The sequence below is a fragment of the Lonchura striata genome, chromosome 27 (assembly GCF_050655825.1).
Source record: "Lonchura striata isolate lonStrDom1 chromosome 27, ASM5065582v1, whole genome shotgun sequence".
Taxonomy (NCBI): Eukaryota; Metazoa; Chordata; class Aves; order Passeriformes; family Estrildidae; genus Lonchura; species Lonchura striata.
This window is the reverse complement of record NC_140729.1, coordinates 13,323,820-13,394,485: the sequence shown is the minus strand read 5'-3', so window position 1 is coordinate 13,394,485 and position 70,666 is coordinate 13,323,820.

The following is a 70,666-nucleotide window of genomic DNA, read 5'->3' as shown; positions in this document are numbered from 1 at the left end:
TGGGCAGTGAGCCATCCTTGGGAGTTGGAGTTGGGACTTTTAACCCTTCCTTGAGAAATGAAAGCTTTGTGAAATTTTTCTCCTCCTTGACTTGAAAGAGAGGAAGAGAGACAGCTTAAACCCTAGGATGTCAGAAAGAGAAATTCTAGGTGGGAGGAGATGATGGAGTAGCTTTTGGCTAGACTTTTTCTTGGTAGTCACAGACTAAACCAATCTTCTCCTCCAAGAGAGACTGTATTTTAAGAGGATGCTGGTGGGCCAAAGAGACCTGCTTCAGCTGAGAAAAGACAGAAGTAGAGCGAACAGAGAAAAGTTAGGGAGGTTTGTGGTGGTACCCCCTGTCTTCAGAGAAGAAGAAGAGAAGATCTCTGTTCTTAGACCCTCGGCCCAGGGGAAAATGGGGGGGACTGTAGTCCCAAAAATGAAAAACTGAACTGCTGTTTTTTCCCCTCTTGGCAGGGCATCCTTGAAAGGAAAAATCCTAAAAGCAGTCTGTCTATCCATGCATTGGTAGTGACAGCACTGTGCATGGGAAAGGAAAAGGGTCACCATGGAAAACTTTTTCTCCAGGCGGTGCCATGTGTGACATGGAAACACATGATGTGGCATCTGTGTTTCTTGGGGGGTCTGTGGCACAAGAGAGGCTCCTCTCTTCCTCGATGGACTGAGTATCGATTGTCTGGAGGGCGGAAACCTGATTGGGGTCCAGATTGTGTCTCGCTGTGGTTTGTTGGAGTTAGGTAGTGGAAGGAGGAATGCTTTGCAGAGTTTTCATTTTAATCTTTGTGTGGGGGTTTTTTTCTTTCTTTTTTACTTTTATAGTAGTAGCTTAATAAAGTTTTTTTCCTTGTTATTAAGCTTGTGCCTGCTTTGTTCTGTTCTCGATTTCGTTTCACAGCATTCAATTGAGAGATTGCATTTTCATGGGGGCACTGGCATTGTGCCAGTGTCAAACCATGACATCTGCTTTGACATTTTTACTTCTGGTCCTTTTTCATTAGCATACCTTATAAATAAGGAAGCACAAAAAGCTTCTTTTAAAAGCAATGATGACAAAAGGGTGGATTAAAATGCTTTGTTTCAGAGTAAATTAAATATCTGGAGTTGTCCAAAAATACCTGTTTGTTGTTTCTATTCTGACCTCTCCAAATGGAATCTAAATAATATTTCTCCAACTTTTTCCACTCACACACCAAGAAAAAAAGCCTTTATTCTTCCTACTGTCTTCAGAAGTTGTCAACCATACATGAATTATGTGAGCTATCTTGAGGTACAGTTATGTGACCTAAAATCTATAACTTACCAGGCCAAATACCAAGCATTCTGTATGCTTGAACAAAGATTATTTTGCATTTTACTGAAAAACATACTGCAAGTAAGCTGAGGATTTAGAATTTTCTTATTCTCCTACCTAGAGATACTGTGAACATCAAACACAGATAGAAGTTGCAGTTAATAAAGTTTAGAAAGAGAGAAATTGCTTTTTTAAAAAAGAAAATTTTTTTCTTAAATGGCATTCTTTTAATTCTTAGAGATTTCTGAGCCTATTAAATATTTCACAGGGCACTGGGGAGCTCCCATGTCTAGTTCTAGTGAGACAGTGGATCTGAAACCTGACATCGGTTCAGACTGGTTTATTGCAGGTGCCACTTGGATATTTATAAATCAATGGGACCAGATGGGATCCACCCTAGGGTGATGAGGGAGCTGGCAGATGTGCTTGCGAAGCTGCTCTCCATCATTTATCAGGAGTCGTGGCTCACTGGTGAGGTCCCGGACGATTGGAAACTGGCCAATGTGACACCCATTTGCAAAAAAGGTAGGAAGGAGGATCCTAGTAATTACAGGCCAGTTAGCCTGACCTCAGTACCAGGTAAGATAATGGAACAGTTCATACTTAGTGCTATCACACAGCACTTACAAGATGGCCAGGCTATCAGACCCAGTCAGCATGGGTTTACAAAGGGTAGGTCATGTCTGACCAACCTGGTCTCCTTCTATGACCAGGTGACTCGTCTGGTAGATGCAGGAAGGGCTGTGGATGTTGTCTATTTAGACTTCAGCAAGGCCTTTGATACTGTTCCCCATAGCATACTCCTGGAAAAGCTGGCAGCCCATGGCTTGGATGGGAGCACCCTTCGTTGGGCTAGGAACTGGCTGGATGGCTGGGCCCAGAGAGTGGTGGTGAACAGTGCTGCATCCAGCTGGGGCCAGTCACTAGTAGTGTCCCTCAGGGCTCTGTGCTGGGACCATCTCTCTTTCATATTTTTATAGATGACATGGACGAGGGCATTGAGTCCTTCATGAGTAAATTTGCAGGTGACACTAAGCTGGGAGCTTGTGTTGATCTGTTGGAAGGAAGAAGGGCTCTGCAAAGGGATTTGGATCGATTGGACAGATGGGCAGAGTCCAACAGCATGAAGTTTAATAAGTCCAAGTGCCGAGTTCTGCATTTTGGACACAAAAATCCCCTACAGTGTGACAGGTTTGGGACAGTATGGCTGGACAGTGTCCAGACAGAAAGGGACCTGAGGGTGTTGGTCGACAGCCGGTTGGATATGAGCCATCAGTGTGCCCTCGTGGCCAAGAAGGCCAATGGCATCCTGGCCTGCATTAGGAATTGTGTGACCAGCAGGAGTAGGGAGGTTATTCTTCCCCTATACTTGGTGCTGGTGAGACCACATCTTGAGTGCTGTGTCCAGTTCTGGGCCATTCAGTTCAGGAAGGACATAGAGATACTTGAGAGCGTCCAGAGGAGGACAACAAGGCTGGTGAGGGGCTTGGAACACAAGCCCTACGAGGAATGTTTGAGGGAGTGTGGGTTGTTTAGCCTGGAGAAGAGGAGGCTTCTTAGAGGTGACCTCATCGCCCTCTACAACTTCCTGAAGGGAGGCTGCAGACAGGTGGGGGTTGATCTCTTCCACTGGGCAGCAACTGGCAGAACAAGAGGACACAGTCTCAAGCTACATCAGGGAAGATTTAGGTCGGATATTAGGAAAAAAATTTTCACTGAAAGAATAATAAAATACTGGAATTGTCTTCTTAGGGAGGTGGTGGAATCACCATCTCTGGATATGTTTAGAAAAAGACTGGATTTGGTACTTGGTGCTATAGTGTAATTGTGGTGTTAGGGCACAGGTTGGACTTGATGATTTTAGACGTCTCTTCCAACCTCATTATTCTGTGATTCTGTGATTCTGTGATTCTGTGATTGCCTGCCTTACACCTTGGGTCAATGCAATTAAAGCAAAAGAACACAAGAAAAGTATCATAGTTTGGTACAACTGGAAGAAAAGGTCTATGATAAGGGGATAATTTGCAAAGTTTTTCGGGTTTTGGAAGTTAGATGTGGTCCTTGTAGGAGACTGGGAGGACCAGGGACAGTCAAAATATGAATGACATTTACCTTCAGTACATCAACATTATTTTTCATCATGCAAAGTGTTTGTTATTTTAGTGCCCTTTAAAGAGCACTGCTCTTCAGAAGCCACAATCTGCATGAATCAGGCCCCAGAAGTTATGAGAACTTCTACTCTGTGACCTCTACCAAAAGCACAGTGCATACAGGCATTTTGTGTGCACAGCCCAGCAGGCAAAGGGCTGCTCACAGTGGTGTGCCATATCCATACACCATTCATGTCTGCAGGATTTAAGATGCATTCAGACACTGGCATCCTAAAGATAGAAGGTCAGATATTCCCCAGACACATTCTCTGTGCCACAGGGATACTTCAACAGTAACAAAGTGCTACTACAGCTGTCAATGAAAAAGACAACTACAACTGCATCCCTTCTTCTCATCCCTTAAAAAAGGCAGCAGAGACAATGCAGGTATTTTGACATGTGAACCCAACTACTAAGAAAAGCAGGGTGTTAATACGTGTATACACTCAGTATGTGTATTTGTGTGTGTGCGGCTGGCATGAATGCTCACAGCAGTCAATTACCTGTATCAGGTGTGTTCCATGGGACTCTTCACAGTCCTGGCACCTTGACTGCTCAGCCTGGTGACCTGGCTCTGATCCCCCTGAACCTGCATTCTATACAAGGAGTTGTGACAGTGTGTATCTCTGAGAGTCAGGATGCAGCCAGAGTAGGTACACAGAGCATACAGCTGAGAAGTTATCCTAGATCTGACTGATGAGAGAACACCTACACAAACAGCCAGCAATGTTAAACCTTGTAGTAAAAACTTATTTTCTCAATTTTCCATTGATACTTTTCACTGAGGTCATGGCACTCATGATCCTAATTCCACAGACCAGAAAGCCATCTGAGCAGTGAGAGGCGAGCAACACTGCTGCTGTCCTCCAGCAACAGTGATGGAAAGGAATCTCATATCTTTTTAGTTCCTAGTCCACTGGCAGCCTTATTGTTGCACAGATTGAGAGCTCTACTCCAGGTCGCTGAGGTATCATGAAGTGTGTTGTACGTTAATTACACAAAGAGACAGGAGAGCCGTTGCATCCAGAAGTATGTAATGTAAGACATATTAAATTCAAATATATAATATTGGAAGCACACATACAATTGAAAATGCATAAATTGATATGGAGACAAAAATTTTATATTAATTTAAGTGATTTTTCAGTTACTTAGACCCCCTGAAAAAGGGGATATAAAGTCACCCGGTTCCATGCACATGAAGTAGCAGACCAAAGACCTCCCTAGGTCCTCCCTCTGACGAGAACAGACAGTGAAGCTCTTCCAAGAGCAATTCAGTGTCAGTGCTCTGGGTCAATTCCTCTGGGAGCCTTTCTCTGAATACTGTCAGGATGTATTGGTGAAATTAAGGAAGCAGTGAGTTAACCTAGATGATAGAAGATAACTGGTAAAGGTAACATCTTAATACATCCATGGCTTTTACTCAACACTAGCTACTAAATTTTTTGCTTTATTTTCTCTGTTACTTTAATGTTTAGGATATACTGACCTCTCAGTCAGAGGTACAGATAAAAAAAACAGAATACATTAAATTGCATGGTCACAATACCATTGTGTCACTTCTAATACTTCCCCTGCCATTAGGTAAGATTGTCTACAGGCATATTGTATAACTTTTTCTGTCAATACTGGACATGTGAAACTGAGTAATGTAATGCTACTCTTAGTATCTGTTTATCTTCTGACTTCAAATACAGAGCCATTGAGCTGCTTCTCTGGAGTCTGTGAAAGGTGAAAAGGAAACACAGTGTAAACTACCACAATCTCCAGATGAGAAGAGAAGAAAAATCAGTGTTGAAAATAATTGCTCAAAATGAATAAATGGTCTCAGATCACAAAAACTAAATATCCACCCTTACTGTGATGTTTTGCAAGAAGCCTCTTCACGCAACACAAAATTAAGCGTTTTTATTTTTACTGAGCTATAAGAATACTAACATTTTATTTTGAAAATAAAATCATACCTTATTATCCTAAAATTGATACTCTTAGTTTCACTGTTTTAAAAACTATGAACTAGATTAAATGCAATTTGCATTTAGTTTTGCAGAATATTGTATCTTTGCAAAATTAACTCATTTCTAACATACCAAGATGTTTCTCCTGGATATGCTGCTTAAAGTTTCCATTTTCCTTGGGTTTTGTGAGAATATTAAAATTTGCAAATATGAAACACAAATGCGAAGTAGATAGTTTTTACGGTTTAGAGGAAACACATAACAAAGAATCTGAAAAAAACCCCAAACCCAAGACCTGAATTCTTGCCAGCTTTGTTGCAAGATTTAAATTTTTGAATAATTAAGTTAAATTTCCAGATAAGTTGAAACTTAGAGTTAAAACAACATTAAAATGCTATTTCAAAATTATTCTCTTATTCTACCATATAGGACAGTCTGATTAATCTGGATGGCCTTAATTAGATGATTTTTTTTTTAATATAAATATATATTTGTAAGGAATATCCCGAGCCCTTTTAAAATCCACCTCGACTTCTTTGTCTTTGAAATTGCATGTAATAACAAACAAACAAACAAACAAACAAACAAACATTTAGGTGTGTTCTGCACAGCTGGTGTAAAGAGACTCTATATGAAAGTTATGCCATTGATAGCACAGTTCCTCAGATTATATATACAGAAGACATTAACAAGAGAGCAGTTGCCAGTGATTCTCACTCTAGTATAGACCTCTGTACTGTTCTGAGAACAGCTGGTGCAGACTCAAAATTAAAAAATTCTTAAATTAGCTAGTGTAAACAAAGGAAAGCTCTGGACTGTGATTTTTTTTTTTTAATGCTTCACTCCATTACTGAACCTGCTCTGTCACCCCAGGACAACAAGAAATCAAGAGAAAGAAGCTGAAAGAAGCCTGAAATCATCCATACAACCTGACCAAACCTGGGCTAGGATGCCAATTTTGTTTTGCTTGAAGAAGAGAACAGAGTTCTGATGATGAGTGCTGTGTATTTTTGCAGTCTATTCGGTGAACAGAACATGTGCTTAGTGAACATCACTGGGGGCCACAAGGTGTGGCCTCTGCTGTCTTAGAGCATCTCTCTGACCTGTGTGTGTACTGCAGATCAGTAAATTTAGTAGGCTGACTCCTCAGACAGCCAGTGGAGCTCTTCAGCAATATGGTAAACTTGTACATCAAATCACAGGAACTCCCTTACCTGGCTTGGGGCAAACACCTTACAGGAAGGAGGTATGTTTGCAAAGGACAAAGGAAGATTCTCATGGTCAGTTTTCTCTTAAATGTGTGGCCTCACTGTGCAACTAAACCTAGAGAGTTCAGAAACTTCATAGCAAAAGTACCTTCCATATTCTTTGATGTAAGACAGGACTTTTGCAACATTGCAGGAAGAATTGCAGGCTGATGTTCTTGAACAAGCTGCACACACAATATGAAATCTGTGTATGCCCATTTGCTGCTCACATGCAACACTACTATCACATTTAGCCAGAGCAAATTGGAAAAGGCATTAGGCTTTCAAAAAGTGACTACTCTTTGAAATAGAGCTTCACAAGTTCCTAAAAAAGCACATACAATTATCAGGTTGTAAAAGAGGCTGAAATGCAATTGGTGTTGATATTTCTTCTGAGACGGTCGATTTATAGAAGTGCTTAAATATGTGTTTGCTGGACAGATCCCAAGAAGAGATGCCAGTGGAACAGAAGTCTCTCTTCTTTCCAATTTTTTTCTTATACTCCTCTACCTCCTCAAGAATACTTACTGCCCAGCTTCTAGACCAGATGTGTACCTTTTCATTGTAAATATTAAAAACTTGCTAAGAAGAAAATGCAAGTTCTTTACTATACACAAACTGAATTTCCATTATAAAACTGATGAATGTATTAGCCAAGCTTCTTGGCAGATAAATATAATAGGATTACATACAGAGAGGTCTTCAATGTTCCCAGTTTAATGAATGGCATCAGGTCATTCAGAGATATTAGTTTTTTACTTCATTTAGCAATTCTGATACATAAATCTCCACTGTATCCCCTTCTGTGAATATGTGGATATAAAAAGTGAATTAGGAGCTCCTCTTTTCAGCTATAGCTTTGTGCCTTCCAGAATATTACTTAAAATAGTTCAAAATTTGTATCCTGTGCTCTGACCTTTCCAGTTGCCAATGGAAATACATATTGCTGTTTCCAATAGAATAATAGATTCCTAGAATATTCTGAGTTGGAAGGGACCCACAAGGATCATCAAAGTCTAGCCCTTGGTCCTGCACAGGACACCCCAAAAGTCACACTATGTGCCTGAGGGCATTGCTTAAACACTTCTTGCGCTCTGTCAGCTTTGGTGCCATGACCATTTCCCCGGGGAGCCTGCCTGGTCCAGTGCCAAACACTCTCTGGTTTAAGCACAGCTTCATATCATTTCCTCATGTCCTATCACTAGTCACCAGAGAGAAGAGATCAGTTCTTGCTCCTGCACTTCCCTCATGAGGAAGCTGTAGACCACAAGGAGATCTCCCCTCGATCTTCTCCAGGCTGAAAAAACCAAGTGACCTCAGCCACTCTGCAAATGACTTCCCCTCATCCCATCAGCATGGATGGCCCAGATTAGAAAGGTGTGAAGGTGACAAACTGCAGCTAGGATGTGATCTCCTTGTCATGACTCTGAGCCCCAGTGTCCCTGGGACTGGGAGCTTTCTGGCTCTCTGAGCTCTACACCTAATGGAATCTTGGGGCAGCAGGTAAGGTCTCTTTGACCATGGTTTTCCTGGATTAGAAAAGCATGGAGGCATAAGTGTGGGTGTCCTGCCGTGATTCCCTAGCAGGCCTTTTCCAGTCTCAAGTGTCCCCTGGCTGAATCCTTGCTAGTAGATATACACAACTTTAAATCAAACATAGGGAAAAAATAAGGAAAAATATCAGAAATGCAGAGTGCTTAAGGTTTCAGATTTTGGTCTTGCCATCTGAACCCCAGTTGAAACCATAAAGATATTGGCCTCTGCACTCCAATTCACTGCACGTCTGAAGATGGTTGAAGCCAGCAGCTGGTTTTGTTTTGGGTTTGTTTGCGATTTTTTGAGATTGGTTTTTAAAACAGAAATTTCTGTTCCACTTCAGCATACTACCTTGCATCCATTTTGTTCAGAATTCCCAAACTAGAAATAAAAAGGGTGCAGAAACAGCATATATTTTAATGGTTGATACAACATAAGATGTGAGGGCAGAATGATGTGCCCAACATTCAAAGAGAACGGCAGAGCTGGACATTGAATATGTCTTTCAGTATAATATTCCTACACTTATACAAGTACCTGTCTTTCTGCTTTCTCAAAGGCTGACACTGTTACACTTAACACTTTCAGGTCTCTTTCCATATGCCTTGGTATTCCAAGAATCAGTCTCTCTGCATGTCCTACACACCTCTAACCATGCCCACCATGGCATACTCATACACATACATAAGGACAGTTCATACATAAACTAGTGTCATGGTTATGTATGAACTGTCCTTATGTATCCCCTTTCCATGGCTGTGCCCTTTCCCCAGAAGGACAACTACAGAACTGCTTTCCAAAAACTGTAACAGTGTACAAACAAAATCTCCATAGCACAAGGTGTACTTCCTACACCCTCATTTCAGGTCTGGCTCTTTTGGGCTGACAACCATGAACATCGATTGGCCACCCAAATCCATTTTGTTTTGTCTGGTGCATTTTTCTAACACCACCACTTTGTGAAACAACACACTTTAAAACTCAAACATATATATATATAAATATATATATATATATATATATATATATATATATATATATATATATATATATACTTATTTCTGGCTTTTTTTCTGACACAGTGGACCCTTCCACTGTCACTAGTCAACAGAAAGATATGATATTTCTTAAAAGACTTTTCTTTTGTACAAGACTTTTCTCAAAAAAATTGTTTGAATTCATGTTCTATCTCTTTTTTCTGAAACTTTTCTCTGGGCCACCCACTGCCCTCTAGGCAGTGGCACCTATCCAATAACATGCTGAAAAAGCTTGACAAGCTCTGGCTTTTCGTCATCTATAGCCTCCCAGATCCTATTCTTTCACCCACTAAAACCTTTGGCAAAACTCCATATGACTTCAATGGAAGCAGAATCAGGTTGCTGATGGATAAATGCACTTCTTCCATCAGATCCCCATAACAGATATAGAGTTGGTAACCCTATGTGCCTTTTATTTTTCTCTATTGTATTATAAGAATACTGAAAAGTATCATAAATGTATAATGCTGTACGTGCCTCTAACACCATTTTCTGAATCTTACACAAAGTACTTGGCTTCTTCCATTTTACTTCTTTCAATTTCAGGTTCACATTCCAACAACCACTTGCAGAATTAAAAAGGACTGACTCTCTTGGCCAAATGAAAAAGTACATTCCTGATAGGGCATCCAGCTGAGAATTTGAATAGGAAGCAATATACTCAAAAGGCATTCTGTGTCTTCCTCCAACCCATCATCCCACCAATTTTCTGTTCTCTCAACACTCTCCAACTAAGCAGTTCCTTTACAAGATTAGCTTACTCCAAGATATTTTATTACCTTAACCATTTGTTTGTAATGGTGGTTGCTGAATGCAACCTTACGAAAGGCATGGATGAAAAGAAAGGAAAAGGTTTGAATGCAATAAGCTGGCCTGAACGTCAGCCTAGAATGTGTGGTGAACTGTTCTACGAACTACAGATTTATGAAGCGTCTCTACATCCTTCTCTCTCAGTGCATTGCTTGGTTACTTTTGAACACCTAGTTCTGCGTGGTTAATGTCAGAACTAGCCTGCTGTAGCAGGGCCTCTCCAGATGTCCTAGTTTAGGGCAAATTTGGGGAAAAGCCTCTTGGAGGGAGCCCCCAGAAAACAAATCCTCACGGCCCCTCCCCACCCACCTGGTTCAGGAAAAAAATTTCACAGAGAGAAGTGGAAAAGAGCCTGTTTATTTAACAAACAAAGCACTCCCCAGCACTAAAAAAAATAACACCACATGACAAAAAAAACTCTTTCACCACTCTGAAGAGATGAACCAATCCAGAGAGTCTTTCCTGGGCGTGGTTGCCCAGGTCTGGACGCTGGGGATTGCTCTCCGGCACTGGGGATGGCTGCTGCAGATCACAAAGCGCAGGCTTTGGGTATTACTTGGTGTTTCCCAGGTCCCAGTCCGGAGCAGGTTGGGTGGCATTCAGGAAAAGGAAAGGAAAAAAAAAAACAGTCCAGGGAAAGAATTGGATTGCTTAGCTAAACTAACTAGAAAGCGAAGGCAAAAGCAGAAGCAAGCAAAGCAAAGCAAGTGAAAGCCAGCAAGTAAGCAAAAGCAAGCCAGCCAGCACTAGCCTCTTCTAGACAGCAGACCATGCAGGGAGGTGAACCGGCTGATAACAAGGCAAAACAAACCTTCACTTTCAGAGTCAGTTCTGAAAGTACAGAACATAATATCAAACATAAACAGAACACACAATTGGGGATACAAACACCATAACGTCACCCTACGACACCAGTACACAGCCTTTTTCTGCAATTTCTCCCTCATACTGCTGCCACAGCAGATATTCCTGATGAGACCAAACATAGCACTCCTTGCAGGAAAGACATTTATTTTGTTATGACTGGCAAACTCTGCTGAAAAGGGTAATAAAACAAGTCATATAGGCTTAACACTGGATATAAGCAAAACGGCCATCAAAGTGAGCATAAGCCGTGATAATTAAGACTTGTGCTGTGAGCGTCCACCAGAGAGACTTGGGATCTGGGAGCTCTCTCTCCTCTCCTGTTATGGAGCTAGCCAGATAAACAGGGGAAGCTTGACTGCTGTGGTATGCCTTTAATCATACCAAAGTGCATTTATTATGGAGACAAAAATCAAGTTTGCTTGCCAGAATGTCATTATGAAAAACCTAAAATATGATGGAAGGTAGACTGACGTTGTAGGCTTACTTAATAATATATAATTGCTTTATTTATCAGTGAATTCCAATGAATGTGCTATGATGTCAAATGTGCCCAAGATTTTATAACCAATATTTATGAATTTGCAGTGCTGAGTAATTCTCACTGTTGGTTTTTATTAGCAACAGATCAGTCTGTGCTCTACTCATTTTCATCTTGGGCCAAAACTGTTTTCATTTATTGCATGTCCAAAGGAAGTGACATCTTCATTTAGTCAGTCAAACAAGATATCATTACCATTCCCTGCACATCTGCAACACTCAAGTATAGCTACATAAAGAAGAATGTGCTGCTTTATATATTGTCATAAGTCAAAGGGAAATAAAAGTACTTGTGTTTTATTACCTTTAATATAATGATTATCTTAGAAGGCTTATATCTTGCAAAATAATCTCTATAAGGCATTTGTTTGGATTTTGGAAATAAGACCTGCAAACCTGACCTGGAGCATAAAGCCCAGAACTAAAAAGCTGCCAAATTAAAACAAGAAAACAAACAAATAAACTTCAAGATTTTTCAAAAGTACTTCTACAAAAGGTTTTACGAAAATTCCGGTTGTGGTAGACATTTTGTTTCTGGCATCCATTTTGGTACAATACCCCATGGGAATGCTAGCAAACAGAATTAGGGCCTTAGATGTGGGAATCCAGGTCTTCCCTCTGGTAGTGCCGGAAGGTCTGGGACCCTGACAAGGGGTCAGGAATCCCTCTGTACAGAGCCCCCAGAGACACTGTCTGTGATCTCTGTCCATGGAAAAGAGTTTTCAATCCTACAGGATGAATTACAAGCTCTGAGTGTTTGATATAAGTAATAATTAAGTGTGGCATGGGTGCAAAAGTAAAATTTTAGGATTCTAGATTAGGGGTTCAAAGGGGACAAAATAGAGGAAATTGGGTGTGTCTTGTCCTTTTTTTTCTTCTTCATGCCCTCCATGTTTCACTGTAGTGTTGGCATTTTTCTATTGGTTTAGGCTGGGGACACACTGTTCAATGTAGGTGACAGATATTGGCATGTTATTGTAAATATAGCGCAGGTAGTTTCTGGTATATAATGTTTGTAACATCCCACTGAGGGCAGAGCTCCACAAGCTGCCCTGCAGGACAGACCTGCGGCAGGGCAGCAGAACATGTTAGAGATAAGCAAGAATAAACAACCTTGGAAAGAGCACAGATGAATGATGACTTCTTCTTTTGCAACGGCGCAGAAAGACAGAGACATTCTACAATCTCGGAATCATCAATACCTCAGATTCTGACACTTAGAGCTTTTATACACAAGAGCTCAGTAGTGGCTAACAAAGAGTCCAAGAAAACACGTGTCTTTGTTACCCAGGTTAGTTTCACAGATAGCAAACTTAGCATCTCCAACAACTACGCTTACCAAAACTTATGCTGGGATAACTCCCAGAGACATACCATTGCATCACAAGAGTTGTAAAACCATACACGTGTCTCTGGCAGTCCCACAATCTCTCCACAACACTGTGCAGATCTCAGACCTGAATTTATTTTCTTGTTAATGCATGCACAAACTGCCTCGGGTTTACCAATACCTCCTACACATTTTGCACTCCTACACATTAACAGAGCAAGGTCTTTTAAGAAAAAAAAAATGTCACCATAATTCTTCTTTGCTTTTTCCATTGCACTATCCTAGTCCAACCGGAGACCCAGAAAGAATCTTACCCTACAATCATAACAGGAACAAACAAAATTGCCATTGATCAGGATTGCTCCCTATCAGGTTTTTTCCTATAAGGGCAGATCTTCTTTCATATGTTCTTTGACATCCAAGCAAAATTTCTAGCTGCGTTAGGCAGCCCAGGACCTCACCCTTGTTTTTGGAAAGAGTACCAGTGCTGCTGAGAGCCTACAAAGAAGATCTAAACAACAAATACAAAAGAATGAGAGAGAAAGAGTAGCTTGAGAAAACGTGTTACAGCATTTGAAACCAGAAGTATTTTCTCATGACAGAAGGGCACCAGCACACTGTGGCACTCAAACAAAATCAACACCAGTGCCAAAGGATATGGGATAATGGAGAACGGGAATTTGGGACCTGGATTCCCACATCTAAGGCCCTAATTCTGTTTGCTAGCTCCGGTGTAGTGTGCGCAAAGCGGCCGATTCTCCGGCTCCGGGAGCCGGACAGAGCGGTAGCATGTACGAGGGCGAAGAACGAAGCCGCAGAACACCGGACTTGTGTGCACAGCCTACGGGCTGCTAGAGGAAGGTGGCTGCAGCTCCCTAACCCATCAATTCACAGCTGGCATGCTCTATGGAGCTGTTCCAGGACAACTTTCATTGCTTATGGGTTCGTCCTGATACAGCCCCTCCTGGGAAACTCGTGCTCGTCCCCTGAGGCTCCGAGATGCAGAAACATCGATGGCAGCTGCAGAAATGAAGGGCTGCGTTGAGTTGTCGAGAAGCAAGAACATAGCCAGCGCCTAGTGTCTGGGAGTCAGCAGCTGCTGCACTTTTGCGTTTGCCTTCACTGTGCACTGATTGCCGAGACATGTGCACGCTAAAAAAACAAGGTGGGCAAGAGGAGGAAGAGAGCACGGGCATCAGAGAGCATCTGGCATCTTGCCCTGGAAAGAGCAGTGTTTTTGGAGAGTGCAGCAAATCCGTGTTTCTGGACAAGGGAGGCATAAGTGCGCTGCACTCCTAAGCTATCTCCCTGCGAGACACACTGCCAAAGCTTTTCGCTATGATGCAGTCTAGTGCAGACGCACACTACGGCTCTCGGCTGCTGTCCGAAGCTAAGCGCCGGGCGCCGGCGTCTTTCGGCTGAAGCAGCGCTTCGGAGCGTACGGCTCCCGCTCCGCTGTTGTGTGCGCGAAGCAGCCGCTTCTCCTGCTCCGGGAGCCGGACAGAGCGGTAGCTTGTACGAGGGCGAAGAACGAAGCCGAAGAGCACCGGGCTTCTGCGCGCACCCTAAGGACTGCTAGAGGACCATGGTGGCCGCTCGCCCGCCTCTTCAATTCCCTTCTAGCATCCTTATGGAAGGTGTTCCAGGACAATTCTCCTGAGTTTTGAATTCGTCCTGATGCAGCCCCTCCTGGGAAACTCCTGCTCGTCCTCTGAAACTCCGACATGCAGAGACCTCGATGGCAACTGCAGAAATGAAGGGCTGCGTTGAGTTGTCGAGACGCAAGAACATAGCCAGCGCCTTGTGTTTGGGAGTCAGCAGCTGCTGGACTTTTGCGATTGCCTTCACTGTGCACTGAATGCCACGACGGCATGGGCACGTTAAAACAACGAGCTGAGCAAGAGTCCCCGAAAGATCACGGCCGTCAGAAAGCAGCTTATATATTGCCCTGGAAAGAGCAGTGTTTTAGGAGTGTGCAGTAAAATCGTGTTTCTGGACAAGGGAGGCATAAGTGCGCTGCGCTCCTAAGCTATCTCCCTGCGAGACACACTGCCAAAGCTTTTCGCTATGATGCAGTCTAGTGCAGACGCACACTACGGCTCTCGGCTGCTGTCCGAAGCCAAGCGCCGGTGGCCGGCGTCTTTCGGCTGAAGCAGCGCTTCGGAGCGTAGGGCTGCCGCTCCGCTGCTGTGTGCGCGAAGCAGCCGCTTCTCCTGCTCCGGGAGCCGGACAGAGCGGTAGCTTGTACGAGGGCGAAGAACGAAGCCGAAGAGCACCGGGCTTCTGCGCGCACCCTAAGGACTGCTAGAGGACCATGGTGGCCGCTCGCCCGCCTCTTCAATTCCCTTCTAGCATCCTTATGGAAGGTGTTCCAGGACAATTTTCCTGAATTTTGAATTCGTCCTGATGCAGCCCCTCCTGGGAAACTCGTGCTCGTCCTCTGAGGCTCCGACATGCAGAGACCTCGATGGCAACTGCAGAAATGAAGGGCTGCGTTGAGTTGTCGAGAAGCAAGAACATAGCCAGCGCCTTGTGTTTGGGAGTCAGCAGCACCTGGACTTTTTCGATTGCCTTCACTGTGCACTGAATACCACGACGGCATGGGCACGTTAAAACAACGCGCTGAGCAAGAGTCCCGAAAGATCACGGCCGTCAGAAAGCAGCTTATATATTGCCCAGGAAAGAGCAGTGTTTTAGGAGTGTGCAGTAAAATCGTGTTTCTGGACAAGGGAGGCATAAGTGCGCTGCGCTCCTAAGCTATCTCTCTGCGAGACACACTGTCAAAGCTTTTCGCTATGATGCAGTCTAGTGCAGACGCACACTACGGCTCTCCGGAGCTGTCCGAAGCCAAGCGCCGGTGGCCGGCGTCTTTCGGCTGAAGCAGCGCTTCGGAGCGTAGGGCTGCCGCTCCGCTGTTGTGTGCGCGAAGCAGCCGCTTCTCCTGCTCCGGGAGCCGGACAGAGCGGTAGCTTGTACGAGGGCGAAGAACGAAGCCGCAGAGCACCGGACTTGTGTGCACAGCCTACGGGCTGCTAGAGGAAGGTGGCTGCACCTCCCTAACCTATCAATTCACAGCTGGCATGCTCTATGGAGCTGTTCCAGGACAACTTTCATTGCTTATGGGTTCGTCCTGATACAGCCCCTCCTGGGAAACTCGTGCTCGTCCCCTGAGGCTCCGAGATGCAGAAACATCGATGGCAGCTGCAGAAATGAAGCACTCCGTTGAGTTGTCGAGAAGCAAGAACATAGCCAGCGCCTAAGTGTCTGGGAGTCAGCAGCTGCTGGACTTTTGCGATTGCCTTCACTGTGCACTGAATGCCACGACGGCATGGGCACGTTAAAACAACGAGCTGAGCAAGAGTCCCCGAAAGATCACGGCCGTCAGAAAGCAGCTTATATATTGCCCTGGAAAGAGCAGTGTTTTAGGAGTGTGCAGTAAAATCGTGTTTCTGGACAAGGGAGGCATAAGTGCGCTGCGCTCCTAAGCTATCTCCCTGCGAGACACACTGCCAAAGCTTTTCGTTATCCTGCAGTCTAGTGCAGACGCACACTACGGCTCTGGGCTGCTGTCCGAAGCCAAGCGCCGGTCGCCGGCGTCTTTCGGCTGAAGCAGCGCTTCGGAGCGTACGGCTGCCGCTCCGCTGCTGTGTGCGCGAAGCAGCCGCTTCTCCTGCTCCGGGAGCCGGACAGAGCGGTAGCTTGTACGAGGGCGAAGAACGAAGCCGCAGAGCACCGGGCTTCTGCGCGCACCCTAAGGACTGCTAGAGGACCGTGGTGGACACTCGCCTGCGTCTTCAATTCCATTCTAGCATCCTTATGGAAGGTGTTCCAGGACAATTTTCCTGAGTTTTGAATTCGTCCTGATGCAGCCCCTCCTGGGAAACTCCTGCTCGTCCTCTGAGGCTCCGAGTGCAGAGACCTCGATGGCAACTGCAGAAATGAAGCACTCCGTTGAGTTGTCGAGAAGCAAGAACCTAGCCAGCGCCTTGTGTTTGGGAGTCAGCAGCTGCTGGACTTTTGCGATTGCCTTCACTGTGCACTGAATGCCACGACGGCATGGGCACGTTAAAACAACGAGCTGAGCAAGAGTCCCCGAAAGATCACGGCCGTCAGAAAGCAGCTTATATATTGCCCTGGAAAGAGCAGTGTTTTTGGAGTGTGCAGTAAAATCGTGTTTCTGGACAAGGGAGGCATAAGTGCGCTGCGCTCCTAAGCTATCTCCCTGCGAGACACACTGCCAAAGCTTTTCGCTATCATGCAGTCTAGTGCAGACGCACACTACGGCTATCGGCTGCTGTCCGAAGCGAAGCGCCAGTCGCCGGCGTCTTTCGGCTGAAGCAGCGCTTCGGAGCGTACGGCTGTTGTGTGCGCGAAGCAGCCGCTTCTCCTGCTCCGGGAGTCGGAGAGAGCGGTAGCTTGTACGAGGGCGAAGAACGAAGCCGCAGAGCACCGGACTTGTGTGCACAGCCTACGGGCTGCTAGAGGAAGGTGGCTGCACCTCCCTAACCTATCAATTCACAGCTGGCATGCTCTTTGGAGCTGGTCCAGGACAACTTTCATTGCTTATGGGTTCGTCCTGATACAGCCCCTCCTGGAAAACTCGTGCTCGTCCTCTGAGGCTCCGAGATGCAGAAACATCGATGGCAGCTGCAGAAATGAAGGGCTGCGTTGAGTTGTCGAGAAGCAAGAACATAGCCAGCGCCAAAGTGTCTGGGAGTCAGCAGCTGCTGCACTTTTGCGATTGCCTTCACTGTGCACTGATTGCCGAGACATGTGCACGCTAAAAAAACAAGGTGGGCAAGAGGAGGAAGAGAGTACGGGCATCAGAGAGCATCTGGCATCTTGTCCTGGAAACTGCAGTGTTTTTGGAGAGTACAGCAAATCCGTGTTTCTGGACAAGGGAGGCATAAGTGCGCTGCGCTCCTAAGCTATCTCCCTGCGAGACACACTGCCAAAGCTTTTCGCTATCATGCAGTCTAGTGCAGACGCACACTCCGGCTCTCCGGAGCTGTCCGAAGCCAAGCGCCGGTCGCCGGCGTCTTTCGGCTGAAGCTGCGCTTCGGAGCGTACGGCTGCCGCTCCGCTGTTGTGTGCGCGAAGCAGCCGCTTCTCCTGCTCCGGGAGCCGGACAGAGCGGTAGCTTGTACGAGGGCGAAGAACGAAGCCGCAGAGCACCGGCCTTCTGCGCGCACCCTAAGGACTGCTAGAGGACCGTGGTGGACACTCGCCTGCGTCTTCAATTCCATTCTAGCATCCTTATGGAAGGTGTTCCAGGACAATTTTCCTGAATTTTGAATTCGTCCTGATGCAGCCCCTCCTGGGAAACTCCTGCTCGTCCTCTGAGGCTCCGAGTGCAGAGACCTCGATGGCAACTGCAGAAATGAAGCACTCCGTTGAGTTGTCGAGAAGCAAGAACATAGCCAGCGCCTTGTGTTTGGGAGTCAGCAGCTGCTGGACTTTTGCGATTGCCTTCACTGTGCACTGAATGCCACGACGGCATGGGCACGTTAAAACAACGCGCTGAGCAAGAGTCCCCGAAAGATCACGGCCGTCAGAAAGCAGCTTATATATTGCCCTGGAAAGAGCAGTGTTTTTGGAGTGTGCAGTAAAATCGTGTTTCTGGACAAGGGAGGCATAAGTGCGCTGCGCTCCTAAGCTATCTCCCTGCGAGACACACTGCCAAAGCTTTTCGCTATCATGCAGTCTAGTGCAGACGCACACTACGGCTATCGGCTGCTGTCCGAAGCGAAGCGCCGGTCGCCGGCGTCTTTCGGCTGAAGCAGCGCTTCGGAGCGTACGGCTGTTGTGTGTGCGAAGCAGCCGCTTCTCCTGCTCCGGGAGTCGGAGAGAGCGGTAGCTTGTACGAGGGCGAAGAACGAAGCCGCAGAGCACCGGACTTGTGTGCACAGCCTACGGGCTGCTAGAGGAAGGTGGCTGCACCTCCCTAACCTATCAATTCACAGCTGGCATGCTCTATGGAGCTGTTCCAGGACAACTTTCATTGCTTATGGGTTCGTCCTGATACAGCCCCTCCTGGAAAACTCGTGCTTGTCCCCTGAGGCTCCGAGATGCAGAAACATCGATGGCAGCTGCAGAAATGAAGGGCTGCGTTGAGTTGTCGAGAAGCAAGAACATAGCCAGCGCCTAAGTGTCTGGGAGTCAGCAGCTGCTGCACTTTTGCGTTTGCCTTCACTGTGCACTGATTGCCGAGACATGTGCACGCTAAAAAAACAAGGTGGGCAAGAGGAGGAAGAGAGTACGGTCATCAGAGAGCATCTGGCATCTTGTCCTGGAAACTGCAGTGTTTTTGGAGAGTACAGCAAATCCGTGTTTCTGGACAAGGGAGTCATAAGTGCGCTGCGCTCCTAAGCTATCTCCCTGCGAGACACACTGCCAAAGCTTTTCGCTATCATGCAGTCTAGTGCAGACGCACACTCCGGCTCTCCGGAGCTGTCCGAAGCCAAGCGCCGGTCGCCGGCGTCTTTCGGCTGAAGCTGCGCTTCGGAGCGTACGGCTGCCGCTCCGCTGTTCTGTGCGCGAAGCAGCCGCTTCTCCTGCTCCGGGAGCCGGACAGAGCGGTAGCTTGTACGAGGGCGAAGAACGTTGCCGCAGAGCACCGGCCTTCTGCGCGCACCCTAAGGACTGCTAGAGGACCGTGGTGGACACTCGCCTGCGTCTTCAATTCCATTCTAGCATCCTTATGGGAGGTGTTCCAGGACAATTTTCCTGAATTTTGAATTCGTCCTGATGCAGCCCCTCCTGGGAAACTCGTGCTCGTCCTCTGAGGCTCCGAGTGCAGAGACCTCGATGGCAACTGCAGAAATGAAGCACTCCGTTGAGTTGTCGAGAAGCAGGAACATAGCCAGCGCCTTGTGTTTGGGAGTCAGCAGCTGCTGGACTTTTGCGATTGCCTTCACTGTGCACTGAATGCCACGACGGCATGGGCACGTTAAAACAACGAGCTGAGCAAGAGTCCCCGAAAGATCACGGCCGTCAGAAAGCAGCTTATATATTGCCCTGGAAAGAGCAGTGTTTTAGGAGTGTGCAGTAAAATCGTGTTTCTGGACAAGGGAGGCATAAGTGCGCTGCGCTCCTAAGCTATCTCCCTGCGAGACACACTGCCAAAGCTTTTCGCTATCATGCAGTCTAGTGCAGACGCACACTACGGCTATCGGCTGCTGTCCGAAGCGAAGCGCCAGTCGCCGGCGTCTTTCGGCTGAAGCAGCGCTTCGGAGCGTACGGCTGTTGTGTGCGCGAAGCAGCCGCTTCTCCTGCTCCGGGAGTCGGAGAGAGCGGTAGCTTGTACGAGGGCGAAGAACGAAGCCGCAGAGCACCGGACTTGTGTGCACAGCCTACGGGCTGCTAGAGGAAGGTGGCTGCACCTCCCTAACCTATCAATTCACAGCTGGCATGCTCTTTGGAGCTGGTCCAGGACAACTTTCATTGCTTATGGGTTCGTCCTGATACAGCCCCTCCTGGAAAACTCGTGCTCGTCCTCTGAGGCTCCGAGATGCAGAAACATCGATGGCAGCTGCAGAAATGAAGGGCTGCGTTGAGTTGTCGAGAAGCAAGAACATAGCCAGCGCCAAAGTGTCTGGGAGTCAGCAGCTGCTGCACTTTTGCGATTGCCTTCACTGTGCACTGATTGCCGAGACATGTGCACGCTAAAAAAACAAGGTGGGCAAGAGGAGGAAGAGAGTACGGGCATCAGAGAGCATCTGGCATCTTGTCCTGGAAACTGCAGTGTTTTTGGAGAGTACAGCAAATCCGTGTTTCTGGACAAGGGAGGCATAAGTGCGCTGCGCTCCTAAGCTATCTCCCTGCGAGACACACTGCCAAAGCTTTTCGCTATCATGCAGTCTAGTGCAGACGCACACTCCGGCTCTCCGGAGCTGTCCGAAGCCAAGCGCCGGTCGCCGGCGTCTTTCGGCTGAAGCTGCGCTTCGGAGCGTACGGCTGCCGCTCCGCTGTTGTGTGCGCGAAGCAGCCGCTTCTCCTGCTCCGGGAGCCGGACAGAGCGGTAGCTTGTACGAGGGCGAAGAACGAAGCCGCAGAGCACCGGCCTTCTGCGCGCACCCTAAGGACTGCTAGAGGACCGTGGTGGACACTCGCCTGCGTCTTCAATTCCATTCTAGCATCCTTATGGAAGGTGTTCCAGGACAATTTTCCTGAATTTTGAATTCGTCCTGATGCAGCCCCTCGTGGGAAACTCCTGCTCGTCCTCTGAGGCTCCGAGTGCAGAGACCTCGATGGCAACTGCAGAAATGAAGCACTCCGTTGAGTTGTCGAGAAGCAAGAACATAGCCAGCGCCTTGTGTTTGGGAGTCAGCAGCTGCTGGACTTTTGCGATTGCCTTCACTGTGCACTGAATGCCACGACGGCATGGGCACATTAAAACAACGCGCTGAGCAAGAGTCCCCGAAAGATCACGGCCGTCAGAAAGCAGCTTATATATTGCCCTGGAAAGAGCAGTGTTTTTGGAGTGTGCAGTAAAATCGTGTTTCTGGACAAGGGAGGCATAAGTGCGCTGCGCTCCTAAGCTATCTCCCTGCGAGACACACTGCCAAAGCTTTTCGCTATCATGCAGTCTAGTGCAGACGCACACTACGGCTATCGGCTGCTGTCCGAAGCGAAGCGCCGGTCGCCGGCGTCTTTCGGCTGAAGCAGCGCTTCGGAGCGTACGGCTGTTGTGTGTGCGAAGCAGCCGCTTCTCCTGCTCCGGGAGCCGGACAGAGCGGTAGCTTGTACGAGGGCGAAGAACGAAGCCGCAGAGCACCGGACTTGTGTGCACAGCCTACGGGCTGCTAGAGGAAGGTGGCTGCACCTCCCTAACCTATCAATTCACAGCTGGCATGCTCTATGGAGCTGTTCCAGGACAACTTTCATTGCTTATGGGTTCGTCCTGATACAGCCCCTCCTGGAAAACTCGTGCTCGTCCCCTGAGGCTCCGAGATGCAGAAACATCGATGGCAGCTGCAGAAATGAAGGGCTGCGTTGAGTTGTCGAGAAGCAAGAACATAGCCAGCGCCTAAGTGTCTGGGAGTCAGCAGCTGCTGCACTTTTGCGATTGCCTTCACTGTGCACTGATTGCCGAGACATGTGCACGCTAAAAAAACAAGGTGGGCAAGAGGAGGAAGAGAGTACGGTCATCAGAGAGCATCTGGCATCTTGTCCTGGAAACTGCAGTGTTTTTGGAGAGTACAGCAAATCCGTGTTTCTGGACAAGGGAGTCATAAGTGCGCTGCGCTCCTAAGCTATCTCCCTGCGAGACACACTGCCAAAGCTTTTCGCTATCATGCAGTCTAGTGCAGACGCACACTCCGGCTCTCCGGAGCTGTCCGAAGCCAAGCGCCGGTCGCCGGCGTCTTTCGGCTGAAGCTGCGCTTCGGAGCGTACGGCTGCCGCTCCGCTGTTCTGTGCGCGAAGCAGCCGCTTCTCCTGCTCCGGGAGCCGGACAGAGCGGTAGCTTGTACGAGGGCGAAGAACGTTGCCGCAGAGCACCGGCCTTCTGCGCGCACCCTAAGGACTGCTAGAGGACCGTGGTGGACACTCGCCTGCGTCTTCAATTCCATTCTAGCATCCTTATGGGAGGTGTTCCAGGACAATTTTCCTGAATTTTGAATTCGTCCTGATGCAGCCCCTCCTGGGAAACTCGTGCTCGTCCTCTGAGGCTCCGAGTGCAGAGACCTCGATGGCAACTGCAGAAATGAAGCACTCCGTTGAGTTGTCGAGAAGCAGGAACATAGCCAGCGCCTTGTGTTTGGGAGTCAGCAGCTGCTGCACTTTTGCGATTGCCTTCACTGTGCACTGAATGCCACGACGGCATGGGCACGTTAAAACAACGAGCTGAGCAAGAGTCCCCGAAAGATCACGGCCGTCAGAAAGCAGCTTATATATTGCCCTGGAAAGAGCAGTGTTTTTGGAGTGTGCAGTAAAATCGTGTTTCTGGACAAGGGAGGCATAAGTGCGCTGCGCTCCTAAGCTATCTCCCTGCGAGACACACTGCCAAAGCTTTTCGCTATCATGCAGTCTAGTGCAGACGCACACTACGGCTATCGGCTGCTGTCCGAAGCGAAGCGCCAGTCGCCGGCGTCTTTCGGCTGAAGCAGCGCTTCGGAGCGTACGGCTGTTGTGTGCGCGAAGCAGCCGCTTCTCCTGCTCCGGGAGTCGGAGAGAGCGGTAGCTTGTACGAGGGCGAAGAACGAAGCCGCAGAGCACCGGACTTGTGTGCACAGCCTACGGGCTGCTAGAGGAAGGTGGCTGCACCTCCCTAACCTATCAATTCACAGCTGGCATGCTCTTTGGAGCTGGTCCAGGACAACTTTCATTGCTTATGGGTTCGTCCTGATACAGCCCCTCCTGGAAAACTCGTGCTCGTCCTCTGAGGCTCCGAGATGCAGAAACATCGATGGCAGCTGCAGAAATGAAGGGCTGCGTTGAGTTGTCGAGAAGCAAGAACATAGCCAGCGCCTAAGTGTCTGGGAGTCAGCAGCTGCTGCACTTTTGCGATTGCCTTCACTGTGCACTGATTGCCGAGACATGTGCACGCTAAAAAAACAAGGTGGGCAAGAGGAGGAAGAGAGTACGGTCATCAGAGAGCATCTGGCATCTTGTCCTGGAAACTGCAGTGTTTTTGGAGAGTACAGCAAATCCGTGTTTCTGGACAAGGGAGGCATAAGTGCGCTGCGCTCCTAAGCTATCTCCCTGCGAGACACACTGCCAAAGCTTTTCGCTATCATGCAGTCTAGTGCAGACGCACACTCCGGCTCTCCGGAGCTGTCCGAAGCCAAGCGCCGGTCGCCGGCGTCTTTCGGCTGAAGCTGCGCTTCGGAGCGTACGGCTGCCGCTCCGCTGTTGTGTGCGCGAAGCAGCCGCTTCTCCTGCTCCGGGAGCCGGACAGAGCGGTAGCTTGTACGAGGGCGAAGAACGAAGCCGCAGAGCACCGGCCTTCTGCGCGCACCCTAAGGACTGCTAGAGGACCGTGGTGGACACTCGCCTGCGTCTTCAATTCCATTCTAGCATCCTTATGGAAGGTGTTCCAGGACAATTTTCCTGAATTTTGAATTCGTCCTGATGCAGCCCCTCGTGGGAAACTCCTGCTCGTCCTCTGAGGCTCCGAGTGCAGAGACCTCGATGGCAACTGCAGAAATGAAGCACTCCGTTGAGTTGTCGAGAAGCAAGAACATAGCCAGCGCCTTGTGTTTGGGAGTCAGCAGCTGCTGGACTTTTGCGATTGCCTTCACTGTGCACTGAATGCCACGACGGCATGGGCACATTAAAACAACGCGCTGAGCAAGAGTCCCCGAAAGATCACGGCCGTCAGAAAGCAGCTTATATATTGCCCTGGAAAGAGCAGTGTTTTTGGAGTGTGCAGTAAAATCGTGTTTCTGGACAAGGGAGGCATAAGTGCGCTGCGCTCCTAAGCTATCTCCCTGCGAGACACACTGCCAAAGCTTTTCGCTATCATGCAGTCTAGTGCAGACGCACACTACGGCTATCGGCTGCTGTCCGAAGCGAAGCGCCGGTCGCCGGCGTCTTTCGGCTGAAGCAGCGCTTCGGAGCGTACGGCTGTTGTGTGTGCGAAGCAGCCGCTTCTCCTGCTCCGGGAGCCGGACAGAGCGGTAGCTTGTACGAGGGCGAAGAACGAAGCTGCAGAGCACCGGACTTGTGTGCACAGCCTACGGGCTGCTAGAGGAAGGTGGCTGCACCTCCCTAACCTATCAATTCACAGCTGGCATGCTCTATGGAGCTGTTCCAGGACAACTTTCATTGCTTATGGGTTCGTCCTGATACAGCCCCTCCTGGAAAACTCGTGCTCGTCCCCTGAGGCTCCGAGATGCAGAAACATCGATGGCAGCTGCAGAAATGAAGGGCTGCGTTGAGTTGTCGAGAAGCAAGAACATAGCCAGCGCCTAAGTGTCTGGGAGTCAGCAGCTGCTGCACTTTTGCGATTGCCTTCACTGTGCACTGATTGCCGAGACATGTGCACGCTAAAAAAACAAGGTGGGCAAGAGGAGGAAGAGAGTACGGTCATCAGAGAGCATCTGGCATCTTGTCCTGGAAACTGCAGTGTTTTTGGAGAGTACAGCAAATCCGTGTTTCTGGACAAGGGAGTCATAAGTGCGCTGCGCTCCTAAGCTATCTCCCTGCGAGACACACTGCCAAAGCTTTTCGCTATCATGCAGTCTAGTGCAGACGCACACTCCGGCTCTCCGGAGCTGTCCGAAGCCAAGCGCCGGTCGCCGGCGTCTTTCGGCTGAAGCTGCGCTTCGGAGCGTACGGCTGCCGCTCCGCTGTTCTGTGCGCGAAGCAGCCGCTTCTCCTGCTCCGGGAGCCGGACAGAGCGGTAGCTTGTACGAGGGCGAAGAACGTTGCCGCAGAGCACCGGCCTTCTGCGCGCACCCTAAGGACTGCTAGAGGACCGTGGTGGACACTCGCCTGCGTCTTCAATTCCATTCTAGCATCCTTATGGGAGGTGTTCCAGGACAATTTTCCTGAATTTTGAATTCGTCCTGATGCAGCCCCTCCTGGGAAACTCGTGCTCGTCCTCTGAGGCTCCGAGTGCAGAGACCTCGATGGCAACTGCAGAAATGAAGCACTCCGTTGAGTTGTCGAGAAGCAGGAACATAGCCAGCGCCTTGTGTTTGGGAGTCAGCAGCTGCTGCACTTTTGCGATTGCCTTCACTGTGCACTGAATGCCACGACGGCATGGGCACGTTAAAACAACGAGCTGAGCAAGAGTCCCCGAAAGATCACGGCCGTCAGAAAGCAGCTTATATATTGCCCTGGAAAGAGCAGTGTTTTTGGAGTGTGCAGTAAAATCGTGTTTCTGGACAAGGGAGGCATAAGTGCGCTGCGCTCCTAAGCTATCTCCCTGCGAGACACACTGCCAAAGCTTTTCGCTATCATGCAGTCTAGTGCAGACGCACACTACGGCTATCGGCTGCTGTCCGAAGCGAAGCGCCAGTCGCCGGCGTCTTTCGGCTGAAGCAGCGCTTCGGAGCGTACGGCTGTTGTGTGCGCGAAGCAGCCGCTTCTCCTGCTCCGGGAGTCGGAGAGAGCGGTAGCTTGTACGAGGGCGAAGAACGAAGCCGCAGAGCACCGGACTTGTGTGCACAGCCTACGGGCTGCTAGAGGAAGGTGGCTGCACCTCCCTAACCTATCAATTCACAGCTGGCATGCTCTTTGGAGCTGGTCCAGGACAACTTTCATTGCTTATGGGTTCGTCCTGATACAGCCCCTCCTGGAAAACTCGTGCTCGTCCTCTGAGGCTCCGAGATGCAGAAACATCGATGGCAGCTGCAGAAATGAAGGGCTGCGTTGAGTTGTCGAGAAGCAAGAACATAGCCAGCGCCTAAGTGTCTGGGAGTCAGCAGCTGCTGCACTTTTGCGATTGCCTTCACTGTGCACTGATTGCCGAGACATGTGCACGCTAAAAAAACAAGGTGGGCAAGAGGAGGAAGAGAGTACGGTCATCAGAGAGCATCTGGCATCTTGTCCTGGAAACTGCAGTGTTTTTGGAGAGTACAGCAAATCCGTGTTTCTGGACAAGGGAGTCATAAGTGCGCTGCGCTCCTAAGCTATCTCCCTGCGAGACACACTGCCAAAGCTTTTCGCTATCATGCAGTCTAGTGCAGACGCACACTCCGGCTCTCCGGAGCTGTCCGAAGCCAAGCGCCGGTCGCCGGCGTCTTTCGGCTGAAGCTGCGCTTCGGAGCGTACGGCTGCCGCTCCGCTGTTCTGTGCGCGAAGCAGCCGCTTCTCCTGCTCCGGGAGCCGGACAGAGCGGTAGCTTGTACGAGGGCGAAGAACGTTGCCGCAGAGCACCGGCCTTCTGCGCGCACCCTAAGGACTGCTAGAGGACCGTGGTGGACACTCGCCTGCGTCTTCAATTCCATTCTAGCATCCTTATGGGAGGTGTTCCAGGACAATTTTCCTGAATTTTGAATTCGTCCTGATGCAGCCCCTCCTGGGAAACTCGTGCTCGTCCTCTGAGGCTCCGAGTGCAGAGACCTCGATGGCAACTGCAGAAATGAAGCACTCCGTTGAGTTGTCGAGAAGCAGGAACATAGCCAGCGCCTTGTGTTTGGGAGTCAGCAGCTGCTGCACTTTTGCGATTGCCTTCACTGTGCACTGAATGCCACGACGGCATGGGCACGTTAAAACAACGAGCTGAGCAAGAGTCCCCGAAAGATCACGGCCGTCAGAAAGCAGCTTATATATTGCCCTGGAAAGAGCAGTGTTTTAGGAGTGTGCAGTAAAATCGTGTTTCTGGACAAGGGAGGCATAAGTGCGCTGCGCTCCTAAGCTATCTCCCTGCGAGACACACTGCCAAAGCTTTTCGCTATCATGCAGTCTAGTGCAGACGCACACTACGGCTATCGGCTGCTGTCCGAAGCGAAGCGCCAGTCGCCGGCGTCTTTCGGCTGAAGCAGCGCTTCGGAGCGTACGGCTGTTGTGTGCGCGAAGCAGCCGCTTCTCCTGCTCCGGGAGTCGGAGAGAGCGGTAGCTTGTACGAGGGCGAAGAACGAAGCCGCAGAGCACCGGACTTGTGTGCACAGCCTACGGGCTGCTAGAGGAAGGTGGCTGCACCTCCCTAACCTATCAATTCACAGCTGGCATGCTCTTTGGAGCTGGTCCAGGACAACTTTCATTGCTTATGGGTTCGTCCTGATACAGCCCCTCCTGGAAAACTCGTGCTCGTCCTCTGAGGCTCCGAGATGCAGAAACATCGATGGCAGCTGCAGAAATGAAGGGCTGCGTTGAGTTGTCGAGAAGCAAGAACATAGCCAGCGCCTAAGTGTCTGGGAGTCAGCAGCTGCTGCACTTTTGCGATTGCCTTCACTGTGCACTGATTGCCGAGACATGTGCACGCTAAAAAAACAAGGTGGGCAAGAGGAGGAAGAGAGTACGGGCATCAGAGAGCATCTGGCATCTTGTCCTGGAAACTGCAGTGTTTTTGGAGAGTACAGCAAATCCGTGTTTCTGGACAAGGGAGGCATAAGTGCGCTGCGCTCCTAAGCTATCTCCCTGCGAGACACACTGCCAAAGCTTTTCGCTATCATGCAGTCTAGTGCAGACGCACACTCCGGCTCTCCGGAGCTGTCCGAAGCCAAGCGCCGGTCGCCGGCGTCTTTCGGCTGAAGCTGCGCTTCGGAGCGTACGGCTGCCGCTCCGCTGTTGTGTGCGCGAAGCAGCCGCTTCTCCTGCTCCGGGAGCCGGACAGAGCGGTAGCTTGTACGAGGGCGAAGAACGAAGCCGCAGAGCACCGGGCTTCTGCGCGCACCCTAAGGACTGCTAGAGGACCGTGGTGGACACTCGCCTGCGTCTTCAATTCCATTCTAGCATCCTTATGGAAGGTGTTCCAGGACAATTTTCCTGAATTTTGAATTCGTCCTGATGCAGCCCCTCCTGGGAAACTCCTGCTCGTCCTCTGAGGCTCCGAGTGCAGAGACCTCGATGGCAACTGCAGAAATGAAGCACTCCGTTGAGTTGTCGAGAAGCAAGAACATAGCCAGCGCCTTGTGTTTGGGAGTCAGCAGCTGCTGGACTTTTGCGATTGCCTTCACTGTGCACTGAATGCCACGACGGCATGGGCACGTTAAAACAACGCGCTGAGCAAGAGTCCCCGAAAGATCACGGCCGTCAGAAAGCAGCTTATATATTGCCCTGGAAAGAGCAGTGTTTTAGGAGTGTGCAGTAAAATCGTGTTTCTGGACAAGGGAGGCATAAGTGCGCTGCGCTCCTAAGCTATCTCCCTGCGAGACACACTGCCAAAGCTTTTCGTTATCCTGCAGTCTAGTGCAGACGCACACTACGGCTCTCGGCTGCTGTCCGAAGCCAAGCGCCGGTCGCCGGCGTCTTTCGGCTGAAGCAGCGCTTCGGAGCGTACGGCTGCCGCTCCGCTGCTGTGTGCGCGAAGCAGCCGCTTCTCCTGCTCCGGGAGCCGGACAGAGCGGTAGCTTGTACGAGGGCGAAGAACGAAGCCGCAGAGCACCGGGCTTCTGCGCGCACCCTAAGGACTGCTAGAGGACCGTGGTGGACACTCGCCTGCGTCTTCAATTCCATTCTAGCATCCTTATGGAAGGTGTTCCAGGACAATTTTCCTGAATTTTGAATTCGTCCTGATGCAGCCCCTCCTGGGAAACTCCTGCTCGTCCTCTGAGGCTCCGAGTGCAGAGACCTCGATGGCAACTGCAGAAATGAAGCACTCCGTTGAGTTGTCGAGAAGCAAGAACATAGCCAGCGCCTTGTGTTTGGGAGTCAGCAGCTGCTGGACTTTTGCGATTGCCTTCACTGTGCACTGAATGCCACGACGGCATGGGCACGTTAAAACAACGAGCTGAGCAAGAGTCCCCGAAAGATCACGGCCGTCAGAAAGCATCTTATATATTGCCCTGGAAAGAGCAGTGTTTTTGGAGTGTGCAGTAAAATCGTGTTTCTGGACAAGGGAGGCATAAGTGCGCTGCGCTCCTAAGCTATCTCCCTGCGAGACACACTGCCAAAGCTTTTCGTTATCCTGCAGTCTAGTGCAGACGCACACTACGGCTATCGGCTGCTGTCCGAAGCGAAGCGCCAGTCGCCGGCGTCTTTCGGCTGAAGCAGCGCTTCGGAGCGTACGGCTGTTGTGTGCGCGAAGCAGCCGCTTCTCCTGCTCCGGGAGTCGGAGAGAGCGGTAGCTTGTACGAGGGCGAAGAACGAAGCCGCAGAGCACCGGACTTGTGTGCACAGCCTACGGGCTGCTAGAGGAAGGTGGCTGCACCTCCCTAACCTATCAATTCACAGCTGGCATGCTCTATGGAGCTGTTCCAGGACAACTTTCATTGCTTATGGGTTCGTCCTGATACAGCCCCTCCTGGGAAACTCGTGCTCGTCCCCTGAAGCTCCGAGATGCAGAAACATCGATGGCAGCTGCAGAAATGAAGGGCTGCGTTGAGTTGTCGAGAAGCAAGAACATAGCCAGCGCCTAGTGTCTGGGAGTCAGCAGCTGCTGCACTTTTGCGTTTGCCTTCACTGTGCACTGATTGCCGAGACATGTGCACGCTAAAAAAACAAGGTGGGCAAGAGGAGGAAGAGAGCACGGGCATCAGAGAGCATCTGGCATCTTGCCCTGGAAAGAGCAGTGTTTTTGGAGAGTGCAGCAAATCCGTGTTTCTGGACAAGGGAGGCATAAGTGCGCTGCGCTCCTAAGCTATCTCCCTGCGAGACACACTGCCAAAGCTTTTCGCTATGATGCAGTCTAGTGCAGACGCACACTACGGCTCTCGGCTGCTGTCCGAAGCTAAGCGCCGGGCGCCGGCGTCTTTCGGCTGAAGCAGCGCTTCGGAGCGTACGGCTGCCGCTCCGCTGTTGTGTGCGCGAAGCAGCCGCTTCTCCTGCTCCGGGAGCCGGACAGAGCGGTAGCTTGTACGAGGGCGAAGAACGAAGCCGAAGAGCACCGGGCTTCTGCGCGCACCCTAAGGACTGCTAGAGGACCATGGTGGCCGCTCGCCCGCCTCTTCAATTCCCTTCTAGCATCCTTATGGAAGGTGTTCCAGGACAATTCTCCTGAGTTTTGAATTCGTCCTGATGCAGCCCCTCCTGGGAAACTCCTGCTCGTCCTCTGAAACTCCGACATGCAGAGACCTCGATGGCAACTGCAGAAATGAAGGGCTGCGTTGAGTTGTCGAGACGCAAGAACATAGCCAGCGCCTTGTGTTTGGGAGTCAGCAGCACCTGGACTTTTGCGATTGCTTTCACTGTGCACTGAATGCCAGGACGGCATGGGCACGTTAAAACAACGAGCTGAGCAAGAGTCCCCGAAAGATCACGGCCGTCAGAAAGCAGCTTATATATTGCCCTGGAAAGAGCAGTGTTTTTGGAGTGTGCAGTAAAATCGTGTTTCTGGACAAGGGAGGCATAAGTGCGCTGCGCTCCTAAGCTATCTCCCTGCGAGACACACTGCCAAAGCTTTTCGCTATGATGCAGTCTAGTGCAGACGCACACTACGGCTCTCGGCTGCTGTCCGAAGCCAAGCGCCGGTCGCCGGCGTCTTTCGGCTGAAGCAGCGCTTCGGAGCGTAGGGCTGCCGCTCCGCTGCTGTGTGCGCGAAGCAGCCGCTTCTCCTGCTCCGGGAGCCGGACAGAGCAGTAGCTTGTACGAGGGCGAAGAACGAAGCCGAAGAGCACCGGGCTTCTGCGCGCACCCTAAGGACTGCTAGAGGACCATGGTGGCCGCTCGCCCGCCTCTTCAATTCCCTTCTAGCATCCTTATGGAAGGTGTTCCAGGACAATTTTCCTGAATTTTGAATTCGTCCTGATGCAGCCCCTCCTGGGAAACTCGTGCTCGTCCTCTGAGGCTCCGACATGCAGAGACCTCGATGGCAACTGCAGAAATGAAGGGCTGCGTTGAGTTGTCGAGAAGCAAGAACATAGCCAGCGCCTTGTGTTTGGGAGTCAGCAGCACCTGGACTTTTTCGATTGCCTTCACTGTGCACTGAATACCACGACGGCATGGGCACGTTAAAACAACGCGCTGAGCAAGAGTCCCGAAAGATCACGGCCGTCAGAAAGCATCTTATATATTGCCCTGGAAAGAGCAGTGTTTTAGGAGTGTGCAGTAAAATCGTGTTTCTGGACAAGGGAGGCATAAGTGCGCTGCGCTCCTAAGCTATCTCTCTGCGAGACACACTGCCAAAGCTTTTCGCTATGATGCAGTCTAGTGCAGACGCACACTACGGCTCTCCGGAGCTGTCCGAAGCCAAGCGCCGGTGGCCGGCGTCTTTCGGCTGAAGCAGCGCTTCGGAGCGTAGGGCTGCCGCTCCGCTGTTGTGTGCGCGAAGCAGCCGCTTCTCCTGCTCCGGGAGCCGGACAGAGCGGTAGCTTGTACGAGGGCGAAGAACGAAGCCGCAGAGCACCGGACTTGTGTGCACAGCCTACGGGCTGCTAGAGGAAGGTGGCTGCACCTCCCTAACCTATCAATTCACAGCTGGCATGCTCTTTGGAGCTGGTCCAGGACAACTTTCATTGCTTATGGGTTCGTCCTGATACAGCCCCTCCTGGAAAACTCGTGCTCGTCCCCTGAGGCTCCGAGATGCAGAAACATCGATGGCAGCTGCAGAAATGAAGGGCTGCGTTGAGTTGTCGAGAAGCAGGAACATAGCCAGCGCCTAAGTGTCTGGGAGTCAGCAGCTGCTGGACTTTTGCGATTGCCTTCACTGTGCACTGATTGCCGAGACATGTGCACGCTAAAAAAACAAGGTGGGCAAGAGGAGGAAGAGAGTACGGGCATCAGAGAGCATCTGGCATCTTGTCCTGGAAACTGCAGTGTTTTTGGAGAGTACAGCAAATCCGTGTTTCTGGACAAGGGAGGCATAAGTGCGCTGCGCTCCTAAGCTATCTCCCTGCGAGACACACTGCCAAAGCTTTTCGCTATGATGCAGTCTAGTGCAGACGCACACTACGCCTCTGGGCTGCTGTCCGAAGCCAAGCGCCGGTGGCCGGCGTCTTTCGGCTGAAGCTGCGCTTCGGAGCGTACGGCTGCCGCTCCGCTGTTGTGTGCGCGAAGCAGCCGCTTCTCCTGCTCCGGGAGCCGGACAGAGCGGTAGCTTGTACGAGGGCGAAGAACGAAGCCGAAGAGCACCGGGCTTCTGCGCGCACCCTAAGGACTGCTAGAGGACCATGGTGGCCGCTCGCCCGCCTCTTCAATTCCCTTCTAGCATCCTTATGGAAAGTGTTCCAGGACAATTTTCCTGAATTTTGAATTCGTCCTGATGCAGCCCCTCCTGGGAAACTCGTGCTCGTCCTCTGAGTCTCCGACATGCAGAGACCTCGATGGCAACTGCAGAAATGAAGGGCTACGTTGAGTTGTCGAGAAGCAAGAACCTAGCCAGCGCCTTGTGTTTGGGAGTCAGCAGCTGCTGGACTTTTGCGATTGCCTTCACTGTGCACTGAATACCACGACGGCATGGGCACGTTAAAACAACGCGCTGAGCAAGAGTCCCCGAAAGATCACGGCCGTCAGAAAGCAGCTTATATATTGCCCTGGAAAGAGCAGTGTTTTAGGAGTGTGCAGTAAAATCGTGTTTCTGGACAAGGGAGGCATAAGTGCGCTGCGCTCCTAAGCTATCTCCCTGCGAGACACACTGCCAAAGCTTTTCGTTATCCTGCAGTCTAGTGCAGACGCACACTACGGCTCTCGGCTGCTGTCCGAAGCCAAGCGCCGGTCGCCGGCGTCTTTCGGCTGAAGCAGCGCTTCGGAGCGTAGGGCTGCCGCTCCGCTGCTGTGTGCGCGAAGCAGCCGCTTCTCCTGCTCCGGGAGCCGGACAGAGCGGTAGCTTGTACGAGGGCGAAGAACGAAGCCGAAGAGCACCGGGCTTCTGCGCGCACCCTAAGGACTGCTAGAGGACCATGGTGGCCGCTCGCCCGCCTCTTCAATTCCCTTCTAGCATCCTTATGGAAGGTGTTCCAGGACAATTTTCCTGAATTTTGAATTCGTCCTGATGCAGCCCCTCCTGGGAAACTCGTGCTCGTCCTCTGAGGCTCCGACATGCAGAGACCTCGATGGCAACTGCAGAAATGAAGGGCTGCGTTGAGTTGTCGAGAAGCAAGAACATAGCCAGCGCCTTGTGTTTGGGAGTCAGCAGCACCTGGACTTTTTCGATTGCCTTCACTGTGCACTGAATACCACGACGGCATGGGCACGTTAAAACAACGCGCTGAGCAAGAGTCCCGAAAGATCACGGCCGTCAGAAAGCATCTTATATATTGCCCTGGAAAGAGCAGTGTTTTAGGAGTGTGCAGTAAAATCGTGTTTCTGGACAAGGGAGGCATAAGTGCGCTGCGCTCCTAAGCTATCTCTCTGCGAGACACACTGTCAAAGCTTTTCGCTATGATGCAGTCTAGTGCAGACGCACACTCCGGCTCTCCGGAGCTGTCCGAAGCCAAGCGCCGGTCGCCGGCGTCTTTCGGCTGAAGCAGCGCTTCGGAGCGTAGGGCTGCCGCTCCGCTGTTGTGTGCGCGAAGCAGCCGCTTCTCCTGCTCCGGGAGCCGGACAGAGCGGTAGCTTGTACGAGGGCGAAGAACGAAGCTGCAGAGCACCGGACTTGTGTGCACAGCCTACGGGCTGCTAGAGGAAGGTGGCTGCACCTCCCTAACCTATCAATTCACAGCTGGCATGCTCTTTGGAGCTGGTCCAGGACAACTTTCATTGCTTATGGGTTCGTCCTGATACAGCCCCTCCTGGAAAACTCGTGCTCGTCCCCTGAGGCTCCGAGATGCAGAAACATCGATGGCAGCTGCAGAAATGAAGGGCTGCGTTGAGTTGTCGAGAAGCAAGAACATAGCCAGCGCCTAAGTGTCTGGGAGTCAGCAGCTGCTGGACTTTTGCGATTGCCTTCACTGTGCACTGATTGCCGAGACATGTGCACGCTAAAAAAACAAGGTGGGCAAGAGGAGGAAGAGAGTACGGGCATCAGAGAGCATCTGGCATCTTGTCCTGGAAAGAGCAGTGTTTTTGGACAGTACAGCAAATCCGTGTTTCTGGACAAGGGAGGCATAAGTGCGCTGCGCTCCTAAGCTATCTCCCTGCGAGACACACTGCCAAAGCTTTTCGCTATCATGCAGTCTAGTGCAGACGCACACTACGGCTCTGGGCTGCTGTCCGAAGCCAAGCGCCGGTCGCCGGCGTCTTTCGGCTGAAGCTGCGCTTCGGAGCGTACGGCTGCCGCTCCGCTCTTGTGTGCGCGAAGCAGCCGCTTCTCCTGCTCCGGGAGCCGGACAGAGCGGTAGCTTGTACGAGGGCGAAGAACGAAGCCGAAGAGCACCGGGCTTCTGCGCGCACCCTAAGGACTGCTAGAGGACCATGGTGGCCGCTCGCCCGCCTCTTCAATTCCCTTCTAGCATCCTTATGGAAAGTGTTCCAGGACAATTTTCCTGAATTTTGAATTCGTCCTGATGCAGCCCCTCCTGGGAAACTCGTGCTCGTCCTCTGAGTCTCCGACATGCAGAGACCTCGATGGCAACTGCAGAAATGAAGGGCTACGTTGAGTTGTCGAGAAGCAAGAACCTAGCCAGCGCCTTGTGTTTGGGAGTCAGCAGCACCTGGACTTTTTCGATTGCCTTCACTGTGCACTGAATACCACGACGGCATGGGCACGTTAAAACAACGCGCTGAGCAAGAGTCCCCGAAAGATCACGGCCGTCAGAAAGCAGCTTATATATTGCCCTGGAAAGAGCAGTGTTTTAGGAGTGTGCAGTAAAATCGTGTTTCTGGACAAGGGAGGCATAAGTGCGCTGCGCTCCTAAGCTATCTCCCTGCGAGACACACTGCCAAAGCTTTTCGTTATCCTGCAGTCTAGTGCAGACGCACACTACGGCTCTGGGCTGCTGTCCGAAGCCAAGCGCCGGTCGCCGGCGTCTTTCGGCTGAAGCAGCGCTTCGGAGCGTACGGCTGCCGCTCCGCTGCTGTGTGCGCGAAGCAGCCGCTTCTCCTGCTCCGGGAGCCGGACAGAGCGGTAGCTTGTACGAGGGCGAAGAACGAAGCCGCAGAGCACCGGCCTTCTGCGCGCACCCTAAGGACTGCTAGAGGACCGTGGTGGACACTCGCCTGCGTCTTCAATTCCATTCTAGCATCCTTATGGAAGGTGTTCCAGGACAATTTTCCTGAGTTTTGAATTCGTCCTGATGCAGCCCCTCCTGGGAAACTCCTGCTCGTCCTCTGAGGCTCCGAGTGCAGAGACCTCGATGGCAACTGCAGAAATGAAGCACTCCGTTGAGTTGTCGAGAAGCAAGAACATAGCCAGCGCCTTGTGTTTGGGAGTCAGCAGCTGCTGGACTTTTGCGATTGCCTTCACTGTGCACTGAATGCCACGACGGCATGGGCACGTTAAAACAACGAGCTGAGCAAGAGTCCCCGAAAGATCACGGCCGTCAGAAAGCAGCTTATATATTGCCCTGGAAAGAGCAGTGTTTTTGGAGTGTGCAGTAAAATCGTGTTTCTGGACAAGGGAGGCATAAGTGCGCTGCGCTCCTAAGCTATCTCCCTGCGAGACACACTGCCAAAGCTTTTCGCTATCATGCAGTCTAGTGCAGACGCACACTACGGCTATCGGCTGCTGTCCGAAGCGAAGCGCCAGTCGCCGGCGTCTTTCGGCTGAAGCAGCGCTTCGGAGCGTACGGCTGTTGTGTGCGCGAAGCAGCCGCTTCTCCTGCTCCGGGAGCCGGACAGAGCGGTAGCTTGTACGAGGGCGAAGAACGAAGCTGCAGAGCACCGGACTTGTGTGCACAGCCTACGGGCTGCTAGAGGAAGGTGGCTGTCCCTCCCTAACCTATCAATTCACAGCTGGCATGCTCTATGGAGCTGTTCCAGGACAACTTTCATTGCTTATGGGTTCGTCCTGATACAGCCCCTCCTGGGAAACTCGTGCTCGTCCCCTGAGGCTCCGAGATGCAGAAACATCGATGGCAGCTGCAGAAATGAAGGGCTGCGTTGAGTTGTCGAGAAGCAAGAACATAGCCAGCGCCTAAGTGTCTGGGAGTCAGCAGCTGCTGCACTTTTGCGATTGCCTTCACTGTGCACTGATTGCCGAGACATGTGCACGCTAAAAAAACAAGGTGGTCAAGAGGAGGAAGAGAGTACGGGCATCAGAGAGCATCTGGCATCTTGTCCTGGAAACTGCAGTGTTTTTGGAGAGTACAGCAAATCCGTGTTTCTGGACAAGGGAGGCATAAGTGCGCTGCGCTCCTAAGCTATCTCCCTGCGAGACACACTGCCAAAGCTTTTCGCTATCATGCAGTCTAGTGCAGACGCACACTACGGCTCTGGGCTGCTGTCCGAAGCCAAGCGCCGGTGGCCGGCGTCTTTCGGCTGAAGCTGCGCTTCGGAGCGTACGGCTGCCGCTCCGCTGTTGTGTGCGCGAAGCAGCCGCTTCTCCTGCTCCGGGAGCCGGACAGAGCGGTAGCTTGTACGAGGGCGAAGAACGAAGCCGCAGAGCACCGGGCTTCTGCGCGCACCCTAAGGACTGCTAGAGGACCGTGGTGGACACTCGCCTGCGTCTTCAATTCCATTCTAGCATCCTTATGGAAGGTGTTCCAGGACAATTTTCCTGAATTTTGAATTCGTCCTGATGCAGCCCCTCCTGGGAAACTCCTGCTCGTCCTCTGAGGCTCCGAGTGCAGAGACCTCGATGGCAACTGCAGAAATGAAGCACTCCGTTGAGTTGTCGAGAAGCAAGAACATAGCCAGCGCCTTGTGTTTGGGAGTCAGCAGCTGCTGCACTTTTGCGATTGCCTTCACTGTGCACTGAATGCCACGACGGCATGGGCACGTTAAAACAACGCGCTGAGCAAGAGTCCCCGAAAGATCACGGCCGTCAGAAAGCAGCTTATATATTGCCCTGGAAAGAGCAGTGTTTTAGGAATGTGCAGTAAAATCGTGTTTCTGGACAAGGGAGGCATAAGTGCGCTGCGCTCCTAAGCTATCTCCCTGCGAGACACACTGCCAAAGCTTTTCGTTATCCTGCAGTCTAGTGCAGACGCACACTACGGCTCTGGGCTGCTGTCCGAAGCCAAGCGCCGGTCGCCGGCGTCTTTCGGCTGAAGCTGCGCTTCGGAGCGTACGGCTGCCGCTCCGCTGCTGTGTGCGCGAAGCAGCCGCTTCTCCTGCTCCGGGAGCCGGACAGAGCGGTAGCTTGTACGAGGGCGAAGAACGAAGCCGCAGAGCACCGGGCTTCTGCGCGCACCCTAAGGACTGCTAGAGGACCGTGGTGGACACTCGCCTGCGTCTTCAATTCCATTCTAGCATCCTTATGGAAGGTGTTCCAGGACAATTTTCCTGAGTTTTGAATTCGTCCTGATGCAGCCCCTCCTGGGAAACTCGTGCTCGTCCTCTGAGGCTCCGAGTGCAGAGACCTCGATGGCAACTGCAGAAATGAAGCACTCCGTTGAGTTGTCGAGAAGCAAGAACATAGCCAGCGCCTTGTGTTTGGGAGTCAGCAGCTGCTGGACTTTTGCGATTGCCTTCACTGTGCACTGAATGCCACGACGGCATGGGCACGTTAAAACAACGAGCTGAGCAAGAGTCCCCGAAAGATCACGGCCGTCAGAAAGCATCTTATATATTGCCCTGGAAAGAGCAGTGTTTTTGGAGTGTGCAGTAAAATCGTGTTTCTGGACAAGGGAGGCATAAGTGCGCTGCGCTCCTAAGCTATCTCCCTGCGAGACACACTGCCAAAGCTTTTCGCTATCATGCAGTCTAGTGCAGACGCACACTCCGGCTCTCCGGAGCTGTCCGAAGCGAAGCGCCAGTCGCCGGCGTCTTTCGGCTGAAGCAGCGCTTCGGAGCGTACGGCTGTTGTGTGCGCGAAGCAGCCGCTTCTCCTGCTCCGGGAGTCGGAGAGAGCGGTAGCTTGTACGAGGGCGAAGAACGAAGCCGCAGAGCACCGGACTTGTGTGCACAGCCTACGGGCTGCTAGAGGAAGGTGGCTGCACCTCCCTAACCTATCAATTCACAGCTGGCATGCTCTTTGGAGCTGGTCCAGGACAACTTTCATTGCTTATGGGTTCGTCCTGATACAGCCCCTCCTGGAAAACTCGTGCTCGTCCTCTGAGGCTCCGAGATGCAGAAACATCGATGGCAGCTGCAGAAATGAAGGGCTGCGTTGAGTTGTCGAGAAGCAAGAACATAGCCAGCGCCTAAGTGTCTGGGAGTCAGCAGCTGCTGCACTTTTGCGATTGCGTTCACTGTGCACTGATTGCCGAGACATGTGCACGCTAAAAAAACAAGGTGGGCAAGAGGAGGAAGAGAGTACGGGCATCAGAGAGCATCTGGCATCTTGTCCTGGAAACTGCAGTGTTTTTGGAGAGTACAGCAAATCCGTGTTTCTGGACAAGGGAGGCATAAGTGCGCTGCGCTCCTAAGCTATCTCCCTGCGAGACACACTGCCAAAGCTTTTCGCTATGATGCAGTCTAGTGCAGACGCACACTCCGGCTCTCCGGAGCTGTCCGAAGCCAAGCGCCGGTCGCCGGCGTCTTTCGGCTGAAGCTGCGCTTCGGAGCGTACGGCTGCCGCTCCGCTGTTGTGTGCGCGAAGCAGCCGCTTCTCCTGCTCCGGGAGCCGGACAGAGCGGTAGCTTGTACGAGGGCGAAGAACGAAGCCGCAGAGCACCGGCCTTCTGCGCGCACCCTAAGGACTGCTAGAGGACCGTGGTGGACACTCGCCTGCGTCTTCAATTCCATTCTAGCATCCTTATGGAAGGTGTTCCAGGACAATTTTCCTGAATTTTGAATTCGTCCTGATGCAGCCCCTCCTGGGAAACTCGTGCTCGTCCTCTGAGGCTCCGAGTGCAGAGACCTCGATGGCAACTGCAGAAATGAAGCACTCCGTTGAGTTGTCGAGAAGCAGGAACATAGCCAGCGCCTTGTGTTTGGGAGTCAGCAGCTGCTGGACTTTTGCGATTGCCTTCACTGTGCACTGAATGCCACGACGGCATGGGCACGTTAAAACAACGAGCTGAGCAAGAGTCCCCGAAAGATCACGGCCGTCAGAAAGCAGCTTATATATTGCCCTGGAAAGAGCAGTGTTTTAGGAGTGTGCAGTAAAATCGTGTTTCTGGACAAGGGAGGCATAAGTGCGCTGCGCTCCTAAGCTATCTCCCTGCGAGACACACTGCCAAAGCTTTTCGCTATCATGCAGTCTAGTGCAGACGCACACTACGGCTATCGGCTGCTGTCCGAAGCGAAGCGCCAGTCGCCGGCGTCTTTCGGCTGAAGCAGCGCTTCGGAGCGTACGGCTGTTGTGTGCGCGAAGCAGCCGCTTCTCCTGCTCCGGGAGTCGGAGAGAGCGGTAGCTTGTACGAGGGCGAAGAACGAAGCCGCAGAGCACCGGACTTGTGTGCACAGCCTACGGGCTGCTAGAGGAAGGTGGCTGCACCTCCCTAACCTATCAATTCACAGCTGGCATGCTCTTTGGAGCTGGTCCAGGACAACTTTCATTGCTTATGGGTTCGTCCTGATACAGCCCCTCCTGGAAAACTCGTGCTCGTCCTCTGAGGCTCCGAGATGCAGAAACATCGATGGCAGCTGCAGAAATGAAGGGCTGCGTTGAGTTGTCGAGAAGCAAGAACATAGCCAGCGCCAAAGTGTCTGGGAGTCAGCAGCTGCTGCACTTTTGCGATTGCCTTCACTGTGCACTGATTGCCGAGACATGTGCACGCTAAAAAAACAAGGTGGGCAAGAGGAGGAAGAGAGTACGGGCATCAGAGAGCATCTGGCATCTTGTCCTGGAAACTGCAGTGTTTTTGGAGAGTACAGCAAATCCGTGTTTCTGGACAAGGGAGGCATAAGTGCGCTGCGCTCCTAAGCTATCTCCCTGCGAGACACACTGCCAAAGCTTTTCGCTATCATGCAGTCTAGTGCAGACGCACACTCCGGCTCTCCGGAGCTGTCCGAAGCCAAGCGCCGGTGGCCGGCGTCTTTCGGCTGAAGCTGCGCTTCGGAGCGTACGGCTGCCGCTCCGCTGTTGTGTGCGCGAAGCAGCCGCTTCTCCTGCTCCGGGAGCCGGACAGAGCGGTAGCTTGTACGAGGGCGAAGAACGAAGCCGCAGAGCACCGGGCTTCTGCGCGCACCCTAAGGACTGCTAGAGGACCGTGGTGGACACTCGCCTGCGTCTTCAATTCCATTCTAGCATCCTTATGGAAGGTGTTCCAGGACAATTTTCCTGAATTTTGAATTCGTCCTGATGCAGCCCCTCCTGGGAAACTCCTGCTCGTCCTCTGAGGCTCCGAGTGCAGAGACCTCGATGGCAACTGCAGAAATGAAGCACTCCGTTGAGTTGTCGAGAAGCAAGAACATAGCCAGCGCCTTGTGTTTGGGAGTCAGCAGCTGCTGGACTTTTGCGATTGCCTTCACTGTGCACTGAATGCCACGACGGCATGGGCACGTTAAAACAACGCGCTGAGCAAGAGTCCCCGAAAGATCACGGCCGTCAGAAAGCAGCTTATATATTGCCCTGGAAAGAGCAGTGTTTTAGGAGTGTGCAGTAAAATCGTGTTTCTGGACAAGGGAGGCATAAGTGCGCTGCGCTCCTAAGCTATCTCCCTGCGAGACACACTGCCAAAGCTTTTCGTTATCCTGCAGTCTAGTGCAGACGCACACTACGGCTCTGGGCTGCTGTCCGAAGCCAAGCGCCGGTCGCCGGCGTCTTTCGGCTGAAGCAGCGCTTCGGAGCGTACGGCTGCCGCTCCGCTGCTGTGTGCGCGAAGCAGCCGCTTCTCCTGCTCCGGGAGCCGGACAGAGCGGTAGCTTGTACGAGGGCGAAGAACGAAGCCGCAGAGCACCGGGCTTCTGCGCGCACCCTAAGGACTGCTAGAGGACCGTGGTGGACACTCGCCTGCGTCTTCAATTCCATTCTAGCATCCTTATGGAAGGTGTTCCAGGACAATTTTCCTGAGTTTTGAATTCGTCCTGATGCAGCCCCTCCTGGGAAACTCGTGCTCGTCCTCTGAGGCTCCGAGTGCAGAGACCTCGATGGCAACTGCAGAAATGAAGCACTCCGTTGAGTTGTCGAGAAGCAAGAACATAGCCAGCGCCTTGTGTTTGGGAGTCAGCAGCTGCTGGACTTTTGCGATTGCCTTCACTGTGCACTGAATGCCACGACGGCATGGGCACGTTAAAACAACGAGCTGAGCAAGAGTCCCCGAAAGATCACGGCCGTCAGAAAGCATCTTATATATTGCCCTGGAAAGAGCAGTGTTTTTGGAGTGTGCAGTAAAATCGTGTTTCTGGACAAGGGAGGCATAAGTGCGCTGCGCTCCTAAGCTATCTCCCTGCGAGACACACTGCCAAAGCTTTTCGCTATCATGCAGTCTAGTGCAGACGCACACTACGGCTATCGGCTGCTGTCCGAAGCGAAGCGCCAGTCGCCGGCGTCTTTCGGCTGAAGCAGCGCTTCGGAGCGTACGGCTGTTGTGTGCGCGAAGCAGCCGCTTCTCCTGCTCCGGGAGTCGGAGAGAGCGGTAGCTTGTACGAGGGCGAAGAACGAAGCCGCAGAGCACCGGACTTGTGTGCACAGCCTACGGGCTGCTAGAGGAAGGTGGCTGCACCTCCCTAACCTATCAATTCACAGCTGGCATGCTCTTTGGAGCTGGTCCAGGACAACTTTCATTGCTTATGGGTTCGTCCTGATACAGCCCCTCCTGGAAAACTCGTGCTCGTCCTCTGAGGCTCCGAGATGCAGAAACATCGATGGCAGCTGCAGAAATGAAGGGCTGCGTTGAGTTGTCGAGAAGCAAGAACATAGCCAGCGCCTAAGTGTCTGGGAGTCAGCAGCTGCTGCACTTTTGCGATTGCCTTCACTGTGCACTGATTGCCGAGACATGTGCACGCTAAAAAAACAAGGTGGGCAAGAGGAGGAAGAGAGTACGGGCATCAGAGAGCATCTGGCATCTTGTCCTGGAAACTGCAGTGTTTTTGGAGAGTACAGCAAATCCGTGTTTCTGGACAAGGGAGGCATAAGTGCGCTGCGCTCCTAAGCTATCTCCCTGCGAGACACACTGCCAAAGCTTTTCGCTATCATGCAGTCTAGTGCAGACGCACACTCCGGCTCTCCGGAGCTGTCCGAAGCCAAGCGCCGGTGGCCGGCGTCTTTCGGCTGAAGCTGCGCTTCGGAGCGTACGGCTGCCGCTCCGCTGTTGTGTGCGCGAAGCAGCCGCTTCTCCTGCTCCGGGAGCCGGACAGAGCGGTAGCTTGTACGAGGGCGAAGAACGAAGCCGCAGAGCACCGGGCTTCTGCGCGCACCCTAAGGACTGCTAGAGGACCGTGGTGGACACTCGCCTGCGTCTTCAATTCCATTCTAGCATCCTTATGGAAGGTGTTCCAGGACAATTTTCCTGAATTTTGAATTCGTCCTGATGCAGCCCCTCCTGGGAAACTCCTGCTCGTCCTCTGAGGCTCCGAGTGCAGAGACCTCGATGGCAACTGCAGAAATGAAGCACTCCGTTGAGTTGTCGAGAAGCAAGAACATAGCCAGCGCCTTGTGTTTGGGAGTCAGCAGCTGCTGGACTTTTGCGATTGCCTTCACTGTGCACTGAATGCCACGACGGCATGGGCACGTTAAAACAACGCGCTGAGCAAGAGTCCCCGAAAGATCACGGCCGTCAGAAAGCAGCTTATATATTGCCCTGGAAAGAGCAGTGTTTTAGGAGTGTGCAGTAAAATCGTGTTTCTGGACAAGGGAGGCATAAGTGCGCTGCGCTCCTAAGCTATCTCCCTGCGAGACACACTGCCAAAGCTTTTCGTTATCCTGCAGTCTAGTGCAGACGCACACTACGGCTCTGGGCTGCTGTCCGAAGCCAAGCGCCGGTCGCCGGCGTCTTTCGGCTGAAGCAGCGCTTCGGAGCGTACGGCTGCCGCTCCGCTGCTGTGTGCGCGAAGCAGCCGCTTCTCCTGCTCCGGGAGCCGGACAGAGCGGTAGCTTGTACGAGGGCGAAGAACGAAGCCGCAGAGCACCGGGCTTCTGCGCGCACCCTAAGGACTGCTAGAGGACCGTGGTGGACACTCGCCTGCGTCTTCAATTCCATTCTAGCATCCTTATGGAAGGTGTTCCAGGACAATTTTCCTGAGTTTTGAATTCGTCCTGATGCAGCCCCTCCTGGGAAACTCGTGCTCGTCCTCTGAGGCTCCGAGTGCAGAGACCTCGATGGCAACTGCAGAAATGAAGCACTCCGTTGAGTTGTCGAGAAGCAAGAACATAGCCAGCGCCTTGTGTTTGGGAGTCAGCAGCTGCTGGACTTTTGCGATTGCCTTCACTGTGCACTGAATGCCACGACGGCATGGGCACGTTAAAACAACGAGCTGAGCAAGAGTCCCCGAAAGATCACGGCCGTCAGAAAGCATCTTATATATTGCCCTGGAAAGAGCAGTGTTTTTGGAGTGTGCAGTAAAATCGTGTTTCTGGACAAGGGAGGCATAAGTGCGCTGCGCTCCTAAGCTATCTCCCTGCGAGACACACTGCCAAAGCTTTTCGCTATCATGCAGTCTAGTGCAGACGCACACTACGGCTATCGGCTGCTGTCCGAAGCGAAGCGCCAGTCGCCGGCGTCTTTCGGCTGAAGCAGCGCTTCGGAGCGTACGGCTGTTGTGTGCGCGAAGCAGCCGCTTCTCCTGCTCCGGGAGTCGGAGAGAGCGGTAGCTTGTACGAGGGCGAAGAACGAAGCCGCAGAGCACCGGACTTGTGTGCACAGCCTACGGGCTGCTAGAGGAAGGTGGCTGCACCTCCCTAACCTATCAATTCACAGCTGGCATGCTCTTTGGAGCTGGTCCAGGACAACTTTCATTGCTTATGGGTTCGTCCTGATACAGCCCCTCCTGGAAAACTCGTGCTCGTCCTCTGAGGCTCCGAGATGCAGAAACATCGATGGCAGCTGCAGAAATGAAGGGCTGCGTTGAGTTGTCGAGAAGCAAGAACATAGCCAGCGCCTAAGTGTCTGGGAGTCAGCAGCTGCTGCACTTTTGCGATTGCCTTCACTGTGCACTGATTGCCGAGACATGTGCACGCTAAAAAAACAAGGTGGGCAAGAGGAGGAAGAGAGTACGGGCATCAGAGAGCATCTGGCATCTTGTCCTGGAAACTGCAGTGTTTTTGGAGAGTACAGCAAATCCGTGTTTCTGGACAAGGGAGGCATAAGTGCGCTGCGCTCCTAAGCTATCTCCCTGCGAGACACACTGCCAAAGCTTTTCGCTATGATGCAGTCTAGTGCAGACGCACACTCCGGCTCTCCGGAGCTGTCCGAAGCCAAGCGCCGGTGGCCGGCGTCTTTCGGCTGAAGCTGCGCTTCGGAGCGTACGGCTGCCGCTCCGCTGTTGTGTGCGCGAAGCAGCCGCTTCTCCTGCTCCGGGAGCCGGACAGAGCGGTAGCTTGTACGAGGGCGAAGAACGAAGCCGCAGAGCACCGGCCTTCTGCGCGCACCCTAAGGACTGCTAGAGGACCGTGGTGGACACTCGCCTGCGTCTTCAATTCCATTCTAGCATCCTTATGGAAGGTGTTCCAGGACAATTTTCCTGAATTTTGAATTCGTCCTGATGCAGCCCCTCCTGGGAAACTCCTGCTCGTCCTCTGAGGCTCCGAGTGCAGAGACCTCGATGGCAACTGCAGAAATGAAGCACTCCGTTGAGTTGTCGAGAAGCAAGAACATAGCCAGCGCCTTGTGTTTGGGAGTCAGCAGCTGCTGGACTTTTGCGATTGCCTTCACTGTGCACTGAATGCCACGACGGCATGGGCACGTTAAAACAACGAGCTGAGCAAGAGTCCCCGAAAGATCACGGCCGTCAGAAAGCAGCTTATATATTGCCCTGGAAAGAGCAGTGTTTTTGGAGTGTGCAGTAAAATCGTGTTTCTGGACAAGGGAGGCATAAGTGCGCTGCGCTCCTAAGCTATCTCCCTGCGAGACACACTGCCAAAGCTTTTCGCTATCATGCAGTCTAGTGCAGACGCACACTACGGCTATCGGCTGCTGTCCGAAGCGAAGCGCCGGTCGCCGGCGTCTTTCGGCTGAAGCAGCGCTTCGGAGCGTACGGCTGTTGTGTGCGCGAAGCAGCCGCTTCTCCTGCTCCGGGAGCCGGACAGAGCGGTAGCTTGTACGAGGGCGAAGAACGAAGCTGCAGAGCACCGGACTTGTGTGCACAGCCTACGGGCTGCTAGAGGAAGGTGGCTGCACCTCCCTAACCTATCAATTCACAGCTGGCATGCTCTATGGAGCTGTTCCAGGACAACTTTCATTGCTTATGGGTTCGTCCTGATACAGCCCCTCCTGGGAAACTCGTGCTCGTCCCCTGAGGCTCCGAGATGCAGAAACATCGATGGCAGCTGCAGAAATGAAGGGCTGCGTTGAGTTGTCGAGAAGCAAGAACATAGCCAGCGCCTAAGTGTCTGGGAGTCAGCAGCTGCTGCACTTTTGCGATTGCCTTCACTGTGCACTGATTGCCGAGACATGTGCACGCTAAAAAAACAAGGTGGGCAAGAGGAGGAAGAGAGTACGGTCATCAGAGAGCATCTGGCATCTTGTCCTGGAAACTGCAGTGTTTTTGGAGAGTACAGCAAATCCGTGTTTCTGGACAAGGGAGGCATAAGTGCGCTGCGCTCCTAAGCTATCTCCCTGCGAGACACACTGCCAAAGCTTTTCGCTATCATGCAGTCTAGTGCAGACGCACACTCCGGCTCTCCGGAGCTGTCCGAAGCCAAGCGCCGGTCGCCGGCGTCTTTCGGCTGAAGCTGCGCTTCGGAGCGTACGGCTGCCGCTCCGCTGTTGTGTGCGCGAAGCAGCCGCTTCTCCTGCTCCGGGAGCCGGACAGAGCGGTAGCTTGTACGAGGGCGAAGAACGAAGCCGCAGAGCACCGGCCTTCTGCGCGCACCCTAAGGACTGCTAGAGGACCGTGGTGGACACTCGCCTGCGTCTTCAATTCCATTCTAGCATCCTTATGGGAGGTGTTCCAGGACAATTTTCCTGAATTTTGAATTCGTCCTGATGCAGCCCCTCCTGGGAAACTCGTGCTCGTCCTCTGAGGCTCCGAGTGCAGAGACCTCGATGGCAACTGCAGAAATGAAGCACTCCGTTGAGTTGTCGAGAAGCAGGAACATAGCCAGCGCCTTGTGTTTGGGAGTCAGCAGCTGCTGCACTTTTGCGATTGCCTTCACTGTGCACTGAATGCCACGACGGCATGGGCACGTTAAAACAACGAGCTGAGCAAGAGTCCCCGAAAGATCACGGCCGTCAGAAAGCAGCTTATATATTGCCCTGGAAAGAGCAGTGTTTTTGGAGTGTGCAGTAAAATCGTGTTTCTGGACAAGGGAGGCATAAGTGCGCTGCGCTCCTAAGCTATCTCCCTGCGAGACACACTGCCAAAGCTTTTCGCTATCATGCAGTCTAGTGCAGACGCACACTACGGCTATCGGCTGCTGTCCGAAGCGAAGCGCCAGTCGCCGGCGTCTTTCGGCTGAAGCAGCGCTTCGGAGCGTACGGCTGTTGTGTGCGCGAAGCAGCCGCTTCTCCTGCTCCGGGAGTCGGAGAGAGCGGTAGCTTGTACGAGGGCGAAGAACGAAGCCGCAGAGCACCGGACTTGTGTGCACAGCCTACGGGCTGCTAGAGGAAGGTGGCTGCACCTCCCTAACCTATCAATTCACAGCTGGCATGCTCTTTGGAGCTGGTCCAGGACAACTTTCATTGCTTATGGGTTCGTCCTGATACAGCCCCTCCTGGAAAACTCGTGCTCGTCCTCTGAGGCTCCGAGTGCAGAGACCTCGATGGCAACTGCAGAAATGAAGCACTCCGTTGAGTTGTCGAGAAGCAGGAACATAGCCAGCGCCTTGTGTTTGGGAGTCAGCAGCTGCTGCACTTTTGCGATTGCCTTCCCTGTGCACTGAATGCCACGACGGCATGGGCACGTTAAAACAACGAGCTGAGCAAGAGTCCCCGAAAGATCACGGCCGTCAGAAAGCAGCTTATATATTGCCCTGGAAAGAGCAGTGTTTTAGGAGTGTGCAGTAAAATCGTGTTTCTGGACAAGGGAGGCATAAGTGCGCTGCGCTCCTAAGCTATCTCCCTGCGAGACACACTGCCAAAGCTTTTCGCTATCATGCAGTCTAGTGCAGACGCACACTACGGCTATCGGCTGCTGTCCGAAGCGAAGCGCCAGTCGCCGGCATCTTTCGGCTGAAGCAGCGCTTCGGAGCGTACGGCTGTTGTGTGCGCGAAGCAGCCGCTTCTCCTGCTCCGGGAGTCGGAGAGAGCGGTAGCTTGTACGAGGGCGAAGAACGAAGCTGCAGAGCACCGGACTTGTGTGCACAGCCTACGGGCTGCTAGAGGAAGGTGGCTGCACCTCCCTAACCTATCAATTCACAGCTGGCATGCTCTTTGGAGCTGGTCCAGGACAACTTTCATTGCTTATGGGTTCGTCCTGATACAGCCCCTCCTGGAAAACTCGTGCTCGTCCTCTGAGGCTCCGAGATGCAGAAACATCGATGGCAGCTGCAGAAATGAAGGGCTGCGTTGAGTTGTCGAGAAGCAAGAACATAGCCAGCGCCTAAGTGTCTGGGAGTCAGCAGCTGCTGCACTTTTGCGATTGCCTTCACTGTGCACTGATTGCCGAGACATGTGCACGCTAAAAAAACAAGGTGGGCAAGAGGAGGAAGAGAGTACGGGCATCAGAGAGCATCTGGCATCTTGTCCTGGAAACTGCAGTGTTTTTGGAGAGTACAGCAAATCCGTGTTTCTGGACAAGGGAGGCATAAGTGCGCTGCGCTCCTAAGCTATCTCCCTGCGAGACACACTGCCAAAGCTTTTCGCTATGATGCAGTCTAGTGCAGACGCACACTCCGGCTCTCCGGAGCTGTCCGAAGCCAAGCGCCGGTGGCCGGCGTCTTTCGGCTGAAGCTGCGCTTCGGAGCGTACGGCTGCCGCTCCGCTGTTGTGTGCGCGAAGCAGCCGCTTCTCCTGCTCCGGGAGCCGGACAGAGCGGTAGCTTGTACGAGGGCGAAGAACGAAGCCGCAGAGCACCGGCCTTCTGCGCGCACCCTAAGGACTGCTAGAGGACCGTGGTGGACACTCGCCTGCGTCTTCAATTCCATTCTAGCATCCTTATGGAAGGTGTTCCAGGACAATTTTCCTGAATTTTGAATTCCTCCTGATGCAGCCCCTCCTGGGAAACTCGTGCTCGTCCTCTGAGGCTCCGAGTGCAGAGACCTCGATGGCAACTGCAGAAATGAAGCACTCCGTTGAGTTGTCGAGAAGCAGGAACATAGCCAGCGCCTTGTGTTTGGGAGTCAGCAGCTGCTGGACTTTTGCGATTGCCTTCACTGTGCACTGAATGCCACGACGGCATGGGCACGTTAAAACAACGCGCTGAGCAAGAGTCCCCGAAAGATCACGGCCGTCAGAAAGCAGCTTATATATTGCCCTGGAAAGAGCAGTGTTTTAGGAGTGTGCAGTAAAATCGTGTTTCTGGACAAGGGAGGCATAAGTGCGCTGCGCTCCTAAGCTATCTCCCTGCGAGACACACTGCCAAAGCTTTTCGCTATCATGCAGTCTAGTGCAGACGCACACTACGGCTATCGGCTGCTGTCCGAAGCGAAGCGCCAGTCGCCGGCGTCTTTCGGCTGAAGCAGCGCTTCGGAGCGTACGGCTGTTGTGTGCGCGAAGCAGCCGCTTCTCCTGCTCCGGGAGTCGGAGAGAGCGGTAGCTTGTACGAGGGCGAAGAACGAAGCCGCAGAGCACCGGACTTGTGTGCACAGCCTACGGGCTGCTAGAGGAAGGTGGCTGCACCTCCCTAACCTATCAATTCACAGCTGGCATGCTCTTTGGAGCTGGTCCAGGACAACTTTCATTGCTTATGGGTTCGTCCTGATACAGCCCCTCCTGGAAAACTCGTGCTCGTCCTCTGAGGCTCCGAGATGCAGAAACATCGATGGCAGCTGCAGAAATGAAGGGCTGCGTTGAGTTGTCGAGAAGCAAGAACATAGCCAGCGCCAAAGTGTCTGGGAGTCAGCAGCTGCTGCACTTTTGCGATTGCCTTCACTGTGCACTGATTGCCGAGACATGTGCACGCTAAAAAAACAAGGTGGGCAAGAGGAGGAAGAGAGTACGGGCATCAGAGAGCATCTGGCATCTTGTCCTGGAAACTGCAGTGTTTTTGGAGAGTACAGCAAATCCGTGTTTCTGGACAAGGGAGGCATAAGTGCGCTGCGCTCCTAAGCTATCTCCCTGCGAGACACACTGCCAAAGCTTTTCGCTATCATGCAGTCTAGTGCAGACGCACACTCCGGCTCTCCGGAGCTGTCCGAAGCCAAGCGCCGGTGGCCGGCGTCTTTCGGCTGAAGCTGCGCTTCGGAGCGTACGGCTGCCGCTCCGCTGTTGTGTGCGCGAAGCAGCCGCTTCTCCTGCTCCGGGAGTCGGAGAGAGCGGTAGCTTGTACGAGGGCGAAGAACGAAGCCGCAGAGCACCGGGCTTCTGCGCGCACCCTAAGGACTGCTAGAGGACCGTGGTGGACACTCGCCTGCGTCTTCAATTCCATTCTAGCATCCTTATGGAAGGTGTTCCAGGACAATTTTCCTGAATTTTGAATTCGTCCTGATGCAGCCCCTCCTGGGAAACTCCTGCTCGTCCTCTGAGGCTCCGAGTGCAGAGACCTCGATGGCAACTGCAGAAATGAAGCACTCCGTTGAGTTGTCGAGAAGCAAGAACATAGCCAGCGCCTTGTGTTTGGGAGTCAGCAGCTGCTGGACTTTTGCGATTGCCTTCACTGTGCACTGAATGCCACGACGGCATGGGCACGTTAAAACAACGAGCTGAGCAAGAGTCCCCGAAAGATCACGGCCGTCAGAAAGCAGCTTATATATTGCCCTGGAAAGAGCAGTGTTTTTGGAGTGTGCAGTAAAATCGTGTTTCTGGACAAGGGAGGCATAAGTGCGCTGCGCTCCTAAGCTATCTCCCTGCGAGACACACTGCCAAAGCTTTTCGCTATCATGCAGTCTAGTGCAGACGCACACTACGGCTATCGGCTGCTGTCCGAAGCGAAGCGCCGGTCGCCGGCGTCTTTCGGCTGAAGCAGCGCTTCGGAGCGTACGGCTGTTGTGTGCGCGAAGCAGCCGCTTCTCCTGCTCCGGGAGCCGGACAGAGCGGTAGCTTGTACGAGGGCGAAGAACGAAGCTGCAGAGCACCGGACTTGTGTGCACAGCCTACGGGCTGCTAGAGGAAGGTGGCTGCACCTCCCTAACCTATCAATTCACAGCTGGCATGCTCTATGGAGCTGTTCCAGGACAACTTTCATTGCTTATGGGTTCGTCCTGATACAGCCCCTCCTGGGAAACTCGTGCTCGTCCCCTGAGGCTCCGAGATGCAGAAACATCGATGGCAGCTGCAGAAATGAAGGGCTGCGTTGAGTTGTCGAGAAGCAAGAACATAGCCAGCGCCTAAGTGTCTGGGAGTCAGCAGCTGCTGCACTTTTGCGATTGCCTTCACTGTGCACTGATTGCCGAGACATGTGCACGCTAAAAAAACAAGGTGGGCAAGAGGAGGAAGAGAGTACGGGCATCAGAGAGCATCTGGCATCTTGTCCTGGAAACTGCAGTGTTTTTGGAGAGTACAGCAAATCCGTGTTTCTGGACAAGGGAGGCATAAGTGCGCTGCGCTCCTAAGCTATCTCCCTGCGAGACACACTGCCAAAGCTTTTCGCTATCATGCAGTCTAGTGCAGACGCACACTCCGGCTCTCCGGAGCTGTCCGAAGCCAAGCGCCGGTGGCCGGCGTCTTTCGGCTGAAGCTGCGCTTCGGAGCGTACGGCTGCCGCTCCGTTGTTGTGTGCGCGAAGCAGCCGCTTCTCCTGCTCCGGGAGCCGGACAGAGCGGTAGCTTGTACGAGGGCGAAGAACGAAGCCGCAGAGCACCGGCCTTCTGCGCGCACCCTAAGGACTGCTAGAGGACCGTGGTGGACACTCGCCTGCGTCTTCAATTCCATTCTAGCATCCTTATGGGAGGTGTTCCAGGACAATTTTCCTGAATTTTGAATTCGTCCTGATGCAGCCCCTCCTGGGAAACTCGTGCTCGTCCTCTGAGGCTCCGAGTGCAGAGACCTCGATGGCAACTGCAGAAATGAAGCACTCCGTTGAGTTGTCGAGAAGCAGGAACATAGCCAGCGCCTTGTGTTTGGGAGTCAGCAGCTGCTGCACTTTTGCGATTGCCTTCACTGTGCACTGAATGCCACGACGGCATGGGCACGTTAAAACAACGAGCTGAGCAAGAGTCCCCGAAAGATCACGGCCGTCAGAAAGCAGCTTATATATTGCCCTGGAAAGAGCAGTGTTTTTGGAGTGTGCAGTAAAATCGTGTTTCTGGACAAGGGAGGCATAAGTGCGCTGCGCTCCTAAGCTATCTCCCTGCGAGACACACTGCCAAAGCTTTTCGCTATCATGCAGTCTAGTGCAGACGCACACTACGGCTATCGGCTGCTGTCCGAAGCGAAGCGCCAGTCGCCGGCGTCTTTCGGCTGAAGCAGCGCTTCGGAGCGTACGGCTGTTGTGTGCGCGAAGCAGCCGCTTCTCCTGCTCCGGGAGTCGGAGAGAGCGGTAGCTTGTACGAGGGCGAAGAACGAAGCCGCAGAGCACCGGACTTGTGTGCACAGCCTACGGGCTGCTAGAGGAAGGTGGCTGCACCTCCCTAACCTATCAATTCACAGCTGGCATGCTCTTTGGAGCTGGTCCAGGACAACTTTCATTGCTTATGGGTTCGTCCTGATACAGCCCCTCCTGGAAAACTCGTGCTCGTCCTCTGAGGCTCCGAGTGCAGAGACCTCGATGGCAACTGCAGAAATGAAGCACTCCGTTGAGTTGTCGAGAAGCAGGAACATAGCCAGCGCCTTGTGTTTGGGAGTCAGCAGCTGCTGCACTTTTGCGATTGCCTTCACTGTGCACTGAATGCCACGACGGCATGGGCACGTTAAAACAACGAGCTGAGCAAGAGTCCCCGAAAGATCACGGCCGTCAGAAAGCATCTTATATATTGCCCTGGAAAGAGCAGTGTTTTTGGAGTGTGCAGTAAAATCGTGTTTCTGGACAAGGGAGGCATAAGTGCGCTGCGCTCCTAAGCTATCTCCCTGCGAGACACACTGCCAAAGCTTTTCGCTATCATGCAGTCTAGTGCAGACGCACACTACGGCTATCGGCTGCTGTCCGAAGCGAAGCGCCAGTCGCCGGCGTCTTTCGGCTGAAGCAGCGCTTCGGAGCGTACGGCTGTTGTGTGCGCGAAGCAGCCGCTTCTCCTGCTCCGGGAGTCGGAGAGAGCGGTAGCTTGTACGAGGGCGAAGAACGAAGCCGCAGAGCACCGGACTTGTGTGCACAGCCTACGGGCTGCTAGAGGAAGGTGGCTGCACCTCCCTAACCTATCAATTCACAGCTGGCATGCTCTTTGGAGCTGGTCCAGGACAACTTTCATTGCTTATGGGTTCGTCCTGATACAGCCCCTCCTGGAAAACTCGTGCTCGTCCTCTGAGGCTCCGAGATGCAGAAACATCGATGGCAGCTGCAGAAATGAAGGGCTGCGTTGAGTTGTCGAGAAGCAAGAACATAGCCAGCGCCTAAGTGTCTGGGAGTCAGCAGCTGCTGCACTTTTGCGATTGCCTTCACTGTGCACTGATTGCCGAGACATGTGCACGCTAAAAAAACAAGGTGGGCAAGAGGAGGAAGAGAGTACGGGCATCAGAGAGCATCTGGCATCTTGTCCTGGAAACTGCAGTGTTTTTGGAGAGTACAGCAAATCCGTGTTTCTGGACAAGGGAGGCATAAGTGCGCTGCGCTCCTAAGCTATCTCCCTGCGAGACACACTGCCAAAGCTTTTCGCTATGATGCAGTCTAGTGCAGACGCACACTCCGGCTCTCCGGAGCTGTCCGAAGCCAAGCGCCGGTGGCCGGCGTCTTTCGGCTGAAGCTGCGCTTCGGAGCGTACGGCTGCCGCTCCGCTGTTGTGTGCGCGAAGCAGCCGCTTCTCCTGCTCCGGGAGCCGGACAGAGCGGTAGCTTGTACGAGGGCGAAGAACGAAGCCGCAGAGCACCGGCCTTCTGCGCGCACCCTAAGGACTGCTAGAGGACCGTGGTGGACACTCGCCTGCGTCTTCAATTCCATTCTAGCATCCTTATGGAAGGTGTTCCAGGACAATTTTCCTGAATTTTGAATTCGTCCTGATGCAGCCCCTCCTGGGAAACTCCTGCTCGTCCTCTGAGGCTCCGAGTGCAGAGACCTCGATGGCAACTGCAGAAATGAAGCACTCCGTTGAGTTGTCGAGAAGCAAGAACATAGCCAGCGCCTTGTGTTTGGGAGTCAGCAGCTGCTGGACTTTTGCGATTGCCTTCACTGTGCACTGAATGCCACGACGGCATGGGCACGTTAAAACAACGAGCTGAGCAAGAGTCCCCGAAAGATCACGGCCGTCAGAAAGCAGCTTATATATTGCCCTGGAAAGAGCAGTGTTTTTGGAGTGTGCAGTAAAATCGTGTTTCTGGACAAGGGAGGCATAAGTGCGCTGCGCTCCTAAGCTATCTCCCTGCGAGACACACTGCCAAAGCTTTTCGCTATCATGCAGTCTAGTGCAGACGCACACTACGGCTATCGGCTGCTGTCCGAAGCGAAGCGCCGGTCGCCGGCGTCTTTCGGCTGAAGCAGCGCTTCGGAGCGTACGGCTGTTGTGTGCGCGAAGCAGCCGCTTCTCCTGCTCCGGGAGCCGGACAGAGCGGTAGCTTGTACGAGGGCGAAGAACGAAGCTGCAGAGCACCGGACTTGTGTGCACAGCCTACGGGCTGCTAGAGGAAGGTGGCTGCACCTCCCTAACCTATCAATTCACAGCTGGCATGCTCTATGGAGCTGTTCCAGGACAACTTTCATTGCTTATGGGTTCGTCCTGATACAGCCCCTCCTGGGAAACTCGTGCTCGTCCCCTGAGGCTCCGAGATGCAGAAACATCGATGGCAGCTGCAGAAATGAAGGGCTGCGTTGAGTTGTCGAGAAGCAAGAACATAGCCAGCGCCTAAGTGTCTGGGAGTCAGCAGCTGCTGCACTTTTGCGATTGCCTTCACTGTGCACTGATTGCCGAGACATGTGCACGCTAAAAAAACAAGGTGGGCAAGAGGAGGAAGAGAGTACGGTCATCAGAGAGCATCTGGCATCTTGTCCTGGAAACTGCAGTGTTTTTGGAGAGTACAGCAAATCCGTGTTTCTGGACAAGGGAGGCATAAGTGCGCTGCGCTCCTAAGCTATCTCCCTGCGAGACACACTGCCAAAGCTTTTCGCTATCATGCAGTCTAGTGCAGACGCACACTCCGGCTCTCCGGAGCTGTCCGAAGCCAAGCGCCGGTCGCCGGCGTCTTTCGGCTGAAGCTGCGCTTCGGAGCGTACGGCTGCCGCTCCGCTGTTGTGTGCGCGAAGCAGCCGCTTCTCCTGCTCCGGGAGCCGGACAGAGCGGTAGCTTGTACGAGGGCGAAGAACGAAGCCGCAGAGCACCGGCCTTCTGCGCGCACCCTAAGGACTGCTAGAGGACCGTGGTGGACACTCGCCTGCGTCTTCAATTCCATTCTAGCATCCTTATGGGAGGTGTTCCAGGACAATTTTCCTGAATTTTGAATTCGTCCTGATGCAGCCCCTCCTGGGAAACTCGTGCTCGTCCTCTGAGGCTCCGAGTGCAGAGACCTCGATGGCAACTGCAGAAATGAAGCACTCCGTTGAGTTGTCGAGAAGCAGGAACATAGCCAGCGCCTTGTGTTTGGGAGTCAGCAGCTGCTGCACTTTTGCGATTGCCTTCACTGTGCACTGAATGCCACGACGGCATGGGCACGTTAAAACAACGAGCTGAGCAAGAGTCCCCGAAAGATCACGGCCGTCAGAAAGCAGCTTATATATTGCCCTGGAAAGAGCAGTGTTTTTGGAGTGTGCAGTAAAATCGTGTTTCTGGACAAGGGAGGCATAAGTGCGCTGCGCTCCTAAGCTATCTCCCTGCGAGACACACTGCCAAAGCTTTTCGCTATCATGCAGTCTAGTGCAGACGCACACTACGGCTATCGGCTGCTGTCCGAAGCGAAGCGCCAGTCGCCGGCGTCTTTCGGCTGAAGCAGCGCTTCGGAGCGTACGGCTGTTGTGTGCGCGAAGCAGCCGCTTCTCCTGCTCCGGGAGTCGGAGAGAGCGGTAGCTTGTACGAGGGCGAAGAACGAAGCCGCAGAGCACCGGACTTGTGTGCACAGCCTACGGGCTGCTAGAGGAAGGTGGCTGCACCTCCCTAACCTATCAATTCACAGCTGGCATGCTCTTTGGAGCTGGTCCAGGACAACTTTCATTGCTTATGGGTTCGTCCTGATACAGCCCCTCCTGGAAAACTCGTGCTCGTCCTCTGAGGCTCCGAGTGCAGAGACCTCGATGGCAACTGCAGAAATGAAGCACTCCGTTGAGTTGTCGAGAAGCAGGAACATAGCCAGCGCCTTGTGTTTGGGAGTCAGCAGCTGCTGCACTTTTGCGATTGCCTTCCCTGTGCACTGAATGCCACGACGGCATGGGCACGTTAAAACAACGAGCTGAGCAAGAGTCCCCGAAAGATCACGGCCGTCAGAAAGCAGCTTATATATTGCCCTGGAAAGAGCAGTGTTTTAGGAGTGTGCAGTAAAATCGTGTTTCTGGACAAGGGAGGCATAAGTGCGCTGCGCTCCTAAGCTATCTCCCTGCGAGACACACTGCCAAAGCTTTTCGCTATCATGCAGTCTAGTGCAGACGCACACTACGGCTATCGGCTGCTGTCCGAAGCGAAGCGCCAGTCGCCGGCATCTTTCGGCTGAAGCAGCGCTTCGGAGCGTACGGCTGTTGTGTGCGCGAAGCAGCCGCTTCTCCTGCTCCGGGAGTCGGAGAGAGCGGTAGCTTGTACGAGGGCGAAGAACGAAGCTGCAGAGCACCGGACTTGTGTGCACAGCCTACGGGCTGCTAGAGGAAGGTGGCTGCACCTCCCTAACCTATCAATTCACAGCTGGCATGCTCTTTGGAGCTGGTCCAGGACAACTTTCATTGCTTATGGGTTCGTCCTGATACAGCCCCTCCTGGAAAACTCGTGCTCGTCCTCTGAGGCTCCGAGATGCAGAAACATCGATGGCAGCTGCAGAAATGAAGGGCTGCGTTGAGTTGTCGAGAAGCAAGAACATAGCCAGCGCCTAAGTGTCTGGGAGTCAGCAGCTGCTGCACTTTTGCGATTGCCTTCACTGTGCACTGATTGCCGAGACATGTGCACGCTAAAAAAACAAGGTGGGCAAGAGGAGGAAGAGAGTACGGGCATCAGAGAGCATCTGGCATCTTGTCCTGGAAACTGCAGTGTTTTTGGAGAGTACAGCAAATCCGTGTTTCTGGACAAGGGAGGCATAAGTGCGCTGCGCTCCTAAGCTATCTCCCTGCGAGACACACTGCCAAAGCTTTTCGCTATGATGCAGTCTAGTGCAGACGCACACTCCGGCTCTCCGGAGCTGTCCGAAGCCAAGCGCCGGTGGCCGGCGTCTTTCGGCTGAAGCTGCGCTTCGGAGCGTACGGCTGCCGCTCCGCTGTTGTGTGCGCGAAGCAGCCGCTTCTCCTGCTCCGGGAGCCGGACAGAGCGGTAGCTTGTACGAGGGCGAAGAACGAAGCCGCAGAGCACCGGCCTTCTGCGCGCACCCTAAGGACTGCTAGAGGACCGTGGTGGACACTCGCCTGCGTCTTCAATTCCATTCTAGCATCCTTATGGAAGGTGTTCCAGGACAATTTTCCTGAATTTTGAATTCCTCCTGATGCAGCCCCTCCTGGGAAACTCGTGCTCGTCCTCTGAGGCTCCGAGTGCAGAGACCTCGATGGCAACTGCAGAAATGAAGCACTCCGTTGAGTTGTCGAGAAGCAGGAACATAGCCAGCGCCTTGTGTTTGGGAGTCAGCAGCTGCTGGACTTTTGCGATTGCCTTCACTGTGCACTGAATGCCACGACGGCATGGGCACGTTAAAACAACGCGCTGAGCAAGAGTCCCCGAAAGATCACGGCCGTCAGAAAGCAGCTTATATATTGCCCTGGAAAGAGCAGTGTTTTAGGAGTGTGCAGTAAAATCGTGTTTCTGGACAAGGGAGGCATAAGTGCGCTGCGCTCCTAAGCTATCTCCCTGCGAGACACACTGCCAAAGCTTTTCGCTATCATGCAGTCTAGTGCAGACGCACACTACGGCTATCGGCTGCTGTCCGAAGCGAAGCGCCAGTCGCCGGCGTCTTTCGGCTGAAGCAGCGCTTCGGAGCGTACGGCTGTTGTGTGCGCGAAGCAGCCGCTTCTCCTGCTCCGGGAGTCGGAGAGAGCGGTAGCTTGTACGAGGGCGAAGAACGAAGCCGCAGAGCACCGGACTTGTGTGCACAGCCTACGGGCTGCTAGAGGAAGGTGGCTGCACCTCCCTAACCTATCAATTCACAGCTGGCATGCTCTTTGGAGCTGGTCCAGGACAACTTTCATTGCTTATGGGTTCGTCCTGATACAGCCCCTCCTGGAAAACTCGTGCTCGTCCTCTGAGGCTCCGAGATGCAGAAACATCGATGGCAGCTGCAGAAATGAAGGGCTGCGTTGAGTTGTCGAGAAGCAAGAACATAGCCAGCGCCAAAGTGTCTGGGAGTCAGCAGCTGCTGCACTTTTGCGATTGCCTTCACTGTGCACTGATTGCCGAGACATGTGCACGCTAAAAAAACAAGGTGGGCAAGAGGAGGAAGAGAGTACGGGCATCAGAGAGCATCTGGCATCTTGTCCTGGAAACTGCAGTGTTTTTGGAGAGTACAGCAAATCCGTGTTTCTGGACAAGGGAGGCATAAGTGCGCTGCGCTCCTAAGCTATCTCCCTGCGAGACACACTGCCAAAGCTTTTCGCTATCATGCAGTCTAGTGCAGACGCACACTCCGGCTCTCCGGAGCTGTCCGAAGCCAAGCGCCGGTGGCCGGCGTCTTTCGGCTGAAGCTGCGCTTCGGAGCGTACGGCTGCCGCTCCGCTGTTGTGTGCGCGAAGCAGCCGCTTCTCCTGCTCCGGGAGTCGGAGAGAGCGGTAGCTTGTACGAGGGCGAAGAACGAAGCCGCAGAGCACCGGGCTTCTGCGCGCACCCTAAGGACTGCTAGAGGACCGTGGTGGACACTCGCCTGCGTCTTCAATTCCATTCTAGCATCCTTATGGAAGGTGTTCCAGGACAATTTTCCTGAATTTTGAATTCGTCCTGATGCAGCCCCTCCTGGGAAACTCCTGCTCGTCCTCTGAGGCTCCGAGTGCAGAGACCTCGATGGCAACTGCAGAAATGAAGCACTCCGTTGAGTTGTCGAGAAGCAAGAACATAGCCAGCGCCTTGTGTTTGGGAGTCAGCAGCTGCTGGACTTTTGCGATTGCCTTCACTGTGCACTGAATGCCACGACGGCATGGGCACGTTAAAACAACGAGCTGAGCAAGAGTCCCCGAAAGATCACGGCCGTCAGAAAGCAGCTTATATATTGCCCTGGAAAGAGCAGTGTTTTTGGAGTGTGCAGTAAAATCGTGTTTCTGGACAAGGGAGGCATAAGTGCGCTGCGCTCCTAAGCTATCTCCCTGCGAGACACACTGCCAAAGCTTTTCGCTATCATGCAGTCTAGTGCAGACGCACACTACGGCTATCGGCTGCTGTCCGAAGCGAAGCGCCGGTCGCCGGCGTCTTTCGGCTGAAGCAGCGCTTCGGAGCGTACGGCTGTTGTGTGCGCGAAGCAGCCGCTTCTCCTGCTCCGGGAGCCGGACAGAGCGGTAGCTTGTACGAGGGCGAAGAACGAAGCTGCAGAGCACCGGACTTGTGTGCACAGCCTACGGGCTGCTAGAGGAAGGTGGCTGCACCTCCCTAACCTATCAATTCACAGCTGGCATGCTCTATGGAGCTGTTCCAGGACAACTTTCATTGCTTATGGGTTCGTCCTGATACAGCCCCTCCTGGGAAACTCGTGCTCGTCCCCTGAGGCTCCGAGATGCAGAAACATCGATGGCAGCTGCAGAAATGAAGGGCTGCGTTGAGTTGTCGAGAAGCAAGAACATAGCCAGCGCCTAAGTGTCTGGGAGTCAGCAGCTGCTGCACTTTTGCGATTGCCTTCACTGTGCACTGATTGCCGAGACATGTGCACGCTAAAAAAACAAGGTGGGCAAGAGGAGGAAGAGAGTACGGGCATCAGAGAGCATCTGGCATCTTGTCCTGGAAACTGCAGTGTTTTTGGAGAGTACAGCAAATCCGTGTTTCTGGACAAGGGAGGCATAAGTGCGCTGCGCTCCTAAGCTATCTCCCTGCGAGACACACTGCCAAAGCTTTTCGCTATCATGCAGTCTAGTGCAGACGCACACTCCGGCTCTCCGGAGCTGTCCGAAGCCAAGCGCCGGTGGCCGGCGTCTTTCGGCTGAAGCTGCGCTTCGGAGCGTACGGCTGCCGCTCCGTTGTTGTGTGCGCGAAGCAGCCGCTTCTCCTGCTCCGGGAGCCGGACAGAGCGGTAGCTTGTACGAGGGCGAAGAACGAAGCCGCAGAGCACCGGCCTTCTGCGCGCACCCTAAGGACTGCTAGAGGACCGTGGTGGACACTCGCCTGCGTCTTCAATTCCATTCTAGCATCCTTATGGGAGGTGTTCCAGGACAATTTTCCTGAATTTTGAATTCGTCCTGATGCAGCCCCTCCTGGGAAACTCGTGCTCGTCCTCTGAGGCTCCGAGTGCAGAGACCTCGATGGCAACTGCAGAAATGAAGCACTCCGTTGAGTTGTCGAGAAGCAGGAACATAGCCAGCGCCTTGTGTTTGGGAGTCAGCAGCTGCTGCACTTTTGCGATTGCCTTCACTGTGCACTGAATGCCACGACGGCATGGGCACGTTAAAACAACGAGCTGAGCAAGAGTCCCCGAAAGATCACGGCCGTCAGAAAGCAGCTTATATATTGCCCTGGAAAGAGCAGTGTTTTTGGAGTGTGCAGTAAAATCGTGTTTCTGGACAAGGGAGGCATAAGTGCGCTGCGCTCCTAAGCTATCTCCCTGCGAGACACACTGCCAAAGCTTTTCGCTATCATGCAGTCTAGTGCAGACGCACACTACGGCTATCGGCTGCTGTCCGAAGCGAAGCGCCAGTCGCCGGCGTCTTTCGGCTGAAGCAGCGCTTCGGAGCGTACGGCTGTTGTGTGCGCGAAGCAGCCGCTTCTCCTGCTCCGGGAGTCGGAGAGAGCGGTAGCTTGTACGAGGGCGAAGAACGAAGCCGCAGAGCACCGGACTTGTGTGCACAGCCTACGGGCTGCTAGAGGAAGGTGGCTGCACCTCCCTAACCTATCAATTCACAGCTGGCATGCTCTTTGGAGCTGGTCCAGGACAACTTTCATTGCTTATGGGTTCGTCCTGATACAGCCCCTCCTGGAAAACTCGTGCTCGTCCTCTGAGGCTCCGAGTGCAGAGACCTCGATGGCAACTGCAGAAATGAAGCACTCCGTTGAGTTGTCGAGAAGCAGGAACATAGCCAGCGCCTTGTGTTTGGGAGTCAGCAGCTGCTGCACTTTTGCGATTGCCTTCACTGTGCACTGAATGCCACGACGGCATGGGCACGTTAAAACAACGAGCTGAGCAAGAGTCCCCGAAAGATCACGGCCGTCAGAAAGCAGCTTATATATTGCCCTGGAAAGAGCAGTGTTTTAGGAGTGTGCAGTAAAATCGTGTTTCTGGACAAGGGAGGCATAAGTGCGCTGCGCTCCTAAGCTATCTCCCTGCGAGACACACTGCCAAAGCTTTTCGCTATCATGCAGTCTAGTGCAGACGCACACTACGGCTATCGGCTGCTGTCCGAAGCGAAGCGCCAGTCGCCGGCGTCTTTCGGCTGAAGCAGCGCTTCGGAGCGTACGGCTGTTGTGTGCGCGAAGCAGCCGCTTCTCCTGCTCCGGGAGTCGGAGAGAGCGGTAGCTTGTACGAGGGCGAAGAACGAAGCCGCAGAGCACCGGACTTGTGTGCACAGCCTACGGGCTGCTAGAGGAAGGTGGCTGCACCTCCCTAACCTATCAATTCACAGCTGGCATGCTCTTTGGAGCTGGTCCAGGACAACTTTCATTGCTTATGGGTTCGTCCTGATACAGCCCCTCCTGGAAAACTCGTGCTCGTCCTCTGAGGCTCCGAGTGCAGAGACCTCGATGGCAACTGCAGAAATGAAGCACTCCGTTGAGTTGTCGAGAAGCAGGAACATAGCCAGCGCCTTGTGTTTGGGAGTCAGCAGCTGCTGCACTTTTGCGATTGCCTTCCCTGTGCACTGAATGCCACGACGGCATGGGCACGTTAAAACAACGAGCTGAGCAAGAGTCCCCGAAAGATCACGGCCGTCAGAAAGCAGCTTATATATTGCCCTGGAAAGAGCAGTGTTTTAGGAGTGTGCAGTAAAATCGTGTTTCTGGACAAGGGAGGCATAAGTGCGCTGCGCTCCTAAGCTATCTCCCTGCGAGACACACTGCCAAAGCTTTTCGCTATCATGCAGTCTAGTGCAGACGCACACTACGGCTATCGGCTGCTGTCCGAAGCGAAGCGCCAGTCGCCGGCGTCTTTCGGCTGAAGCAGCGCTTCGGAGCGTACGGCTGTTGTGTGCGCGAAGCAGCCGCTTCTCCTGCTCCGGGAGTCGGAGAGAGCGGTAGCTTGTACGAGGGCGAAGAACGAAGCTGCAGAGCACCGGACTTGTGTGCACAGCCTACGGGCTGCTAGAGGAAGGTGGCTGCACCTCCCTAACCTATCAATTCACAGCTGGCATGCTCTTTGGAGCTGGTCCAGGACAACTTTCATTGCTTATGGGTTCGTCCTGATACAGCCCCTCCTGGAAAACTCGTGCTCGTCCTCTGAGGCTCCGAGATGCAGAAACATCGATGGCAGCTGCAGAAATGAAGGGCTGCGTTGAGTTGTCGAGAAGCAAGAACATAGCCAGCGCCTAAGTGTCTGGGAGTCAGCAGCTGCTGCACTTTTGCGATTGCCTTCACTGTGCACTGATTGCCGAGACATGTGCACGCTAAAAAAACAAGGTGGGCAAGAGGAGGAAGAGAGTACGGGCATCAGAGAGCATCTGGCATCTTGTCCTGGAAACTGCAGTGTTTTTGGAGAGTACAGCAAATCCGTGTTTCTGGACAAGGGAGGCATAAGTGCGCTGCGCTCCTAAGCTATCTCCCTGCGAGACACACTGCCAAAGCTTTTCGCTATGATGCAGTCTAGTGCAGACGCACACTCCGGCTCTCCGGAGCTGTCCGAAGCCAAGCGCCGGTGGCCGGCGTCTTTCGGCTGAAGCTGCGCTTCGGAGCGTACGGCTGCCGCTCCGCTGTTGTGTGCGCGAAGCAGCCGCTTCTCCTGCTCCGGGAGCCGGACAGAGCGGTAGCTTGTACGAGGGCGAAGAACGAAGCCGCAGAGCACCGGCCTTCTGCGCGCACCCTAAGGACTGCTAGAGGACCGTGGTGGACACTCGCCTGCGTCTTCAATTCCATTCTAGCATCCTTATGGAAGGTGTTCCAGGACAATTTTCCTGAATTTTGAATTCCTCCTGATGCAGCCCCTCCTGGGAAACTCGTGCTCGTCCTCTGAGGCTCCGAGTGCAGAGACCTCGATGGCAACTGCAGAAATGAAGCACTCCGTTGAGTTGTCGAGAAGCAGGAACATAGCCAGCGCCTTGTGTTTGGGAGTCAGCAGCTGCTGGACTTTTGCGATTGCCTTCACTGTGCACTGAATGCCACGACGGCATGGGCACGTTAAAACAACGCGCTGAGCAAGAGTCCCCGAAAGATCACGGCCGTCAGAAAGCAGCTTATATATTGCCCTGGAAAGAGCAGTGTTTTAGGAGTGTGCAGTAAAATCGTGTTTCTGGACAAGGGAGGCATAAGTGCGCTGCGCTCCTAAGCTATCTCCCTGCGAGACACACTGCCAAAGCTTTTCGCTATCATGCAGTCTAGTGCAGACGCACACTACGGCTATCGGCTGCTGTCCGAAGCGAAGCGCCAGTCGCCGGCGTCTTTCGGCTGAAGCAGCGCTTCGGAGCGTACGGCTGTTGTGTGCGCGAAGCAGCCGCTTCTCCTGCTCCGGGAGTCGGAGAGAGCGGTAGCTTGTACGAGGGCGAAGAACGAAGCCGCAGAGCACCGGACTTGTGTGCACAGCCTACGGGCTGCTAGAGGAAGGTGGCTGCACCTCCCTAACCTATCAATTCACAGCTGGCATGCTCTTTGGAGCTGGTCCAGGACAACTTTCATTGCTTATGGGTTCGTCCTGATACAGCCCCTCCTGGAAAACTCGTGCTCGTCCTCTGAGGCTCCGAGATGCAGAAACATCGATGGCAGCTGCAGAAATGAAGGGCTGCGTTGAGTTGTCGAGAAGCAAGAACATAGCCAGCGCCAAAGTGTCTGGGAGTCAGCAGCTGCTGCACTTTTGCGATTGCCTTCACTGTGCACTGATTGCCGAGACATGTGCACGCTAAAAAAACAAGGTGGGCAAGAGGAGGAAGAGAGTACGGGCATCAGAGAGCATCTGGCATCTTGTCCTGGAAACTGCAGTGTTTTTGGAGAGTACAGCAAATCCGTGTTTCTGGACAAGGGAGGCATAAGTGCGCTGCGCTCCTAAGCTATCTCCCTGCGAGACACACTGCCAAAGCTTTTCGCTATGATGCAGTCTAGTGCAGACGCACACTCCGGCTCTCCGGAGCTGTCCGAAGCCAAGCGCCGGTGGCCGGCGTCTTTCGGCTGAAGCTGCGCTTCGGAGCGTACGGCTGCCGCTCCGCTGTTGTGTGCGCGAAGCAGCCGCTTCTCCTGCTCCGGGAGTCGGAGAGAGCGGTAGCTTGTACGAGGGCGAAGAACGAAGCCGCAGAGCACCGGGCTTCTGCGCGCACCCTAAGGACTGCTAGAGGACCGTGGTGGACACTCGCCTGCGTCTTCAATTCCATTCTAGCATCCTTATGGAAGGTGTTCCAGGACAATTTTCCTGAATTTTGAATTCGTCCTGATGCAGCCCCTCCTGGGAAACTCCTGCTCGTCCTCTGAGGCTCCGAGTGCAGAGACCTCGATGGCAACTGCAGAAATGAAGCACTCCGTTGAGTTGTCGAGAAGCAAGAACATAGCCAGCGCCTTGTGTTTGGGAGTCAGCAGCTGCTGGACTTTTGCGATTGCCTTCACTGTGCACTGAATGCCACGACGGCATGGGCACGTTAAAACAACGAGCTGAGCAAGAGTCCCCGAAAGATCACGGCCGTCAGAAAGCAGCTTATATATTGCCCTGGAAAGAGCAGTGTTTTAGGAGTGTGCAGTAAAATCGTGTTTCTGGACAAGGGAGGCATAAGTGCGCTGCGCTCCTAAGCTATCTCCCTGCGAGACACACTGCCAAAGCTTTTCGCTATCATGCAGTCTAGTGCAGACGCACACTACGGCTATCGGCTGCTGTCCGAAGCGAAGCGCCGGTCGCCGGCGTCTTTCGGCTGAAGCAGCGCTTCGGAGCGTACGGCTGTTGTGTGCGCGAAGCAGCCGCTTCTCCTGCTCCGGGAGCCGGACAGAGCGGTAGCTTGTACGAGGGCGAAGAACGAAGCTGCAGAGCACCGGACTTGTGTGCACAGCCTACGGGCTGCTAGAGGAAGGTGGCTGCACCTCCCTAACCTATCAATTCACAGCTGGCATGCTCTATGGAGCTGTTCCAGGACAACTTTCATTGCTTATGGGTTCGTCCTGATACAGCCCCTCCTGGGAAACTCGTGCTCGTCCCCTGAGGCTCCGAGATGCAGAAACATCGATGGCAGCTGCAGAAATGAAGGGCTGCGTTGAGTTGTCGAGAAGCAAGAACATAGCCAGCGCCTAAGTGTCTGGGAGTCAGCAGCTGCTGCACTTTTGCGATTGCCTTCACTGTGCACTGATTGCCGAGACATGTGCACGCTAAAAAAACAAGGTGGGCAAGAGGAGGAAGAGAGTACGGTCATCAGAGAGCATCTGGCATCTTGTCCTGGAAACTGCAGTGTTTTTGGAGAGTACAGCAAATCCGTGTTTCTGGACAAGGGAGGCATAAGTGCGCTGCGCTCCTAAGCTATCTCCCTGCGAGACACACTGCCAAAGCTTTTCGCTATCATGCAGTCTAGTGCAGACGCACACTCCGGCTCTCCGGAGCTGTCCGAAGCCAAGCGCCGGTCGCCGGCGTCTTTCGGCTGAAGCTGCGCTTCGGAGCGTACGGCTGCCGCTCCGCTGTTGTGTGCGCGAAGCAGCCGCTTCTCCTGCTCCGGGAGCCGGACAGAGCGGTAGCTTGTACGAGGGCGAAGAACGAAGCCGCAGAGCACCGGCCTTCTGCGCGCACCCTAAGGACTGCTAGAGGACCGTGGTGGACACTCGCCTGCGTCTTCAATTCCATTCTAGCATCCTTATGGGAGGTGTTCCAGGACAATTTTCCTGAATTTTGAATTCGTCCTGATGCAGCCCCTCCTGGGAAACTCGTGCTCGTCCTCTGAGGCTCCGAGTGCAGAGACCTCGATGGCAACTGCAGAAATGAAGCACTCCGTTGAGTTGTCGAGAAGCAGGAACATAGCCAGCGCCTTGTGTTTGGGAGTCAGCAGCTGCTGCACTTTTGCGATTGCCTTCACTGTGCACTGAATGCCACGACGGCATGGGCACGTTAAAACAACGAGCTGAGCAAGAGTCCCCGAAAGATCACGGCCGTCAGAAAGCAGCTTATATATTGCCCTGGAAAGAGCAGTGTTTTTGGAGTGTGCAGTAAAATCGTGTTTCTGGACAAGGGAGGCATAAGTGCGCTGCGCTCCTAAGCTATCTCCCTGCGAGACACACTGCCAAAGCTTTTCGCTATCATGCAGTCTAGTGCAGACGCACACTACGGCTATCGGCTGCTGTCCGAAGCGAAGCGCCAGTCGCCGGCGTCTTTCGGCTGAAGCAGCGCTTCGGAGCGTACGGCTGTTGTGTGCGCGAAGCAGCCGCTTCTCCTGCTCCGGGAGTCGGAGAGAGCGGTAGCTTGTACGAGGGCGAAGAACGAAGCCGCAGAGCACCGGACTTGTGTGCACAGCCTACGGGCTGCTAGAGGAAGGTGGCTGCACCTCCCTAACCTATCAATTCACAGCTGGCATGCTCTTTGGAGCTGGTCCAGGACAACTTTCATTGCTTATGGGTTCGTCCTGATACAGCCCCTCCTGGAAAACTCGTGCTCGTCCTCTGAGGCTCCGAGTGCAGAGACCTCGATGGCAACTGCAGAAATGAAGCACTCCGTTGAGTTGTCGAGAAGCAGGAACATAGCCAGCGCCTTGTGTTTGGGAGTCAGCAGCTGCTGCACTTTTGCGATTGCCTTCCCTGTGCACTGAATGCCACGACGGCATGGGCACGTTAAAACAACGAGCTGAGCAAGAGTCCCCGAAAGATCACGGCCGTCAGAAAGCAGCTTATATATTGCCCTGGAAAGAGCAGTGTTTTAGGAGTGTGCAGTAAAATCGTGTTTCTGGACAAGGGAGGCATAAGTGCGCTGCGCTCCTAAGCTATCTCCCTGCGAGACACACTGCCAAAGCTTTTCGCTATCATGCAGTCTAGTGCAGACGCACACTACGGCTATCGGCTGCTGTCCGAAGCGAAGCGCCAGTCGCCGGCGTCTTTCGGCTGAAGCAGCGCTTCGGAGCGTACGGCTGTTGTGTGCGCGAAGCAGCCGCTTCTCCTGCTCCGGGAGTCGGAGAGAGCGGTAGCTTGTACGAGGGCGAAGAACGAAGCCGCAGAGCACCGGACTTGTGTGCACAGCCTACGGGCTGCTAGAGGAAGGTGGCTGCACCTCCCTAACCTATCAATTCACAGCTGGCATGCTCTTTGGAGCTGGTCCAGGACAACTTTCATTGCTTATGGGTTCGTCCTGATACAGCCCCTCCTGGAAAACTCGTGCTCGTCCTCTGAGGCTCCGAGATGCAGAAACATCGATGGCAGCTGCAGAAATGAAGGGCTGCGTTGAGTTGTCGAGAAGCAAGAACATAGCCAGCGCCTAAGTGTCTGGGAGTCAGCAGCTGCTGCACTTTTGCGATTGCCTTCACTGTGCACTGATTGCCGAGACATGTGCACGCTAAAAAAACAAGGTGGGCAAGAGGAGGAAGAGAGTACGGGCATCAGAGAGCATCTGGCATCTTGTCCTGGAAACTGCAGTGTTTTTGGAGAGTACAGCAAATCCGTGTTTCTGGACAAGGGAGGCATAAGTGCGCTGCGCTCCTAAGCTATCTCCCTGCGAGACACACTGCCAAAGCTTTTCGCTATGATGCAGTCTAGTGCAGACGCACACTCCGGCTCTCCGGAGCTGTCCGAAGCCAAGCGCCGGTGGCCGGCGTCTTTCGGCTGAAGCTGCGCTTCGGAGCGTACGGCTGCCGCTCCGCTGTTGTGTGCGCGAAGCAGCCGCTTCTCCTGCTCCGGGAGCCGGACAGAGCGGTAGCTTGTACGAGGGCGAAGAACGAAGCCGCAGAGCACCGGCCTTCTGCGCGCACCCTAAGGACTGCTAGAGGACCGTGGTGGACACTCGCCTGCGTCTTCAATTCCATTCTAGCATCCTTATGGAAGGTGTTCCAGGACAATTTTCCTGAATTTTGAATTCCTCCTGATGCAGCCCCTCCTGGGAAACTCGTGCTCGTCCTCTGAGGCTCCGAGTGCAGAGACCTCGATGGCAACTGCAGAAATGAAGCACTCCGTTGAGTTGTCGAGAAGCAGGAACATAGCCAGCGCCTTGTGTTTGGGAGTCAGCAGCTGCTGGACTTTTGCGATTGCCTTCACTGTGCACTGAATGCCACGACGGCATGGGCACGTTAAAACAACGCGCTGAGCAAGAGTCCCCGAAAGATCACGGCCGTCAGAAAGCAGCTTATATATTGCCCTGGAAAGAGCAGTGTTTTAGGAGTGTGCAGTAAAATCGTGTTTCTGGACAAGGGAGGCATAAGTGCGCTGCGCTCCTAAGCTATCTCCCTGCGAGACACACTGCCAAAGCTTTTCGCTATCATGCAGTCTAGTGCAGACGCACACTACGGCTATCGGCTGCTGTCCGAAGCGAAGCGCCAGTCGCCGGCGTCTTTCGGCTGAAGCAGCGCTTCGGAGCGTACGGCTGTTGTGTGCGCGAAGCAGCCGCTTCTCCTGCTCCGGGAGTCGGAGAGAGCGGTAGCTTGTACGAGGGCGAAGAACGAAGCCGCAGAGCACCGGACTTGTGTGCACAGCCTACGGGCTGCTAGAGGAAGGTGGCTGCACCTCCCTAACCTATCAATTCACAGCTGGCATGCTCTTTGGAGCTGGTCCAGGACAACTTTCATTGCTTATGGGTTCGTCCTGATACAGCCCCTCCTGGAAAACTCGTGCTCGTCCTCTGAGGCTCCGAGATGCAGAAACATCGATGGCAGCTGCAGAAATGAAGGGCTGCGTTGAGTTGTCGAGAAGCAAGAACATAGCCAGCGCCAAAGTGTCTGGGAGTCAGCAGCTGCTGCACTTTTGCGATTGCCTTCACTGTGCACTGATTGCCGAGACATGTGCACGCTAAAAAAACAAGGTGGGCAAGAGGAGGAAGAGAGTACGGGCATCAGAGAGCATCTGGCATCTTGTCCTGGAAACTGCAGTGTTTTTGGAGAGTACAGCAAATCCGTGTTTCTGGACAAGGGAGGCATAAGTGCGCTGCGCTCCTAAGCTATCTCCCTGCGAGACACACTGCCAAAGCTTTTCGCTATCATGCAGTCTAGTGCAGACGCACACTCCGGCTCTCCGGAGCTGTCCGAAGCCAAGCGCCGGTGGCCGGCGTCTTTCGGCTGAAGCTGCGCTTCGGAGCGTACGGCTGCCGCTCCGCTGCTGTGTGCGCGAAGCAGCCGCTTCTCCTGCTCCGGGAGTCGGAGAGAGCGGTAGCTTGTACGAGGGCGAAGAACGAAGCCGCAGAGCACCGGGCTTCTGCGCGCACCCTAAGGACTGCTAGAGGACCGTGGTGGACACTCGCCTGCGTCTTCAATTCCATTCTAGCATCCTTATGGAAGGTGTTCCAGGACAATTTTCCTGAATTTTGAATTCGTCCTGATGCAGCCCCTCCTGGGAAACTCCTGCTCGTCCTCTGAGGCTCCGAGTGCAGAGACCTCGATGGCAACTGCAGAAATGAAGCACTCCGTTGAGTTGTCGAGAAGCAAGAACATAGCCAGCGCCTTGTGTTTGGGAGTCAGCAGCTGCTGGACTTTTGCGATTGCCTTCACTGTGCACTGAATGCCACGACGGCATGGGCACGTTAAAACAACGAGCTGAGCAAGAGTCCCCGAAAGATCACGGCCGTCAGAAAGCAGCTTATATATTGCCCTGGAAAGAGCAGTGTTTTTGGAGTGTGCAGTAAAATCGTGTTTCTGGACAAGGGAGGCATAAGTGCGCTGCGCTCCTAAGCTATCTCCCTGCGAGACACACTGCCAAAGCTTTTCGCTATCATGCAGTCTAGTGCAGACGCACACTACGGCTATCGGCTGCTGTCCGAAGCGAAGCGCCGGTCGCCGGCGTCTTTCGGCTGAAGCAGCGCTTCGGAGCGTACGGCTGTTGTGTGCGCGAAGCAGCCGCTTCTCCTGCTCCGGGAGCCGGACAGAGCGGTAGCTTGTACGAGGGCGAAGAACGAAGCTGCAGAGCACCGGACTTGTGTGCACAGCCTACGGGCTGCTAGAGGAAGGTGGCTGCACCTCCCTAACCTATCAATTCACAGCTGGCATGCTCTATGGAGCTGTTCCAGGACAACTTTCATTGCTTATGGGTTCGTCCTGATACAGCCCCTCCTGGGAAACTCGTGCTCGTCCCCTGAGGCTCCGAGATGCAGAAATATCGATGGCAGCTGCAGAAATGAAGGGCTGCGTTGAGTTGTCGAGAAGCAAGAACATAGCCAGCGCCTAAGTGTCTGGGAGTCAGCAGCTGCTGCACTTTTGCGATTGCCTTCACTGTGCACTGATTGCCGAGACATGTGCACGCTAAAAAAACAAGGTGGTCAAGAGGAGGAAGAGAGTACGGGCATCAGAGAGCATCTGGCATCTTGTCCTGGAAACTGCAGTGTTTTTGGAGAGTACAGCAAATCCGTGTTTCTGGACAAGGGAGGCATAAGTGCGCTGCGCTCCTAAGCTATCTCCCTGCGAGACACACTGCCAAAGCTTTTCGCTATCATGCAGTCTAGTGCAGACGCACACTCCGGCTCTCCGGAGCTGTCCGAAGCCAAGCGCCGGTGGCCGGCGTCTTTCGGCTGAAGCTGCGCTTCGGAGCGTACGGCTGCCGCTCCGTTGTTGTGTGCGCGAAGCAGCCGCTTCTCCTGCTCCGGGAGCCGGACAGAGCGGTAGCTTGTACGAGGGCGAAGAACGAAGCCGCAGAGCACCGGCCTTCTGCGCGCACCCTAAGGACTGCTAGAGGACCGTGGTGGACAC